At 39.9% G+C, this 72,089-nt stretch overlaps 1 protein-coding gene across 2 annotated transcripts; it reads right to left on the reverse strand.

Moving 5' to 3' along the window:
- Positions 1-36,782: 36,782 nt before the first annotated feature.
- Positions 36,783-41,529, reverse strand: DDIT4L (DNA damage inducible transcript 4 like). 2 transcript variants are annotated; one of them, XM_059066155.2, is made up of 3 exons: positions 41,324-41,529; positions 40,895-41,034; positions 36,783-39,007 (listed from the first exon to the last, which is right to left on the reverse strand). In XM_059066155.2, the coding sequence occupies exons 2-3, from the start codon at positions 40,983-40,985 to the stop codon at positions 38,517-38,519; spliced, it is 582 nt and encodes a 193-aa protein (XP_058922138.1). In that variant the 5' UTR covers positions 40,986-41,034; positions 41,324-41,529; the 3' UTR covers positions 36,783-38,516. The 2 variants fall into 2 exon arrangements, with proteins under 2 accessions (XP_058922138.1, XP_066891650.1); XM_067035549.1 differs by having other exon boundaries at positions 41,269-41,496.
- Positions 41,530-72,089: the final 30,560 nt, after the last annotated feature.

Here is a 72,089-nt window from a genome sequence, read left to right on the forward strand (position 1 = left end):
CACTCTGCATTCACTCTAGAACCCACTCCTCTCACGCTTTGTCTTTGCAGACAGTTCCCCAGAGCTATTCTTTTAAAATTACTGATGACCTCCATGTTGCCAAATCCAGCAATCAGTCTTTAGTCTCCACCTTCAACTAGCTGGTAGCGTTTTTCTACAAAGACTTGTTCCTTCCTTGAAATACTTCACTTAGCTTCTAGGACACCTCACTCTCCTTGTTTTCCTTTACCTCCCTCTCTGTTCCTATTTGTCTCCTTCAGAGCTCCCCTCCTCTTGGTCATGTCCAAATGATGGAGCACCCCAGGGCTTAGGACTATTTCTCATCTCCATGTACAAGATTTTTCTGATTTTCCCAACCAAGAGTATTATAATGCTTTATATATTGAAGACTCCTAAATTAGCCTCTCCAGTCTCAGCTTCTCCCCTGAGCTGTAGGCTTGTAAATCCAACTTTCTACCCTTTAGATGCTTAATAGGCATTTCAAACACAACTCTTGATTTTTTCTGTTCCCATCAGCTGCTCTCTTAGTCTTTCCATCTCTGTGACACTATTACAACTAGTTATCTATGCCAAAAATCTAGGGGTTATCTTTGATTCCTCTCTTTTCCTCATACCACATATCAATCTATCATCTTATTTTTCATTTTCAATCTGCTCTTAAAATTTTTTAAATTTTTAAAGGTTACTTTCCCTTTACAATGATTACAAAAGGTTGGCTACATTCCCCGTGTCGTACAAAATATCCTTGAGCCTGTCTTACTTCCAATAGTTTGTACCTCCCACTCTCCCACTCCTACACTCCCCTCCCCTCTTCCCTCTCCCACTAGTTTGTTCTCTGTATCTGTGAGTCTGCTGCTTTTTTGTTATATTCACTAGTTTGTTATATTTTTTAGATTCCACGTATAAGTGATATCATACAGTATTTGTCTTTCTCTGTCTGACTTATTTCACTTAGCATTAATGCCCTCCCAGTCCATCCATGTTGCTGCAAATGGCAAAATCAATCTATCATCTTTAAAATATAACCCAGATACAGTCATTTCTCAGCACATTCACTGCTACCACCCTGGTCCAAGACACCGCCATCTCTCTTTTTGATTCCTACCAACCTCTTAGCTCCTCTTCCTTGCTTTTGCTTGTGTCTCCCTTCAGTCAGTTCTCTAGGACAGTAGTGGGAGTGACGTTTTACCAATGAAAACCGCTTAAAATCTTCCAGTAATATCTACTATTTTTAATAAAATGAAACTTCCCTGCAGCAGCTCACAAGGCCTACGTGACCTGGCCCTGACTGCTCCTCCGGGCATCTCCTGCCCTGCCTTTCTCCGTCAGCCCCAGCCACGCCACTTTTCTCACTGCTCTTTGAACGCTGCAGACTTGCTCTTGCTTTAGGGCCTTCGTGCTGGCTCCTCTCATTGCTCCATTCAGCACTCACGGCTGAATGAGGACTGTCATGCAGCTGCAAACAATAAAAGTCTGCAGTGCATTCATGCTCAGTTGGTGACATGTCCAATATGATGATCTTTTAAAATTGCCCCACATGCATAAAATCGTGGAGTATTTTCTCATGTCATCAACCCCAAGCCAGTTGCTGACACTCTAAAACCAGTTCCTCACTTTTCCTCCAGTGTGCTTCCTCCAGAGCCCCATGTTGCTTTCTAGTTTCATTCAGCTCTTTGCTTAAATAGCACATTTTAAGAGAGACCCTCCTTGATGATCATTTCCTAAATAATCGTCAGTACCTTCCTCTGGTCTCTTCTTCTGCTTTGTGAGATTATATATTTCTTTGTTTATGGACTATTTTCTTCCATGCTGAAAGGTAAAAAGTTCTCATGATGGTGAGAAATGTGTCTGCCAGGCGAGAATCAGTCTATCCACTGATATATCTCAACTGAGTAATGCTTAGCTGATTGTTCAATAGATATTTGTTGAATGACTATATGCGTGAATTACTTTCGACACTGGCATAGGAACATTGTTGTATCCTCTTTGTGGATTGTGAATTTTATAATTTAAAAATATCCTTCATGCCAATTAATGTGTCGCTTATCTGACTTTCATATTATGCTGCCAGTTTTCTTTTCTTTACAGCAGACCACTCCGTCTTCACGCCTCTTTTTATTTATTAACTTTTATGCATAGTGCTATCGCCTGTTTCATTGCTGATTTGCCAAATTCAGATCGAACTGTTCCGTGGGAACAGTGGTTTAGCAGTGTCTAGGCTACACAGAAACATCAACAGCTGCAATTCTTTAGATCAGGTATTTTTCTTGAAGTGAGCCTCTTGAATAAGAGTCTTCTGCTGGGGCCTGGCCCGCTGCGGGGTAAAGGAAAAGACTGTAATCTGTGGGCCCTCCTCATCTGCTTTGGTCAAGTCCAAATATTATTTGTGTCCAAGGAGCCAGGATGGGCAGAGATGGTGGCCTTATGTCAAGTTGCTAGTAGATGAGCACATGGCAGCCCTAAAGGGTTGATCGGAGTGGCACGTTCTTCACTAAGCTCATTTTGAATGGATCCTGGTATTGAATGACAGTACAAGATAGAATTCTGGGGGGTAACTCACCCATTCACTGAGTCATATTATAGTTGAACTCCTCTCTTAAAATCATCTTCACAGCAGTTCTTCTAAGCTGGGACCAAGACTGTCATTTCTCCCTCATTGTAATCCTTACTATTGCTGTCCAAGGACCATCTGTACTCACGGCTGAATGGGGACTGTCAGGCAGCTGCAAACAATAAAAGTCTGCAGTGCATTCATGCTCAGTTGGGGACATGTCCAGTATGACGATCTTTTAAAATTGCCCCACATGCATAAAATCGTAGAGTATTTTCTCATGTCATCAACCCCAAGCCAGTTGCTGATAATCTAAAACCAGTTCCTCACTTTTCTAGACAAATGTGTCACTCACCTTAATATCTTTCTTGACAAAGGCAACTAGGCACCAAATAATTGCTGGTCAGATGAATAAAGCAATAAAAGAAATAAAAATCAGAAGAGGCCAACTGAGGGGGGGTTTATTTGATCCCATTTAAATCTTATTATAAACTTATTACCTTGAAAAAGCTCAAGTGTAATACCTCAGCATGGGAAGGTCCAAGTCTGGCCATCAGATCCAATAATGAGAGCAGATTCTGAGACGTAGTTACTGATAGCGTTCATTTAATAAGGAAGGCTATGTAAACTCAAGCCTACTACACACTGAAGCTTGTTTAACTGACTTCTACAAAACCAGTTCAATTTTTTGGAATTTTTATATTTTAGGGAACTTGCTGATTGGGTTAGTAGTTCTCTTGTATATCGGGAATAATAAAAAAAAAAATAACAAAAACCCCTCAGGTTAAATGAAAGACCTGGGGAGGATTTCCTGCCCTTGCTTTGATAGGTAGGTTCTCTTCCTCGCCAATTTGTCAACTTTTTTGAACACTTCCTAAATATTCACTCACTTGTTTATCCACTTATTCATTCATTGTTTGCTGGGTAACTTCTATGTGTTAAGAACTGTTCTAAGATCTGAGGATAGGTCAGCAAACAAAATAGACACAGTCTTGCACTATGGAGTGTTCATTTTATTAAGGGGAACCAATATTTAAAAAATAAGCAAACAGACATATAAAATAATGTCAGTTTGTGAAAACCGCTACAGGGAAAAAGAAAACTAAGAACTCAGTGGGTAACTGACCTCATTATTAACGAGAGACAAACTTTTGCTCTTCAGCTGTGTGATTACCAGTGTGACATTCCACTTAAAAGGTATTCCAGCTATCATGTTGATAAACTGAGCTTGTGTGCCTTGGAGGGAGCAGCCTGGATAACTGGATGTGCTGCCAGGATGGGAATCACGGAAGCTACACAAGGTATAAACAGGGCATTAGGCACAGTCATTCTCTTTATTATCAGCACATGGAGAAATCTGTTAGGAGCAAGCCTAAGATAGTTTGTAGCTTTTATTGACCTTTCCTCATCCTTAGCCTCTGCAGGAAGGAAAAGGTGAGAACCAGTTTCATGACCTCAGTATAGAGCCTGAGCTACCCAGGCTCCTGCAGTACTTCAGTATTACTTTGAGGTCAAATCAGGCAGGTGTTTTGATGGATCAGGTAGCAATTTATAGCTGGGCACGACTGTGATGTGATTTGTTCTTCTAACTCTCTGCACTGGATACACAATGATTCGTCTCTTAGACGAGCTGTATGTGAACCCACGAAATAGAGAATGAAAGGTGATCACACATACATGTGACATGGCGTTACTGTCACAACTGTCGTGGCCTAGTAGACAAGAAATGGACCAAAATTTCGAAAAGGACAGGAGAGAATAATTTTTGACCGACGTTCCTCAATTTTTAGTAGGACTTTGGACAGTAATCCAGCATATGGCAAGTAACTTTGTTAATTACCTAGTGTATTATTTGTAATCAGTAAACCTCAGAGGACACGTCAGGAAGTTATGTTGTTTGAGGTTAAAGATGAGCTGGGGGTTTAATGATTGTGGGTATGCTCTGCGGTGGTGTTTTACAAACCTACCTTCATATTTGCTAAGTCACCTGGGGAGCTTAATAAAGTCTGCCCCTCCGCATGCTCTGAATTGGTCTGAGGTGGAGCCTAAGCAATTAATTTTTTTTTTAAAAAAAAGCTTCCTGAGTGATTCCAGTGTGTGGCCCAAGTAGAGGATTACTGTTCTGTGGCTTACACATGTGGTGCCTTGACCTTCGAGTATCTTCACACAGGGGCAGACCCCATGTGTTCCTATCTGTCCCATCTCTTTTCCCAATTTTCACATTTAACCAGAAACAAAAGCACACATTAGTCACACCTAGGTACTTGTTAGGGAATGGACCCTTGAACTCATGGCCAATCAGTAACCATCAGAAGTTGACCTAGAAAAACATTACTAAAAATCATTCAATAAAACCTCATTGGGTTTCAGATAAGAAAAAAAAAAAAACCCCACAAGTATTACTATAAAACTAATAACCACAAGTACCTAGTTTTTAACCACTAGCAGCAGAACTTATATACACTCTCTTGTCTTGCTTTATTCGATTCTATGTATTAACTTGCACTATTAAAATTTTTTTGACATATAAAAATCCCCTATCAATGTACTCAGATGACAAGCTTTTAAAAGCAGGGACTATATCTTTTATGATTACTTTTATCTTTTATACTCCCTCAGAATACAGATGGTGCCAGGAATCTAGTAGGTGTTTGATAAATATTTTTAAAAGAATGAATACATCAATGAATGAACAATTGATCCTTGTATCTCAGGTGACACTATTAATTGTATCTCCATAGAATTGTAAATATCTTAGGAAAGTTAAGTTAAAATTCTTAGGAAAGTTAAGTTAAAATTCTTAAGTTTTGTACTTAAGAATTTTAAGTACAAAAATAAAAGAAAGTACCATAAGCTATATTAAAAAGCAAAATAAATCCTGCTAATGACATCCTTCCCTAGGTGGGTTTAGGCCTTCGTCTTCTTTCTGCTGAGTATTCTGTAGTCCATACTTTTAGCCAGTCCATAGCTAAGTGAGAACCTGTATGCATGCTTAGCGGGAGTGATGGACGGTAATTTATCAGTTTCTTTCTTTTTAAAAAAAAAATTAATTAATTAATTTATGTATGGCTGTGTTGGGTCTTCGTTTCTGTGCGAGGGCTTTCTCTAGTTGTGGCGAGTGGGGGCCACTCTTCATCGCGGTGCGGGGGCCTCTCTTGTTGCGGAGCACAGGCTCCAGACGCGCAGGCTCAGTAATTGTGGCTCACGGGCCCAGTTGCTCCGCGGCATGTGGGATCTTCCCAGACTAGGGCTCGAACCCGCGTCCCCTGCATCGGCAGGCAGATTCTCAACCACTGCGCCACCAGGGAAGCCCTGTCAGTTTCTTTCTATATTGGTGGCTGAAACTTATGGTTCTCAGCACTTCCCAGTTGCTGGTGATTGATGGGTTTGTTTACTACTTCTTCCTTTGGTCTGGAGGGAGATACTGAGTGGGGTTTCTGCCAGCATTCTGGAAGGTTTGGCTCAGTCCCAGAGCCAAGAGCTCCGCAACCCAAGCTGTGTTTACACCACAGAAGCCCTTGAGCTGTTTTGGATTTTAATCACTTTCCGAACGATGCATTTCTGTTAGGATGGTCAAGGTATTGAAACTTGCACTTGGCTCATTAAAACCTAAACTCTGTTTGGTTATAAAGCAGTGTTTATTTTTCCCTTCCAACAAAGAAAGTAGGTGGAAAATGTTGTTCCTTTCAATCTGATTGCTATTTCCACTGTTGTATTTCTGACCAAAATTAAAGAGACTACTGAACTGTAATCTCAAATTATTAGTAACTCCTTTTTGGTTGAACAAGAGAGTTAAATGGAGACAAATATGTAAGATACCAGCAAACTCCCCGTGCACCGTTAAGCATATATAAATTAGCATGCTGTTCACTGTGAGAAAGGAAAATGTGCGTGTGCCCGTGCGTGAATAATTATGCTTTACACACACAAACATGTCTTTACTTTTCATTATCTGACAAGGTCCATAGTGTGTTACTTAGTTGCAAACATTGGCTTTCACACAAAAATAGGAGTTACTTTTAATTTCATAGAACTGTCCTATGAAAAAGGAGGGTGGGAAATCAAGACAAAATTAATAAAACAATGTTTTGTACTTTCTTACTGTCAGAAAACATCGTATATGCAGTCTGATAATCGACTCGTATTGCTTTGTATACCTGGCAGCCTCTCTTTCTTTTATTTCTCCTGTGTTGTTTACTGCCTTCTCTGAAAAGCCCATGGAAACCAGATCTGGTATTTTTATTGTGTTGAAACAGAGTCTGGTAAAAAGAGGTTCTAAATAAACATGACAGGTGTCAAGAAAAGCACCTCGGTCTGGTTTAGAGGTCTAAGAGGTGGGGCATTAAGCTGGAAATGGAGAGAAAGAGCCCTTGATTGTCTGATACAGACACCATTGTGGTTGTGGGTTTTTGACCATTTCCAAGAGCTTCTAGCCACCAGCCTTCATCACATTGTGACATTGAGTTGGAAGTGAAAAATGACAAGAGAATTAAACTGAAGACAGATGTCCCTTAGAGTACAGGAAGACGGAAGATGAGGCTATATCTAGTTGACTCAAAATTTTGGTTAGAAAAATACAGTGCTTTTCTGAATGGCTCTTTGGTGAATAAAGATTCTTTATAATAAAATTGTCTGCGCTATAATAAGTAACAAATAGAAATTTAATAAACTGTATAAATCAATGTTGCTACGTTTCCTACCCTTGTAACTTCTGATTCTTCAGGCCATATGAGTCAGGAGCTAAACCTTGAATATTGGCTAAACAATAACAGATGATTTCTCTAGCTCAGGTCTTTGCAGAATCTCCCTGCATCCCAGTGTTTCTGGAAACGTCCAAGGTGTGCTTTGTCTAAGTTCACCAAGACACCCCTTTTTAGCTTTAACACTTCTTCCTTTTTCGCTCTTTCTCTTAATTTCCTGCGGTTCCTTCAGTTCTTAAGTCTTGCGAGAGTGGCCTTTCAATTGCCTCCACCATTTACAGTGTGGGGGGGTCAATATACTGGGACTCTTTTTGTTGCAAGTGACAGAAACCCAGTTTAGTTTTACCTTGATTGGCTGATGAAATCCAATGGCAGGATTGCAGCCGTCTCAGGAGCAAGGAGAGTCAGGGAATCCAATCCTACCACGAGTCTCCCTCTAGCTTTTCACGTTTTTGCCTTTGCTTTATTCTTATCTTCACGCTAGCTTTCTGTTCTTCTCCACGTCGCATGCTTATAGTTTCTAATCTTTGTATTTTGTAATCCAGGCACTCCAGAAAGTGCCAGCTCTCTGGGATCTGGAATTACCAAACGAGGGCCTTGCCGGCTCAGTGTGGGTCGGGGGCTGCCCTCTGGACCCATCAACTGTGGCCGCGGAGGAATAACACGATAATGGGGCTCAGCGCGGGTCAGGGCCCCACCCCTGGGTGATCACTGGTGGTCAGGAAGCGAGCTGTCGTGGTAACGCGGCTGCCGAGCGAGCGACGTGTGCTCAGAAGTCATGTCTGCCTCCCTCGCTGCCAAATCCATGGCGCTCAGCATAGACCTCCTTACTGGCAGGTATTTTAAAAATTGCGGAATGAATGGATTATGTGTGTGCACATGTGCGTGCATGCATGTGCGGTGTGTGCGCGTGTAGCATGGGGTGGTGGGGAGTAGGGAAAAGAAAGGGTTTCCCTGACAGGAGGTCAGCCCAGACGGCAGAGTAGAGAAACCCTGAGCTCGCTCCTCTTACGAGCACACCAAAATCACAACTATCAGCAGAACCACCATGGACGAAAAGGCTGAAACCTGCCAGAAAAGATCTTCTACAACGAAAGACCTAAGGAAGGAATCACAGCCAGGGGGCTAGGAGGGGCAGAGCTGCTACACAGTCAGGTCCCATACCCCTGGGGGACAGGGGGCAGGTGGGGTGGGGGGGCTGGGGAGGCTGACCCACAAACTGGAGAATAATTACACAGGAGAGTCAGTATTGAGAGTATTGAGAGTACCCAGAGGCCCACGTCGGGCTCCCCAGCACCAGGAAGATGAGCCCACAGAGAATTTGGTTTTGAAGGCCAGTAGGGCTTACTTTCAAGGAGTCCTGGGCTTAGAAATAGAAACTCACTCTTGAAGGGCGCACACAAACTCTCCCATGCTCCGGACCCAGGGCCAAAGCAGTAATCTGATAGGAGGCTGGGCCAGACCCCCCTGCTGGTCTCGGAGAGTCTCCCGGAGAAGCAGGGGGCAGCTGCAGCTCATGCTGGGGACATAAGACACTGGCGGCAGCCATTCCTGGGAGCTCGTTCCGCAGCGTGGACACTGGCAGGTGGAAGAGCGGGGAACCTCCCTCTAGTTCATTAGCGCCAAGATCTGGCCCCCTCCACCAGCGCTGGGACGCCTCAGGCCAAGTGCTGGGACGCAGGCCCGCCCATCACCAGACAGGCTGCCTAGAGACCTCGTAAGCCCACAGCCGTTTCTAGACACGGCGCCACCCACCAGAGGGCCAGGCCCAGCTCCACCCACCAGTGGGCAGGCACCACCCCCAGAATCCCCTACCGCCCGCCTTGCCCTCAGGAAGCTGGCTCTAGCCCCTGGGCCAGCCTCACCCACCAGGGGGTAGACACCGGACACAAGAACGCCACAATCCTGCAGCCTGCGGACCCCGCCCTAGGACCAGCCGGGCCTTGGCCCTGCCCGCCAGCAGGTCAACACAAGCTTCGAGACAGCCGGGACCCCATACCCAACTGTGTCAGGAGCCAGCCTTCACAACCCACCGCCCCCTCAGTGATCTGACACCAGCTCCGGGAGAGGCCGGTACCAACCACAGGACCTGGCTCCACCCACCAGTGGGCAGGAAATAACTCCGGAGTCTTCTAGACCCTGACTCTGCCCACTAGTGATCCGCCTTAAGCCCCCGGGGACGCCCTGGGGTTCCGCAGTCAGCCCCTTGGTGAACCGGTCCTGCCAACTATTGGCCAGCAGCCTCCGCAGGAGGCGGGGCCTGCTGACCAACAGGACTAAGGGCCAGTGACACCGGAACACCCGCAGTAGTCAGCCCTCATAGGGGGCACCCCTAGAGCATGCATGTCCGGTAGTGAGAGGGGAGTGCGCTGCTGGGACTCACAGGACGTCTCCTGCAAAAGGCTGCGTCTCCGAGGTTGAGAAATGTAACCAACCTACCAGATACAGAAAAATAAAAACAGCAACTTCGGCAAAATGAGGCAGCAGAGGAACATGTTCCAGACAAAGGTACAAGATAAAACCCCAGAAGGAGAACTAAGTGAAGTGGAGATAGGCCACCTACCCGAGTGCAGGGTGGTGATGGTAAAGATGACCAAAAACTCGGGAGAAGAATGGATGCAAAGAAAGGGTTTCCTATGCACTCCTATCACTGTCATGTGCTATGCACTCCTGTATGAATAGGAGACAATGAGAGCCCAGAGGTAACAGAACATCTTCAGGTTGTGGAAGCTCTCAGTCATACAGAAATATGCAGAGCAGAAGACATCAGGGCAGATGCAGAGAGCCATTTGTGAATGGATTGAATTATTTAAGAACATTACCTTACTATGGAGGAAAGAGTGTGCAAAACAATGCTTTTGAGACAGTTTCTTAGCTTTTTAACTGTTTCTTTCTAGGGGTCTTTGTAAGAGTGTAGAAACATACCTTCTTTGATAATGTTAAAATTTGTAAGTGTCGGGTGACCTTTGAAACCTTTTTCAAGATTTTTCTCACAAGGTTTTGAAAAGCTGTTATCCGGGATCATGGTGTAATGACACATAATGTTACATGTATTCCTTTTAAAAACTGAAGTGCCTGTGTAGACTTAAGAAGCTGTTGTACATTTATGATCCAATAAAGACTTCTAAAGGAAAAACATAAATAAATAAAAATGAATAAAAGGGGAGAAGCTTCTCCTGCTCCCAGGTCAAAGGCCCTACAGCAGAGCTGCCCTGTGCTCTTCGAGGTTTGTTTTTGTTTTTTGTTTTTTTGGAGGTTTTATGTATTTCAGCATCACCTGAAGTTCCTTCTCCCCAGGACTCAAATCATGAGTTCATTGCTAGAGGGCAGGCAGTCTCAGACTCCAATATCACGTTCTGCTGCTAATAATTCCTTTTCCTTCTGAGATTACGGCATCCAGACTGGGTCCAGTTTGTGTTCCAGAACACCTCTTCCTTTAGGATGAGTTATTTCCATTTGTTCCTGTGTGCTTCATGCAAATCCTGCTGTGGTGTGTCCTCTAGACATGCCTGGAAATGTCTGAATCTTAAAATACACATAATTTAGCCTTGGAATGCCCCATTGTGGATGTCTGGCTGAACACGGCTAGCCAGAATGCCCGCAGCACACAACTTCCATTCAAACACCGTACACAAGTTGGGGAACAGGACTGCCCTCAGGTATAATTGTGAATGCTGGGAAAATTGTCTTTATAGGCTCCACCTTTCCCTTCTTGTATCCACTTATTTCCCCTCTGGATGGTGCCACATTGTGATATAAATTGTCTGTTGATGGTTCCGGCTAGTGGAAAGAGAGACATTGGTTAATGCTGGCAGAGGCTGGGTAGGACTGAAATCAGTCCCAGGGACATCCCAAGTTCAGGCTTTTAAAAGGTGAGGTTTCAGTATGAGTGATGACCCCTGTCCCTTTTTCTCTCCAAAGATTCCTTGGGTCCTTGGATAGAATGAATCAGGAGGCACTCAAACAGAGTCCAAGGGAGGGTTGTTTCCAGGAGCTTCGAGTAAGGGGTCATTGTCACCTGCTTCTTTGAGACCTGGAGTTCAACCCAGAGCTGCTCCGTCTCTGCCACCACCAGCTACTGTCCTGACAGATGCCCTTTTCCTTCTTCCCTTACCTAAATGCAATTCAATCTTATCTCTTAACCTCAATAACTCTTATTCCAAAGGCATACTTTTTCAGACTTATTGCAATTACTTTTTTAAAATTTGAAACTAATACCAACACAATAACAAAAAACTTGAAAAACGGAGAAAAGATTAAAAAAAAGATGTTCAGCATCCTAATGAAAAAAATGTTCATTTTGTGTATATAATAATTCCTTTCTGAAACTGATTATTTTCTATTCTGCTTATTAAATATTTTACCAATTTATTAATTATTAACAAATGTCTGGTAAAGGATTACTGTCCTTAATATATAAAATTCTTGTGCAGAGTAATTAAAAACTAAAGGTAAATGCTCAAAAAAAATAATAATAATCCCTTTCTGTTTTTTCCCTAAGCATAGTTTTAAAAAATGTCAACAAATATAAAATAATTTTAATTTATTTTTAGTCTTGCTTGTTTTACTTATTCTTGTGTATGCTTTTTATAAATCCTGGCATGGTCTTCATAACCAGATGGTATGTTTTTAACATAAATTAAATTAGTATTTAATTATGTTTGTACCCCATGATCCAGAATGCTTCTTTGATTTTAACTTCTGGTAATAAAGCTTCTAACAATGGAATCTGTTTTTAGAAAAATGCTCTTTAATAATAGATGTAATGCCGCAGTCAGTTTGGAGCTTAGAACTCCCCTGATAACTGAATTGGGTCATAAGACTGAACAGTTTTGCTGTTTGATGTAGCACCAAACACCCATCCATCACAAAGTTCAGTTGGCTAGTTATGTAACCTAATGTAAGGGAAAGGGAGAGGGAACATTGATGTTGTATTTCATTTCAGATGGCTTTAACACTTTATAAACTAAATGAGAGAGAATCTGCTGCTCAATGAGAGAGAATCTGCTGCTCAGAAGCTGCTGAGGCTTCTTTCCATCTCTCTATTTTTTTATGTTTCTCCCCCAAATCTCAAAAAATGTTGATAATTTCCCTTTCATTGATCATCTGGGTAGAAAGGACAGCATCTCACAATCTCAGCTAACAGAAAGTAAATCACAGAATTAGGCCACTTTCCAGATGTTTCAAGTTATCTCCCAATCCGAGGTCCCCAAACAAATAAAACCCCTAGAACAATTCCCTACTGTCTCAATTATCTGACTATTTCAGGTGCATATGGATTATTTTGGCCTGGATTGTTTTGCAATTGCACTATCGGTGCACATCAATTTACCTTAGAGAGGGAAGCATACGTATCACTGCAGAGGTCTGAAATGATTGCTTTAGAAATATACCCTGGTCTGCAGTAAAAGACTGGTTTTCCAAGTTCTCTGTTTTGAAAGAATGCCAGAAAACACCACTGAATAATTATTGTGGCTTAATTCTGGAGCTCTGCTTTCTGCAGCTTTAGGTGTGACATGCGTTAGCTCTGCAGCGCGGAAGGCCAGCCTCCGAAGCTGGGGAGGGCCTGAGAGTGAACTGCGGGAATTTGCTGAGTCCTCTGGGATCAATCATCTCCGGGTGGCCAGTGTCCCCAGAGATCAAGGGACAGGCTGTGGAGGGAAGCTCTTTGCTTCCTTTCTTTTTCAATGTGGATACAACTTCCAGTATATTAGATTGCAAGTTATTATATTGTATTTGTATCCATAAATAATTTTAAGGAGAATTTATGTGAAGCAAATTCATTTGAGAGACCCACTACTTTGGCTTGTGAGTTTGATTTCTCCTTTTTCTTCAGTCTACCTCCCAAATTTACTTCTATTTCTAATTTTGTGTGGTAGAGGATGTTGAGTTGACATGATGTGTTTTGAAGGGTCTTTGTAGTACTAACAGTCGTAATTGTGCCTTTAGAGGAGGATCACAGCAAAAGGACCGAAAGAGCCTCTTGGCTTGGGAGGAACTCCATCCAGGATCAGTGAGGGGAGTGGGCAAATTTCAAATGTGTCCACTTTATGTATCTGGAGTGAATAGTTTATTTTGTGAATATTTTATATTTAAATATCTGAATATTTGGTGACACCTAGGTCAGTAGTTTCAAACTTTTTGGTCTCAGGGCAACTTTACTCTTCTAAAAATTATTTAGATTTTTAAAGAGTTGTTGCTTGCATGGCTTATATCTATCAGTATTACCATTTAGAAATCAAAGCTGAGAAACTGGATTCATTTAAGATTCTAAAATAATAAACCAGTTATGTGTGATGTAAATAACATTTTTACTGAAATTATTCATCTTTTTTAAAATAAAAAAATCAGTGAGAAGAGTGGCATTGTTTCACATTTTTGAAATTTCTTGTATTTAGTACATGACAGTTGGGTTTTCATATCTCCTTCTGAATTCAATCTGTTGCAATATGTTATTTTGGCTGAAGTATGTATGGATATGTAGTTTGGGAAGGCTGTTTTAACAGCCTTAAAAAAGGTCATTAAGAGTAATCTTTTTTGATATTACACCACAACTAGGTAAGTGGTAATTGTTAAAGGTTAGTTGCAATGTGGAATCGGAAGCCGTATCAGTGAACTTTCTGTGTGCTATTGCATTTGAATCCTTTTGTCTATCTTGCAATGTGACAATGTTTTAACCATGTTTGGTTTTATAACATCATGCATTGGTTAGTTGGAAAACATTGGTTCACTGAGCTATGCATATTTTCCAAATGTTGACATATTTTATTATTCAATATGATGAAATCACATTCATTAATATCACCACAGATCCCATAGAAGAGCCTTTCAGTATTTTGAAACTGTCAACCTCAGTGCTGGGTATGAGTTTTCAAACTGCTAATTTTTGTTGAAAGCTTAAAATCAATCACTGGCAACAGATACAAGTAGTTGTTTTCCTTAAAGTAAGAGGCTTACATTGTTCATTTTTGAGAAAGTATCTGCCAACACCCAAGTCTGAATAATCACAAACAGGACTGTTAGTTGGTCTTTCAAGTGAAAAAACTTTCCATGAAAAGAGCAGCTATTTCAGATCACAACTCAAACAATGGCGCAAGAGCTTTCCCTTGAGATCAACATTGTACTTCTATATGCAGCAGAAGTGCTTTAAAAGTTGGTAAGAGAGTAGATCTTAAAAGTCTCGTCATAAGAAAAAGAAATTGTAGCTCTGTGTGGTGATGGGTGTTACAACTTATTGTGGTACTCATTTAGCAATATATAAAAATATTAAATCATTACTATGTTGTACATCTGAAACTAATATATTATATGTCACTATATCTCAACAACAGCAACAATCACAAAAAGAAAAGCTTTAAGCGTAGGTCCCATTTCTTCACACAGAGTATTGAAAATACATGACTTAAGGCTTGAATTTTTAAAAATTAACATTTCTTTTGCTTCATGAAGAGCATCATTGAGTGAAGCTGTCATTCATATTACTATTATCATCATTAGCATTTTTATTTCAAGTACATTATAAGCACATTGGGTGTCATTACCTTGATTTGTGCTTAAGTACTGTTTCTCCTGCTACAGCTTTGCACCATCAATGTAAATGCCAGCACTGTGGAAAACACACTAACATCCTAGTATTGTTATGAAAATAGCTCTGACCTCATAGACTCCCTGAAAGTATCTCAGGGGTTCCCAGGGGTCTGGATATCACATTTTTAGAAACACTGATCTAGATCCTCAACTGGCTTTTTTTTCTTTTTTCTTTTTTTGGTTTACATTTTTGACATATTATAGAAGCAGACTAAGTGAAAAAAATTGCGGGACATGAAATTTTAATTATTTTACAGATCATAAGTTTTTACAAGAGTTTTTATGCTAAAAGAAATAGCAATCTATTTCACACTGTACAAAAATAATTTCTAAAAGTCGAAAACAATTTGTTCTCAAATTTATGTTAGAAATGAGGATGGAAAACAGAATTCAAGATTTCTGGTACTTGCTTGTCCAACAAATATTTTAAAATACTATTATTAAGTTATACAGAAATGAGAAATGAGAAAATTTAGAAGTGATAAATATATATTGATATACTTTTGTTGTTGTTGTTTTAAATTTTCTATTTAATAAATTTATACCCCCTTTGCCCATTTATCCTGATACAATTTTATTAAAAATTTTTAATAACTTAAAATCTATCATTTATGTGTATGCTTCATAGAGCAAATTTCATTTGTCTATTTAAGCGAATATTTATTTTGATTTTAGGTAGAAGAATCCTGGTATTAAATCAATTCTGTGAGCATGGCCAGTGCTGCTACAAAGTAAGTAGAAATGTTATATGAAATCCAGCGTCCTTGCTGCACAAAGTTCTCTGTCTTTTTCCCCCTCTTTCTTCCTTCCTCCCTCCTTTTCTTTTTTTCCTGTCTTCCATTTGTTGTGGAAAGTTTGTTTTTTTTAAAAATTATCCGCAGTGAACTTTCTTCAGTCTGAAAAAAAACAGGCATTACTTATGTTTCTATTTTCTTTTTTAAAGAAACAATCTATTCTTGCTAAAATGTATCTCTTGGAATGAATCTGAAATAATTATCACACATCACTCTGTCCTTCCTTTTCACTTTTATTCTCCAGCTCAAGTATCTCTGTGAATCCCTTTCCACATAGAGGAAGGTTATTGTCAGATCTATTCCGTATGGCAGAGCTAGTACCAACGTAATGGACACGTCAGTCCGCTCTTGTATTCTAGGAGGAGCGGGTAGCAGTTAAGAGCTCAGGCTCTGGAGTAAAGTGGCCTTGGGTCTCAGTCCTGTATCTATTGACCTTGGTGAAGTTACTTAACCTCAAAAGCTTTGGTTTCTTATCTGTAAAAATGGACCAACATTCATACCTACTACATGGAGTTTAATTGAGATAATACATGCATCATACTTAGCAGTGACTGGCACATAGTTTAAGGTATGCTTGTTATTACTTATGAGTCTCAGTGGCCTCAGCATTCATGTTACATGACATACAAGGGTTCTGACAATAAATGCAAATTCCTTTCTGTATGGTTGACTTTTGTGCTGATAAAATTTCTGAAAACGATTGGTCCCTGTCAAAAAGAAAATCTGTTGGTAGAAGGAGGAACACAAATTTATACACACGATGTAAAAAGAACACACGCTTTATGCTCTCTCTCACGTATTTGATCTTTCTTTCAAGGATCTAATCTACAGAGTAGCAAACTGGAACAATTTATTCTAATCCAATAATCTTTGTCAAATCCAATTTAAGTCTTTAGGCAACCTAATATTTTTTTTTGGTCTAAATCCCAGTATTTTGGTCTCTTCCTTCTCAACTTCCTTCTCTCCAACATGGTATCTGTGTATACTGAAGGGGGCATCCTGTGGTGAAGGGAAAGAGATGGTCCCTAAGATGTTTTTTCAAGGCTGTGTACTGTCCTTTTGTCCCTATGGAAATACCTCTTGTTTACCTATGACTACTGCTTGCCCTGTGAGAGGCTGAGGTTGTTGTCTATTCTCTATAAATCCAGGGTCAGGGCCAAGGGCTCTTTGGTGATTAGCCTTAAGATCTCTGTGACATCCACTCAGTTCCTGGAACACTTTGCCCTTGCCACACTGACTGTCTGACTCTGAGCCAAGTCAGACTATGAGCTGACTTCTGTGTGCTATGTTGGGGTCAGGTGGGAACATCTATTTTAGGAGAACTCAGCGAAGACCCTTCTTCTGCCTAATCACACGATGCTACAGCTTTTACTCGGTTGCCACCACCCACCCCTTCCCTACGTAAAGTAGGACAAAAGTGCTTGTGTTTTAGGCATTTCCCTAAATTGAATACTCTGAGATAGGAGGGCAGGACACATATATCTCACCTACTTTTGCCCGCTTTTCTTCACCCAGGCTGGAAGGGTGGGCTTCCCACCTCCTTTATGCCACATCCTGGATTCTGTGATCTGTGCACAGAATCACAGATTCTGTGATTCTGTGCACCAGCCCTGCATCTCCACGTGCTTAAAGTGGGCTTAAAATGGTGTTTTGTGAGGTAGTCAACTTTTTCTCTCTTTGTCCTGACAGCCTGACTTTCAAGTCCACTTTCTCCCTTAAAGAGTTCAAAAAGTTAACTCTGAGAATCAAAGTTGAGCAATACTGACTTTGTTCTAGTCTCTTTCCTTCCCTAGAGCAATAAACCCCAGGCTCAAATTGGTGAAGAAAAGCTGAAAGGGAGAAATTAAGAACACTGTTTTAATATTCACAACATAAGATCCGCTGTTACGTTAATTAACCAATGTTTGTCTAACTACAAAACCCATGCTTTTTCCAACGCACACTTTTGGCAATGGGTCAGTCCATGGTCTTTTAGGGCAAGATAGAAGAAAATCAGAAATCAGAGGATATAAAGAGACTTGAAGTAGTTGGAGTTTGGAAACAAGCAGTGAGGAAGGAGAGAGACAGACATATTTAAGATTCTCTGGAGCACACATGCCAAGTATTATTGCTATAGAAATGGAAGTACATTGGATGATTTTATGATGTTGCCTTCAACTTACATACCCTCATTTTAAAGAGCTATTAGTGAAATGATTACTTGGAGTACAACACAGATTGTTCTCATCCAATTGTATATCCAAAATAATTAGGCTATAATCTAAAATATTGTTGTTATTAGGTAGCATTTCTTTAACACTTCAATGTTTGTTTTGAGATCACCTAAAATGAATTAAGACACTGGAGTCAGTGTGTCCGGGTTTGAGTCCTGGACCACACTCACAGCGCATGTGAGAATTTCAGTTTTCTCATCTGTAAAATGAGGATTATTATAGTCAACATTTATTGAGTGTTTTTGTACACCAGGCACTCTTCTAAGCACGTGTATAGTAACTTATGTAATCGATAAAGAACCTCAGGATGTGTTACTGTCATCTGTTTGGAGATAACACAACTGTGTCTCTGAGAATTAAGTTATTTGTTCATGATCATATAGTTAGTTAGAGGTGAAAGTGGGATTAGAACCCAGGCAGTGTGGCTCTAGATCTGAATGATAACAGCTAACACTTTTTTATATATTCTATGCCAGGGCTGAACTAAGCACCCTATGTGCTATAAGAGAGAGACTCTTTTTTTTCTCATTTTATAGATTAGAAAACTGAGCATGGCGAGGTTAAGTATTTTGCTCAAGCGGACCCTACTAGTAAATGTGGAGCCACATTTGGCTCCAGAGTTTGTGCTGTCTACCTTCCTGCTGAACAGTCTCAAAGGAATTTCATGAGCAATAACTGAGAAAATCCACGTGTAATACTTAGCACAGCACTTGGCACAGAGAAAATGCCAGCTAAATATTAATTAATTATTAGTAACCAGGAAACCCTATAAATTGGCAAATATGATGCAGATCCCTTAAGAATGGAGTGTTCTGTACAGGTAAACCTTTTGTTATATGTGTTATTCTTGTACCTATCCCCATTATTTGGTTTTATATAATTTCATTCGTTCATTCATTCAATCAGTCAATCTTGCCTCATGTTACAGTTAATGTGCCAACACTGCAAGGTGCTCTGGTATGTGATAGGCAGATACCTTTGAAAAAAGGCTCGTAGACTTGTTGTACTAAAGTTAAAGATGCACTGAACAACTTCTGTAAAAATTCCATACTAGCCGTAGGGCTTCTCTAACTAGCTAATTTCGGTTGTTTGGAAGAAATGTATCCTGGGCTTGGGTGACACCTACCAACACTGTGTCATTTAGCTCCTTCAAGCTAAGTTTTTGCACACCTGTCTTGTACCATTTTCACATGCATAACTTTGATGTGCTTTATCTCTTAATCTGGAAGCTGTGTGCCAAAACTCTATAGCTTTTCACTTAATGTCTTACTCTGTGTTATTTCTTTAAATATTTTAAAAACACAGCCTCTGTTCTAAATGCCATTTTGCTTCTGCTAAGGGGAGAGAGTCTGGATAGCCTAAAAAGGCAGGTTTCAGAATCAGAGCATTAGTTCAAAGCCAAGTCTCTTGGCCCTTCGAGCTCTACCATGTTATTTAACCACGTTGAACCTTAGCTTCCTCATTTCTGACTGGGGATAATCATTTCTATCCTGCAGGATTTCTGGGTGATAAGTAATGAAGGCAAAACCTTCAAAACCTCCTTGTTCCTCTAAGACACTCTATTTGTGCATTATATTTCTATATTTCTACTGCATTATTATTATTCTAATGTTAAGAAAGTATAAATTCATCTTTTTTGAGTTTGGAGTCATAAACAGTTGGTCATTACTTTTCTAAAATCCATTTGCTTTTTTTTTTTTTTTTTTTTTGCGGTACGCGGGCCTCTCACTGTTGCGGCCTCTCCCGTTGCGGAGCACAGGCTCCGGACGCGCAGGCCTAGCGGCCATGGCTCACGGGCTTAGTTGCTCCGCGGCATGTGGGATCTTCCCGGACCAGGGCACGAACCCGTGTCTCCTGCATCGGCAGGCGGATTCTCAACCACTGCGCCACCAGGGAAGCCCTCCATTTGCTTTTGTATGAGTAAATCCTGTGTTTTCTTTTTCTTCCGGATTTTCCATAGTGATAGAGATGGAGTGATGCAATGCAATTTTAGGCTGATGCGAATATGTTAAGGGGAATAAATTCTTATCATTATGGTACCAACATAGTAGATTAGATAGGGTGACAAGGAAAGAAAGTGACCCAAGTAGAATTTTAACTCGATAAAAAGAGGAAAGGTAAGAAAAAAAAACCGATTTCAAAACTGATATGAATAAAGAGAAGAGTCAAAACAATGAGATCTGCCGTGACTTTTGCAAGCCAACATTTGAAATGATAAAACAACTGAATCTTAGAATTTGAGAGGCTCTTAAAAGCCACAGGGGGTCAAGTATCTGCCTGCGGCAGGAATCCTTCCACAGCATCTCCGCTGGATGGCCACCCAGCCTTGCTTGCTAGAGAGAAGGGGCTTTTGTCTTTGTGAAGAATTATAAGGCATTCTTATGGCTACAAAGTGCTCTGTTAGTCTGATTGAGATGCCCTTTCACAAAAAATACCATTCTCGGAAAGATCACATAATTATCTCTTATAGGAAAGTCCTTCAAATATTCAAAGATAGCACTTTCTTCAAATTAAACAACCTCTTCTCTCTTAATTGTTCTCTACTGGTTGCCAATGTTCCCCTTAGAATGTAGAGCACAGAACAGGCATGATTAACAAGTATTTTTTCCTACAGATTGTTGTTAAGCCAGATCTATCCCCTACTGCCATGTGGATTATTTTTATCGCCTGAAAGAAGATTTTAGTAATACCTGAATCAGGATTTAAACTGACACCCAAATGGTTTCAAAGGTATGGTTTTACTAGCACCATATTACTCTACTATAGCCTCCATTCTAGGCACAAGAAACTGATTTTTTCCAAATACCCCACGTTCCTCCCATTACCATAATTCTCCACAAGCTGTCACTTCCGCCTGTAATGCTTCTCATTGCGGTTCCTGTAAATTTTCACTCAGCTGTCCATAATCAGAAGAACTCCACCTTTTTTGTGTGTGTGTGGTACGCGGGCCTCTCACTGCTGTGGCCTCTCCCGTTGCGGAGCACAGGCTCCGGACGCACAGGCTCAGCGGCCATGGCTCACGGGCCCAGCTGCTCCGCGGCACATGGGATCTTCCCGGACCGGGGCACGAACCCGTGTCCCCTGCATCGGCGGGCGGACTCTCAACCACTGCGCCACCAGGTAAGCCCAGAACTCCACCTTTTGATCCTCAGGCCTGACCCTGCCACCCAAGACAGACAGTTCTTTCTTCACGATCTCATACAACAGACTTCTTCTATGTTTATTGAGAAGAAAAGGGAGGCAGGGATCCAGGTTGTTGGCATTTTAAAATCAGCTTGATTAAAAAAATGTTTTATTGTTTTTAATTTTTACTGAAATGTAGTTGACTTACAATGTTGTGTTAGTTTCAGGTATACAGCAAAGTGAGTCAGTTTCTTATCTATATACATTATATATTCTTTTTTAGATTCTTTTCAATTATAGGTTATTATAAGATATGGAGTATAATTCCCTGTGCTGTAAGGGAGTTGCCTGTTGTTTACCTATTTTATATATAGTCGTGTGTATCTGTTAATCCCAAACTCCTCATTTATCCCTCTCCCACTTTCCCCTTTGGCAACCAAAAGTTTGTCTTCTATGACTGTGAGTCTATTTCTGTTTTATAAATAAGTTCATTTGTATTACTTTTTTAGACTCCACATATAAGTGATAGTCTATGATATTTGTCTTTCTCTGTCTGACTTACTATGATAATCTCTAGATCCATCCATGTTGATACAAATGGCATTATTTCCTTCTTTTTATGGCTGAGTAATATTCCACTGTGTATATAGACCACATTTTATTTATCCATTCATCTGTCAAGGGACACTTATGTTGCTTCCACGCCTTGGCTATTGTAAATCGTGCTGCTATGAACATTGGGGTGCATGTGTCTTTTCAAATTACAGTTTTCTCTGAATATATTCCCAAGAGTGGGATTGCTGGGTCATATGGTAATTATATTTTTAGTTTTTTGAGGAACCTCCATACTGTTCTCCATAGTGGCTGCAGCAATGTACATTCCCACCAACAGTGTAGGAGGGTTCCTTTTTCTCCACACCCTCTCCAGCATTTATTATTTGTAGACTTTTTAATGATGGTCATTCTGACTGAGCTTGATTTTATTCAAAATAAACTCACAGAGGATTAACTATGTCTGCAATGCCTTTGAAACAAGAATATGTGAATCAAATATTTTTTCAGAATTTACTTATTTAAGATAGAGCTGGAAATATTTCAGGAACAGATATTTAGAGGTCTTTAATCACGAAATCCTATAAATCTCTCAAAATATTGTAGTTTTCTAAAAGTTTTCAATAAAATTCAAATTTATCTTTTAAATCATAGAAGCAAAGAAAATAGGTTACTTTTAGTGTTATGTGCTTCTGAACAATTTTAAGAGAATATTTTTAAGTAAGGAAACATTTTAGAAATGGATTTTTCACTTTTTGAAACATCAGGTAGCTTGCTTTCCATCAAGTCATATTTTATTTTATATTTTCTTATTGTATAATAATCACAGAAATGAGTATTTTACTTAATACTATTTAGCAGACACATTTATAAAAACTAACTAATATCTTATTTCTGCTGAGAATTTCCCTGAGCATTTTCTTGTTTCTGAGTTTTAAGGATAGTAAGACTGCCTGATACCTAGTGACTAAGAGGATTAATTTACATTATATTTAGAAACAACCTCCCACATGTTACTACATCCAAGTGTTAGCCAACAGTTTTAGCTTGAGCAAAAACAGCTTTATTTTCTTTACCTGATACCCACAAACCCTGCCTAGATTTTTTATTTTTGTTTTTAATCACCATTTTATTTTGAACAATGCTACTGTGAGTCTGTTTTTTCTCATTTATGCTAATAGCATGATCTACCTTAACACATTAATGAAACTCTGTTCCTTTCAAGATTTTTACTTTCTGAAGAATATAAGTCAATAAAGTCTGCAGAGTTCAAGGAGGAGGTCTTGATGTAGTTGAATATAAAAAAATCCAATATATTTAATCACAGCATGTATTGGAGTAATGGGACAGAAGTCATTTATAAATAGATAGCTGTTATAGTAATTTACCCTTCAGCATGCATTTATCAGCCACAGGAGAGAATCAAAAAGTTCTTTTGAAGCACTTGAATTTCCTGTCCTTATTCTTAAAGTTGCTTTGAAATTTGAGAGAGAGAAGCATTGCAGCTGTTGGCCAAAGAGCTACCAAATAGGACATATGTTTAAAGCAGAGAATGGTGCTAGATTCTTATTGAAAAGGACACACAGGGCCTGATAGTGTCGTAAATAACTAACAACAACAAAAAATGGAGATCGTTGAGTGACTTTTAGACTTGGGAAATTAAAGAATCAGAGAATCTTTTTAATGAGGGACGGGGAACTTTCTTTGCATTTATTAAGATTATCTGAGACATCAAATGCATTTCAGACAGATGGTATAAAGTAATGTCTGGGTCAGGTGGGGACAATGGCCTTCTGGAATGCATATACCTAGCCACAGAAGGGGCTTCCATTCCGTACCAGTGTCTTGTTACCCTAAGGGAATGCAGGCCTTGTACACATCGTGGGATTTCTTAAGAGAAGACAGTAATCTGGATTTTAAGGTGAAAGTTTCCGGGTCACTTTGCACAACTGCACAAACTGTGAACACAGAGTATGCACCGTGTATGTAGGGTGCCTAGTTGTGAACCAAACAAAAGATTGCGCAAAGGATAAATTGGCAGGCAGTTTGCAGCCTCTTGTTCAGACTGTTAGAAAAGGCTTTTATTGAACTGAGTTCTAGTTTTCAGTAGCTTCGCTTCCTTGGATCTTAGGGTCTCGTGAACAAATGTAAATCTTTACACGTGCACACAAAAGTATTTAAAATATTTGAAGCCAGTTGTCATATCTCTTTCCCTAAATTTAGGGACTGGTAAGCCAAAGAGATAACTTGTTTGTTATGAATGAATGACAGTGCGTGTAGGCTGGTCTCTACTTTTCTCTTCTCCCTCATCTGAGTGCTAACCAGCACTTTAATAATGCATCTGGAATCTTGCCTGAAATCAAATCAACGTGACTGGTCTATTGTTTGGAGGCTCTGTCAATCGCTGGCCTACCCAGTGGAGAGTTCTAAGGTCTGCCACCTGTGGGGTCCTTCCTGCCAAGTCCCTGAACCCGTGAGAGCATGGTTGGCAGGGGATTTGGTGAGTGGGATCCTAAAATAGTCCATTGTGTCCACACCTGATGTTGAGGGAATTTAGCCCCTGGGTGACTTTATGAGCTTTAGACTATATCCTCTCTCACTCATTCCCTCTGTGTGTGGCTGGTCTCTTTTAGACTAAAAAGGTCATGCTTAAAAGCCAGTGGTGCAGACTATGTCCTGAGCTTGCCCTGTGTACAGTTCCAAGCCCTGCTTTGTGTATATTGTCATTACATGCTCTCAGTCACTCTGTGAAGTATTAGCTTTCTTTATTAGAGACAAGGAAGGAAACTGAGCACAAGAGAGCCCACCATGACTACACAATTAATCAGTAGTGAAGTAAGGGTGCAAACCCAGGAGTTTGGCTTCAGGATGTTTACATCTTCCTTCCTATGGCTCAGCCTAGGTCCCTGGATCTCCACTACCAGTTACAATGCCTTCACAGACTGGAACTGGACCGTGGATAATACCCACTTTTGTAGACACCGTGATCTACTCTCTGCCCTGTGTCTGGCCCACAGGCAGCGTGACCTCCCCGTGTGCTTCACGCCATCTCGATGGCAGCTTGCAAAGACAGTGGCAAACGCTCTTGGGTGTCCATGTAATGGCCAAGGAAGTCTTGTTGCTGACCTACCTTGCTCTCCTCCTCTTTTCATCCCATGTTACCTCTAGGCTCTGAAATCACCATCTACCCTGACTGTACAATTTGGTGTTTGTACTTGGTCTTCTCTACATTTGAACCTTGACCTGATCTGACTTGACTTTCTAGCATTTAATGCCTCATGCTGGCCTGGCCCTGCTAAATTTCAAACCGACATGGGTTTGCATTTGGATTCTACAACTTCGTGGCTGTAAGATTTTGAGCAAGTTAAATATCTCTTTGAGGTTTACCTTTGGCAAAATGGAGAAATTATGCCTTACTTATTGAGTTATGAGAATTAACAAGCAACATACATAAAATGTCTAGTACAGTATATAACACAAAAGTGTTCAAATGACACTTATTATGACAGTCATCATTGGGAAGTAGGAACTGAGTAATTCCTAACTAGGCCTTTAAAATCTCAACTAAGCCTCAGATAGTTGCCCAGGATAAGATGAAAGTACTTGTTGCAATCTTTGAATAGTTGGCAGCTCCAAGTTTAGAAAACTAGGGCCTAAGATGTCCTTATCTATGATAAGATATGAATTTATCAAGCATGATCAATCACAATGATATTTTATAGTATGTGCAATGAAAGAAACATGTAATACTTTTATTATGCATTCATTTAATTAAGCTACTATTTTATTTAAAAATATGACAGGATTATGTTTATGATTAGCTGATTTTTTTTTTCAGCTTTGTTCTACAATCCATCCTCTGCTAAGTACTATCTTTTGGGGGTTCGAATGAACTCCACTTAAAAAAAAGTAACCCATTTCTTGCTTTTTGATCATGAAGAAATATTTGGAAAATATGGAAAGGTATAGAGATGAAAATTAAAATTACCCATAATTTTTTTAATAAACCAAAAATAAATGCAGATAACACTTTGGTGTGTATCCTTCTAGTCTTTCTACTTTGTAAATATATAGTAAATAGAGATATAGTAATAAGAAATAAAAATAAGAATTTCCCAAGTCATTAAATCATCCTTGAAAAACAGATTTCAAATGCTGGTATATGAATACGATCTTGTGGGTATATGACTGTATGATAACAATTAACAAGTTATCTGATAAAATTACAATTTTTACTGCTATGAAATTAATATCTTCAAAGGATATGGCTTTCTATTTTTCCTTTCAGCATCTGAATCCTCTTTCTATGTTCAGGACTCATCCTCACCCCCAACTATAGAAGCTGAAAGAGATGCCAGATTCTTGATTTGCCAGCCTCCCTTGCAGCTAGAGTGTGGGCTCTCCTAGACCTTGCAGAGAAGGGTAGGGGGTTGAAGAAGTGGGGCTTTGCAGAATGCATGTGCTGAGAAGGGCGGCGGCCAGAAGAGTGCGCAGTGGTGCCAGGAGCAGCCTCAGGGATGCTTGCAAGGAAGTCACTGAGTTTAAAAGTATGGACATTTCAAGTCTCTTTATTTAAATATCCTCTTAGAAAGCTAATTTAATTTACATTCCTGTAGCCATGAACATAACCATTCTCAGTCGTTTACTTCTAAGATGTGTGTTTGCATTACACACATTACCTCAAAAGTTATTGTTAAATAGGGTGAAGACGTCAGTATAATGTGGAATTTGGTTTGGGCATAAGCAATTTCACCGCAGTTGCCAACAAGTAACAAAAACTGAGTGCAAGTTGTATTAACACAGGAGAGGCAGCAAAAGCAACAGAAGAATATAATGCTGTGCGTGGGACCCCTTCACCTCCTGGGTAGAATCGATTGGGTCACTTGCTGGGTCTTGGAGGTGCGTGATGCTTGATCCTCCCATATTGTTTTACAGGTTTTGTCCTTGTCTCCATGATTTGACAGTCTAATCCTTCTTTACACACTTTTCATTAAGCCAGCTTTCACTTTTTTTAAATGAGAAAATCCTGTATTTACTGTAGCACAATATTTCTTTAGTGTTGTAGCTTTTTGTTTGTTTTAATTAGGATTGTTATTGTTTCTGTTAGTGCTCTGGTTACAACATTACACAGGTTTCGCGTGGCCTTCCCTAGCCCTGTTTTTTTCTGTGAACTGTTATTTTTAGAGTGCAGTTCAGCAAAAGGAAGTTTCTTAGGAATGCTACATAGCATTCTGGGCTATAGCAGTTCCTTCTCTTGCCCCGTCATATCAAACCCAGAGAGACTTGTTAAACATACAGATTTCAGAATCCACCTCAGATGTGATTCAGAATCTCCAGGGGGGATGGCTCTGGCAGTCTGTTAATATGTGTCCCAAGTGATTCTTATGTTATACAAGTTAGGGAAAACTCTTCGCCCTAAGGTGGCACCAAACACTCATGCTTCCCCCTCCCCAACTTTAACGCACAGCATTGCCTTCAATTAAAAGAGCCTTCGAAAAATAATTAATTACAACTGTACCACCTTTGTGACTTAAAGTGTTCTGGTCCATAGGATCCTCCGCTCTGTCTGGTTTTATGTGCAACAGTCCTGTTAAGGTAAGTCTTCGCAGACTTCATTTCATCCACTCACACCAACGATGAACCCAAGCAGCCTGCACAAAGACCTGCTCTATTTCTATGATGATACACGAACTATCAAGTATGATGTCATAACAAAAGTTTTCTCTTTAAATGATACAGACAGGCTGAGTGATTTTTATACAGCTTTACAAATACTAAGTGCAAATCTTGTGAAGATGGGGCTGAGATGAAGGGCCGGATAAAGATGGTGGGGGAAAGGGTGCTTTGTCAATAGAAACTTTACATGCATTTAAACAGAAAAGAGCTTTACATTTAGAGGCTGTTTCTGTTCGTTGGTTTGTTTTAACAGTTTTGGGTTTGCTTTCTTGGACTATATTGGTCTATATATATTTTAAAGAGGGAACTTTATTTTGTTTACTTTTCCTGTTTGAGCTCAAGTGTAGAAAAGACACATTATCAGACTGTCGTAAAAGATTTGTTGCAAACTGTGTAATTTGTTGTAATACTCTGTAAACTCAGAGTAATAAAGATAAACCAACTCATAATGGCAATGCTTAAATTCCAGAAACTTTCTTCCATAACAGCCTTGTTCATTATTCTTCTAGTTACACCTCTGAAGCCAGAAATCCCATAGCTTACATCAACATTCAATTGGACTTGTTACTTTCTCTGCTTATTAAAGAGAAACCCAATATATACCAGCCTATAAGCAATAAGAAATAGTTGTTTTATATGAATAACATTCCACTCCTTCCAATTATTTGCATGCGGGTAGGTAGGAGGATGTGAATGCACGGCAGTCAGTTTGGGTTGATTATCATGGAGAACCGAAGCAATCATTTTCAGGGCTTTGCATCCAGAGCAGCTTTGCATCTGGGCCCCCGGAGCGCATGCCAATATGTTTGTAACTCCAGTATTTTTCGTCCCCATGTGAACTGGAAGAGGCCATCTGGGAGGGTGCTGCACACAACAGTATGTTATTTGGGGCCTTGACTTAAACTGGGCCCCTTCACAACTGGAGAACTCATTATAAAAAAGCAGTTTTCTCATGGTCTGCTTGTTTTTCATCATATCTAAAACCCTAGTGTGGAAGCCTAGGACGTGCCAACGTTTCGAGCGCTGGCACTGCCATTTAGGGAGTTCTCTTATGCCATTTTTAGTGAGTCAGGTCAGAATTTTCCAGCTGTCCTCTCCACCTACTACAAATGCATGAAACCCTAGCAAAACCCTTTTCACTGGTAAACACTTTCTTTGTTTAATTATAGATACATAATATATTAGTTCAATTTCTGTTTGGTATATCAAAATAATTCCACATGAGTCTGATAACACTATATTTTAAGTTACCCTCAGAGACTGAGGCAGAGTTAAGATCAACAGGAAATTTGATCATTTAGAGTTTAAAAGAGGCTTAGATTTCTCTCTTTTCCATCCCTTCAACCGAACTTTTATTTCTTAGTTCCACCTTTCTACATACACCCTGAAAGTATTAGTTGCTGTAATGGATGCCATGCCATAGTGTACCATCCAGGCCTGGCTCGCTCATTCTCCCGGCTGCGGGGAGGGTTGGTGGTTGACAGCTTTCAGCTGACCCCTCTCCATGCGTTGTCCTCACCCAAAGCCACACCCCTTCTTGGAGGCAGCCATTCCAAAAAAAAAGTCACAGTCCTAAATTCAGTTTTCAGAACAAAGGCAATTTCCAACCTGGAACCCATTTACTGAATGAGAGTTCAAAATTCCTGGAGAAAAAAAATGCCAGGAATTCCATGCCAAGTATATACAATAATGATGACCCACCCCCACCCCCCATCCTCCCTTACTTTCCCTAAAATGACCTACAGCCATTTACTTGGATATTTTGTACAACAGAAAATGGAGAATACATCATTTCAAGGTGGGTCAGATGTGAGGTCTGAGTTGACATTGTTGACCTGCAACTCAAGCACCATCATGACTTCCAAGTAATAAATGGAGTCCCGGTGCAGATCCAGCTCACGGTGTACCTGTTGGACTCGTGGATGTAGCCAGTGGTTATCTCTTTGGTCCCCAGTTGTCCAATTCCAATAGACCCATTTGGTAGTTGGCAGAATATATTGGTGCTTTGGGCTGTAAGGTAAGAGCTACCATTGTGGGAACAGCCAGCAGTAAATAGACAAGTGTAACAACCAAGGCCTACGGACATGGTGACCAGGGGCTCAGGCCTCTTAACCGTGGGGGTCTGGGTCACCCCTCTAGCAAGTCAGCTGACCAGCAGAGCTGATAACAGAGAAAGCGGGGAATCTGGAATGGTGGCAGACAAGGAAATGATACTCCACTGTGGCTTTGAGACCCCCTGCAGCAGCAGGCCTGTGGTTTTGTCCCACTCACCTTTGTCAGTTTCCCTAGGAAACCAGACCAAACAGAATCCTGCAAGAGCTGGACCCAGAATGTATTATATGACACACATGAATCTGAGTGGCATGAGGGCAGGTGGTAGATGCTGCAGGGTGCCACTAGATCCCCTCTTCCCATCCGAGGCCGCCATCTTCCAGACCACTGGGAATGTTACCACGTCAAGAATTGCCTCCGCTGACGAGTGCTGCCTGGTCCAAAGTCACACACACACCTGTCCTCAGCAGCCTGTTTCTAATGCCTGGTCAGGGAGGGTGAGGATAAAGGCAAAGCCTGTTGCCTCTGGGGAAATAACTCTGAAGGGCATCCTAACTCTGGAGCTCCCCGAGAGTCCCTGAGCTCAGGGTTCCATGCCTGTAACACAACCCATAGGCATCCATTGGGTCCAACACCGTTGCTCCTATGGGCCTTGGCAGGGATGAGGGCACTGATGCAAACATGCTGATGCTCATGCTTCTTTAGTAATCAAATCCTTTGTCTCTTTCCCAGGGGTCTTCTACGAGTATCCATGAAACTGTGGCCGCCTTATACGATAAAGTCCTTTGTCTTTATCCCAGGGGTCTTCTACAAGTGTCCATGAAACTGTGGCCGCCTTATACGATAAAGTCCTTTGTCTTTATCCCAGGGGTCTTCTACAAGTGTCCATGAAACTGTGGCCGCCTTATACGATAAAGTCCTTTGTCTTTATCCCAGGGGTCTTCTACAAGTATCCGTGAGACTGTGGCAGCCTTATATGATAAAATCCTTTGTCTTTATCCCAGGGGTCTTCTACAAGTATCCATGAAACTGTGGCAGGCTAACATGTTACCTCTAAAGTAAGGTAAATCTTAGACCTTTTAGAGTTCTTCACTTCATTTTACAACTTGTCTGTATTGCTGCTGCTATTACTTCCTTCACACTCCACAGTGCCTATTATAGCAAGTTCTATTTGATTTATGTGGTAGCTGCCTAGAGAATTCTCTGCAACACAGTAACAGTTGTTTATGCTATTGCTGATGGAACATTGCAAAATGGTGTTTTAACTCCCTCCAAATGGTTTTAGTCTGGATTTTAGCCCTGAAAAAGGTTGAAAAAACTTCCTTCATTCTTTCCCAGCAAAGTCAAACTTGAGCTATAATTTGGTTTTTGATTTGAGATTTGATTTGTCTGCCTTTGCGTTTCTTTCAGCATGATTTGAGTGGATTAAAGACTTTTTTAATATTTGCAAATCATTAACTAATATAATTACGTAAATAAATTGACCTAGTTATCAGTTCTGGAAATAAGATCAAAACTTAGTTATCCAGATGGTCAAGTTCCCCAGCAGCCTCTTTCAAATAGTGAGCATTCTTCGTCATGCTCTGTCATAATTTTTCACGTATTGTGTGTTCAAGCAATAAACATCATTTTATATTATTCTCTGCAAAAGTAAATGTGTCGCAAGATTAATAAGATGTAGCCCATGGCCAAATGGTAGTGGTTTTTGCATTTTATGCTGTTTTTCATGAATTACTCCATGGTTGCCCTCTATGGTGAGAATAATTGAAGGCTGGCTGTGATAATTGTTGCAGTTTGCTCAAATTATTCATTCTAGGAAAAATTAATGGCCCAGATAAATCCTCAGATTTTCCTGTCTCTTAGAGCTGATTTAGTGACTATTTACTTGTTGTAAGTATAGAAAGCTCTTAAGTAGAGATATAGTTTGAACTTTGCTTAAATTTTTAAACCGCCCATAGCCTTTTAAAATTTTAAGATATTTTATTTACTATTAAATAAATACAAAAAGAGATGTATGAAATACACGTAAAGCGTGAGGAGCCAGGATTCAACAATATATGCATGCCTACCTCCAATTTAAAAAATAAAGATCGCTACTATCACCTTTGATGTTTTTTGTGACCGCCTCATTATTTCCACCTATTTTCCTGTCCCTTCAGATGTATCCACTGGCTTGAAATTTGTGCTTGTAAATCCCTGGATTTTTTTTTTTTTTTTTTTTTTTTTTTTTTTTGCGGTACGCGGGCCTCTCACTGTTGTGGCCTCTCCCGTTGCGGAGCACAGGCTCCGGACGCGCAGGCTCAGCGGCCATGGCTCACGGGCCCAGCCACTCCGTGGCACGTGGGATCTTCCCGGACCGGGGCACGAACCCGTGTCCCCTGCATCTGCAGGTGGACTCTCAACTACTGCGCCACCAGGGAAGCCCCTTGGATTTTTTAAATAGATAAACCACATATACTGGAATCTGTAAATATTTTCGTTTTCTGTTTTTAATCATTACATAAACGTAAAAAAATAGCCTATTTATTCTTTTATGACTTCTTTTTGCATTCTGTATTGTATCCTAAAGATTCATCCAGGTCTTTTATAATTTAGATTCCATTCATTTTCATTGTTGTTTAGCATTCAGTTTATGACTATAGCACAATCCATTTATCCTCTACAGCTGATGGACATTTGTGTTGTTTCCACACCACTCTTCTAAACAGCGTGATGCTGAACTGTCAGTCTCCTGTCACATGGGTGCAAGAATCCAAGGCAGTAGTCTTAAAACTGGGAAATTAGTACAGGGGTAAACAAATGTTTTCCCTGAGGTATGTGCAGCACACAGTTTTAGGGGGACCAATTTCCAAACCCTTTGCTTCTATGTATACTCTTTCCTAAAATTGATCTCCCTGAGAACTTACCTGAAATGCAGGTCTGACTTGCTCACTTCCCCTGTAAGTCTTTTCCCCTCACTTCACGAAGGACATGCCTTTAACTATTGGCCCATCTTACTACAATGCTTTATTCAGGGATATAATAACCGTTAGGGTACCAAACAACAGGACTATTTGAACTATTGCTCTAGGATAGTGTTGAGAAAGCTCATTATTTGAACGTCTGCTGTCACGAGTAAAATTGTGTACCCCCCAAATCCATATGTTGAAGTCCTGATACCCTGTACCTCAGCATAAGTAGCTCAAATATTGATTACAATTTGGTTTTGTAATAGGCAAATTTTCTGTATTCTCATCTACTTATTGATACTAATACATTTTCAGAGCTTACATTTATAGAGACAAAACATAGGAAATGATGCTTAATCCTTTAATTCTAGCAAAAACAATACGTATAAATTAATTCACAACTTTAAAAGAATCATTTAACTTGTAAGTCAAAACCACAATGGGATACCACCTCACACCCGTCAGAATGGCCATATTCAAAAAGAACACAAATAACGAATGTTGGTAAGGATGTGTTAACAAGTGTTCCCACTTTGTGCACCGTTGGTGGGAATGTAAATTGGTGTATCCACTGTGGAAAACAGTATGGAAGTTTCTCAAAAAACTTAAAACTACCATTTGACCTAGTAGTTCCACTTCTGGGTAGATATCCAAACAAAACAAGAACATTGATTCAAAAAGATACAAGGTACATGCACCCCACTGTTCATAGCAGCACTATTTACAATAGCCAAGATATGAAAGCAACCTAAGTGTCCATCAACAGATGAATGGTTAAGAAAGATGTAATATATATATCTAGAAATCCAACAATAGGAAACGATTAGGCTAATTATGGTAACTCAACTAGATGGACTATTACTTAGTCATCAAAAATGGTCATTATACAATGATCATTCATTCTAACAAGGAAAGTGTTTATAATAAAAGATTGAGCACCAAAACAATAAAAATTACAAGTTCAAGGTGAAAAAAAATTATTTCACTGAGAGAGATTATTTTTTGCTTATTAGTATTTAGATAATTCAAAAATATATTTAATGTTGCTTTGATTATTGTGTACTATTATTTATAAGGTTAACTCAATAAAAAATTAACAATTAAAGACATCACAGGAAATTTTAAAAATTGTCATTTAAATTTACAATCTTGTTTTTACTATGAGAAGAAATAATAAAATACTTTCAAGTCTAAAATATATGAAGGTGAAATTCAGTTTAAAAAGTAGACTTTAAGAAGATACAGGAAAAAAGAAAAAGTAACACTGAAAAATTTTATTCTGTTGACGTACCTAATTTAGCATTTTCTAAGTAGTTGTTGGTGAGTTTTAAATTACCATGCTATTTACATTCCATTGGAAACATTTAACGAGGTGATGTAATCGTTTCATTTAAAAAGATCATATTCACCACATACTGAACAGATATTATTCTCAACTTTTTAAACTTAGGCTGAAAATTTTGGATGGCAATTTTTAAAATATGGCAGAGGGTGTACTTTTACAAAATTCTCTTAGATGTGCAACAAGCCAAAAAGTTTGAAGAACACTGGTCTAATTTCATAAAATATGCTTATCTTCAACTTTACAAAATAATGCCAGGCTGCATAGATACACATATCAGCATGTTGGAATAATTTTTCTTTTTTCTGTATCCTCACCAGGATTTGGAATTTTCAGATTTTAACACCCCCCCCTCCTTTTCTTAAGCCCATATGGATGTGTATACACTGGTTTCTCATTGTGCTTTTAATTTGGATTTCCCTGGTTAATAATTAGACTTAGCATCTTTTCGTATGTTTATCACCATATGGGTTTCCTTTTCTGTAGAGTGCCTATTCAAGCTTTTGCCCATTTTTTTTCCTTTGAGTAGTTTGTGTTTTTCTAATTGCTTTGAAATAATTCTTAACATATTCTGGTTACTAACTCTTTTTCAGTTATATGTATAGAAGATACTTTCAGTTCATGAGTTGTATTTTTATTCTTTATAGTGTTATGTGAGACCAAAAGTTTGAGTGATTTATTTACATCTTAAGAAATTTTTCTACTTCAAAATCATAAAAATTATATTGTCAGCTAAAACTTTCCCTTTCACATTTAATTCTTTAATCAATCTGGAATTGTATGCATTCAATTTCATTTTTTAATATAGATAATTATTATAGCTCCAATTATTGGAAAACACTATCATTTATTTATTTTTTATTTATTTATTTTTTGGCTGCATTGGGTCTTTGTTGCCGCGCGGGCTTTCTCTAGTTGTGGCGAGCGGGAGCTACTCTTCTTTGCGGTGCACGGACTTCTCATTGCGGTGGCTTCTCTTGCTGCGGAGCACGAACTCTAGGCGTGCGGGCTTCAGTAGTTGTGGCACGTGGGCGCAGTAGTTGTGGCTCATGGGCTCTAGAGCACAGACTCAGTAGTTGTGGCGCATGGGCTTAGCTGCTCTGCAGCATATGGGATCTTCCTGGACCAGGGATGGAACCCGTGTCCCCTGCATTGGCAGGTGAATTCTTAACCACTGCACCACCAGGGAAGTCCCCGCCATCATTTATTTTCTCATTGCTCTAAACTCTGCTATAAACTGACCTTATGTTTACATATGTATAGGGCTGCGTCTGGGCTCTCTATTGTTTTATAGAATAACTTGTCACTCCCCATGTAGCAGAAAGTATGTTTTCAGTTCATCAAGCCCATTTACTTCTGGGCACACGGTGCTACCATATTTCCCAGCCCCTCTTACAATTGAATGCGGCCATGTGACTGAGTTCTACAGGGCATGTAGACAGAAGTTATATACATCACTTCCGCAACTAGCCCCCAAGTTTCCCATGAGATCCTTCATAGTCTCTCTCATCTCTTGCCTGTGGCAGGTGTGGAGGACCCAATGGAGTATTGCGAGTCTATAATCAATGGCAGAGTCTAGGCAGGAGTCCGGGGTTCTGAAAATCTGCACGATTCTCCTCCCAGCTCGTCACCATGTATCTCTCTCTCCTCATCTGCCGTCGATGTGCCTCGGACTTTTGTTTTTATTCTCACTTGTTTAAACCGATATAGGTAATTGAGACCTGAGTGCAATAGACTTGATTTTTATTTTATTTTATTTTATTTTTTAAATTTTTTTATTTTTTGGCGGTATGCGGGCCTCTCACTGTTGTGGCCTCTCCCGTTGCGGAGCACAGGCTCCGGTCGGTCGCGCAGGCCTAGCAGCCATGGCTCACAGGCCCAGCCGCTCCGCGGTATGTGGGATCCTCCCGGACCAGGGCACGAACCCGTGTCTCCTGCATCGGCAGGCGGATTCTCAACCACTGCGCCACCAGGGAAGCCCTAGACTTGATTTTTATACTTGTACATCCTTCCCGTATCCATGTGGGAAAACTGTGAATGGTGCGACATGATGCTGACTCCATGAGGATATAGATTACATCACTGGCAAAATAGAATCAGGATATTGAATCCATTTCCATAAAATTATACTCTTTCTATTAATAAGAGGAAAATAAGACATCTGATGTTGCAGGAGGCTATCACACACTCTAACAGTTTATTCCCCATTGAGATAGATAAGGGAGAGATCACACCTTTTTTTGAAGGTACATGAGAAAGTAACTAGGTCAACTACAAAAGATAGGTGTGAAGGTGCCAGGATTGAAATGCATAGTTTTTTAAATATTTGGAAACTTTTAAAATTCTAAGCACAGCTCTGCTCCAATTAATGGTGAATACTGTCAATAGTTGCCTACTTCTTTTCTACCTGGAAAGAAATCACATGAAGACGTTTTTCTTTGAATTTAAGGGCAAATGTTTGACATCATTTTCACAGTCCTTTGGTGATGTGGGTAAGACGTCTGTGTTGCCTTCATGCATTTGGAGAAAGCATAGTGAGCACAGCTCCTGGAGTTGGCTCTGTTTTATACTCCGGCTCTCCTGCATAACTTGGTGACTTTGAGCAAGTTACTTAACCTCTCTGCATCTGGTCATTTATCCATAAAATGGAGATGACAGTGGTCTCATTCCATAGGGCTGTTAGGAGGAGTACATGAGATACTTTATGTAAAGCACCTAGAACAGTGCCTAGATGTAGCAAGTCTTATTAAATGTGGGTTAGGTAGTGAGAAATCTGAGCTAATGACAAATTCAAGGAGAGAGGAAAGATAGGTGGACAAGGTTAAAAATTCAAATTGAATGATTGTGGAATTATAAAGATATGTTGCTCTAATAGAATATTCTGGTAAAAATTTAAATGTATACTGATCTTACAATCTGATATATTTGCATTTGGCCATTAGGAAAACTACAGAAAAAGCCTTTACACAATGAGTATTTTTTTTCAAAGGCAGTTGCCAAAGGAGCTCAAATTATTGTCTTCCAGTGAAAAATATTATTGTATTTGAAAAATTATGAGGCAAATGACTCTTTATTGATACATAAGCACATGCAATATACAATTGGAATATTATAATGAAGGGTACAAATAGCCTTTGTCAAAAAGGAGATAAATAATTGTTCTGCCACCTTCCCTCAAATATTGTCAAATATATTTTAGGGTGATCATTGCATAAACTCAGAAAAGACAAAGAGGACAAGAGAATTAAAAATATATGATGCTTTATTGTCAAAAATAGACAAACTTTAATTTCCTTTAACAGGAATATTAACTTAAGAGTCTCTATAAGTCACCACTATTTTGTGAGTATAAAAGACAAGAGAGTCAAAGACAACTATTAGTGGAAAAAGGACACCAGTTCTACGTCCATGCCAGAGACTCCTCACCCACAGAATTACAGTGACCTTCAGAGCCCTGGACAATAATAGACATGCAAAACAAGCTTGACTTATCTTGGCCCAGTCCTGTAAGATTGGCTTTGTGGTGTCTTTCCAAGCATTTGAAGATTTCAACTTGTTAGAACACTTGCTGATTTGAATAGTGAAATTTTAGGTCATTTATGGGAACAGGATCACACCTGCTTTTGAATTACACCAGGATGAAGCCATGGTCTCTACAACCCTGGCCTCAGGTATGTAAAGTGGTGCTAAGGAGACCTGAATGAGCTCCTTATCCATGACCTACAGCAAGGATGTGAAGGTCTTCCTGGATGAACATTATAATGTGTTGGCTATGTTCTCTCATTAACATAAAAAAAGATAAAGATCTAGCTAGTTGGAACAAGAGAAAAAGAAGGCCTTTATTGTTCCCTATAGGGACAGGTATCCAAGGATGAAGAAAGCTGGGTGTGTGCACTGGTTATCTAGATCATGACTTTCATTCTCTAGTCTGTACTATAGACCAGATACCCATGGTCAAAGGAGACTTTGTAAATAGACCCATCTTAATAATCAAAAGTGGTAGAGTGCAGCTATCTCCTTTGAAGATTCAGGTTAAGGTGAGTTCCTTTAGTTTTCAGGAGAGGCCAAGGATGAGATGCCACTGACATGATGAGATGGTCCATCTGAGATCAAATGTAAAAGCCAAAAGAAGCTAGATTATCAAGTGAATGAGAAAGGAGCTGGAACTCACTTCCCGTCCTTATACACATTCACCACTCACTCAATGGAAAAGTAATCAACTTCATGCAAAAAAAAATCAGCATTTGCCTAGTTTAAAGGTAAAATTCAATACTTAAGAACTAGAAAAAACTGAGCTTATGTTGTACCATAAAGTTATTTAAAACAATACTGTGGTTAGTGAAATGGTAGCGCAAGCTTTTGCCAAGAGCGGAGAGGATGCAGAGAGACAGAGAAGTATGTGACTCTGTTCTTACTGTGACGTTCTTGATTCACATTTGCACGGGGTTAAGTTTTAATTAAGCTCACCTACTTAATTCTGTCCTCCTGCATAAGAACATGTAAGCAGGGGCAGGAAATGGGTGGTATGAGCTTTTGCCAGTTTTGATGGGATACGCATCATTCAGTTAAGATTCTGTGATTGAAAGGATCACTCTGAAAACTTAAAAAAAGCCATACGAAAATCAGACTAGGCAAAGTGGGTTTATACAGTCTAGTAGCAAAAGACTACCTGCAAAACTTGTGGAGTCAAATAAAAAAACTAAAGTGCATTGCTTCTCTTTTTTTTCCTTATTCCATTTCATTCCATTTTGTAAAAACTGTGATAAATGTAGACAACGTACTCTCTTGTGGGTCATTTTTCAAAAGTCGCCAGATAAGCCCTTGAGTTGGGGTGGCCGTGAATATGAAATAGAAAGAAGATGAACACAGTTTGGGGTTTCCTACCAAGAGCAGGCAGGGCAAACTACAATATCTGTAATGGAGCTCTGCGAAGTTTTATTACCCGGTCATAAAAAGGACCCCTTCCAGTGCTTCCCTTTCAGCACTCTTCAATGACTGTTGTACCAATCAAGGAGTAAAGCTTTTTCTTAACAAGTCGGAATCCTGAGCTCAGGATCAGAGTTCGCCTGAGGCCAGATGAGAAGCGACCTCGACTAAAGAAAAAATCCCTGAAGCTCGTCCACGAGCAGTTCTCCTGCTTAAACACCAGGGTAAGCTCAAAGGTGGGCACCACGCTAGAATCACACACAATCCTATCCAGCTTTTTACATACATTTTCAATTTCCAAGTTCACGTGCATAACGCAGCCCCGCAAGCCGCAGGGCTCGGTGGAGGAAAGCCGCAGGACGTCTTGAGCAATCCTCTGGGTCAGTTTCTCAGGAACAAGGACTTTCGAGCAACCGAGTTTCGTGTGCTTTGATTTGGACAGACAGTTCTCCAGCATTTTAACCAAGCTCTGGCAAGTCGTCTCCTCAAATATCACCTCGTTGAGGTTGGGTTCAGGAACAACATAATCCCAGTAGTCAAAATCTGTGTTAAATTGAAGTTTAAGATTAAAAAAAAAAAAAAAAAAAAAAAAATCCAGGAGCAGAAAAACACTGAGATATAGCAACATTGTTTATTTCTATCTGTTACAGCTACTTGTTCTTGTATTTGTTTGGAAGTCAGCTGATCTCTCTCTGCTGTTAACTCGCTGGGTAATAAAGCAAATCATTTAACCTGAGGCTGAAAGTTCACCTATGAAATAAAGGTTTTGATAAATAAGGTGGGTAGGCTATAACCATTTTTAAATAAATTTATATGTGTACACACACACACAATCTGACTACGCATCACACATCTATTTATGGTTATCTTAGAAAACTAGTGATTTTCTTTTCTTTCTTGCTCCCTGATTTGTTTCTGAGGGTTTTCTAATTTTCTTTTACAGAGACTATGCATTAGTTCTGGAATAAAAATGTTAATAATTTTTTTTTGACTAAGGATTATTACCTTCTAACTCTAAGAATACATTCATTTATTATTGTAAAAAAACAGATTTTTTGTTACTGTCCTTTAGTGATGAACTTAAAATGAACTTTGATGAGTTCTATTCAACATCAATTAAATTTGTGTTTTCTTTGTAAGTCTTTACTGGAATGACCTGTAGATCCCAATTTTAGCTTCAACCTCCTCGATTAAAAATTGCTCAAAGAGAAGACCTCTGAGGTTCACATGGATATTTATAACTAGCTGGGTAGTTTTTTGTAGCCAAACAAAACAAAATAGTCCTAGGAAAACAAAATTAGATTTGCTCAAAGGAAAGGAGATAGCTCTGCATTTGGTCACCTACGTTCCAAATTAATCCTACCACCTGGCAGGATGTCTCACCACACACAGTCAAGTGAGCAAGCACAGGCAGATGCCCTGCGGGCTCCCCACCCTAAGCCTGCTGCACTTCCTTGGCTACTGCATTTTCCTCTCTCCACATCACGCATAAACTTAGATCATTGCTTTTTTTTAAACTAATTGAAACAAATGCACTCCAAAATTATAAGGCTCCATATTTTATCTGTGTTGAAAATAGAGAATTTTAGAGCTTTGGCCTATAACATTAGATCATCAACCACTTTGCCTTCTAAATGAGGAAGGCCCAAAGGTCTTAAGCAATTGGTCTATGCCCACAGCTCCTTAGTGGCAGAGCCGTGTGTTACTTTAGAAACTCCTGTTGAAAATTGCAAATGACAATATGTCCAGCATCACTGCTGTTTTAAAGTTTCCTTTTGGCCTTAAAAAAATGAAATAATGGGTATATCCACAAATAGACTACTACTCAGCAACAAAAAGGAACACAAACCGATAGAAGCAACAGCATGGATCTCTCTCAAAATCAAAATCTCAAAATCAATCGCAAAATTAGGCTGTGGGAAAGGAACCAGATACAAAAGGGTGCATATTACATGTTCCATCTGTATGCGACCCTAGAGGTGAAAGTAATCTATAGCGACAAAAAGCAGGTCCGTGTTTCCCTGGGTACGGGAGAGGTAGGGTGGGGAATTGACGGCAAAGGGGTACATGGGACTTTGGGGGCGGAAGGTGATGGTAGTGGCTACACAGGTGAATACATTTGTTAAAACACACACAATTGTACACTTAAAATTCACCATAACTTCACAACCGTGTAGGGTAGGGACCTGTACAGTTTTTAACCCCAAAGAGTCTATTAGCCGCAGCCCCTGGGATTTTATCTTTTGCTTCTTTTGTTTCTCACCATCATGGACAGAAGATGCTAAAAGTTTGGAAAGGAGTCTCTCTCAGATGGGTTTTGTGGCACCTCCAACATTCAAGGAGGGGGTCGACACTGCACGCCCGCCAATCCCATCTACCCAGGGGCTGCGACCTCTGGAGGGAAGAGAGGTAGTTGGCTGGGAAACTCACCATTTAGTAGGTTCCCCGGGTGGAAGCCACGGTCCAGCAACTCTGAAATGCTAGCCGGGTTCTTACTGCTTAGATTGCCCGTTGCAACCATGGTCAACGTCTCTGTTTCTCTCACGGGGCGGAACGGCCTTTCCGGGGCGCTAGAAAAAGGACAAGAAGGACAGATTTTCAAAAGCAAGGAAGACGTGCAGAGGCTCCTAAAATGCCCAGAGTCCCCGGAGCGAACAAGCCGAAGCACTCCTTCTCCAAAGGGGAGGAACCGGCCTCTGCAACTCGGGTTCACAAAACTCCGAGAGCGGAGACGCCAACAGTCACAACCTGAAACTAATTCAAAGTTAGCAAAACTTGGAGCCGGCTTGCCCCGCGGAGCTCACCCCTGCGCCCGGAGCACTGGAGCCCCCAGGCCCCGCTCCTCCCACCCAGGCTCACTTGCTGGGAGTTCGCCGGGGCCGACGCGCTCGCTGGCCAAAAAGCTGCGGGGAAACCGAGGCAGGCACCGTCTTCAGGAGGCCCCTCCCTCGGGGGCTTAGGGACCTGCGGACCCAAGCGGCAAGCGGCACCCCGCTCGCCCCCAGCCCACCCCGCCCCAGCTCCACTAAGCTGCCTCGGCTCCGGGGCGGCGGGCGTTTTATAGGCCCAGCCTCCTCACCCTGCCCCGGCCCGCCCACCTGCGCCGCCCCGCCCCGGCCCCGGGCCCCGCCTCTCCAGGGTCCGGTTGCAACCCAACCCCGATAGTTCCAACAGCCCTAGGCTAGCCCCTGGGAGTTTAGGCTAAGTTTGTGGTAGAGTTGACACCTGCTGTTTCCTGGGTGGGCCGCGGGTCCCCGTGAGTGCAATTCCGGGTGCACGACTCGCCCCAAACTGACCGCTCCCCCCCGCCACCAACCAGGATTCTTTGGTGCGACCCCTCCCCCTAGCGTGCGCGCACACACTCACGCGCCGGGTGCCCTTGTTGACTTTCTGCCCCGGGCAGCGGGAAGCTTTCGGCCTTTCGTCTATTACCATGACCTGAGGCTTTGCTCTGTCAGACTGACCACTGTGCTTAAATCTGTGTAGATGTTCAATGGGCTTCATTTCTGCTCTTAGTTCTGGCCTCTCACCGAGGCAACTCTACTCCGCGTCCCGTCCCAGGGTCTCTGTATCCTCCTCTCCCGCACGCGGTCAGCTCTAGCTTGCCTTCCCGCATCCGAGGCTCTGCAGCCTCGGGTCTTCGCTGCACCCCCTGCACCCTTCGTACTGCTTCATCTATGACTAATGCGTTTTCACCGCAAGAGAAAGGGTGAGTCTGGTACTCTTCTCATTAGACCTGGCTCCAGAGCGCCGGCAGCTTGAATGAAGGGGAGTTTGCCAAGAAACTAAACAAAACCATTAGTGGGATTTTAGCTGCTTCCACCACCCTCCCGGGCTCTGGGAGCAGTTGTCATTCGCAAAGGCAGCAGTTCCTGGCGAGCCCCGTTAGCGGGAGGAACTTGGCCTTGGGCGGTCTTGAAGGGGCTCGGGGCAATGAAGATACAAGTACAGTGTTTTATGTCCTGCTAGGGATATAATCCCTGTGAAGCTTGATGCGCAGTCCTGAACCCGAGCCCACAGAGGGACAGAGGAGCGGCTCGGGGTCAACAGGCTCGCCCAACCCATCAGCAAGAAACCAAACATTATGTGTTCATCCACTGTGCCTAAGCCACCCTGTTCCCACTTTGGTGTAGAGGTGATCTGGTCAGAGTGAACTTTCCCAAAGACGGTGGTGGGTCAGCAGAGGAGAGGGAGGGGATGCCTGGAGGGAGAAGAGTTTCTACAAGTAGGAGGTTCTAGTGTTGGCTCCCAATCCTTTAGGATTCTGTGTACAAGGATCTGTAGGTTAGGGCCTTGAGAAGCAGCTTCAGCTGTCCAGGCTAAAAACTCTTAGTAAGAAAAACAACAACAGAAGGGGTAAGGAAGCTGTGATAAACAGATCAGTGGGAGGACACAGGGAGGCAGAGCAGCAGAAAATAAAAGCAGCTTGGGCTTCCCTGGTGGCGCAGTGGTTGGGAGTCCGCCTGCCGATGTGGGGGACGTGGGTTCGTGCCCCGGTCCGGGAGGAGCCCACATGCCGCGGGGCGGCTGGGCCCGTGAGCCACGGCCGCTGAAGCGGCCTGCGCGTCTGGAGCCTGTGCTCCGCAACGGGAGAGGCCCCCCCCAAAAAAAAAAAAAACGCAGCTTGACAGTCCATTTTTAACTCAACTCAGGCAGCTGCACTGCCTGAAGGTCAGGGGAGCCAAAGAAGGAGATGTGATAGGCTGGTCTTTGAAAGCAGATTTCCACCTCCACTTCAACAATAGAACAGGGGAAAATAAGCCCTTTTAAGCCAATTAAAAAGCAATTTCAGTGGCAAATGTGTTCAGGACCAATGGCTGGTCAGTCGGGTATGGCAGCTGCCTGGCAGCTGGGGGCAGGGGCAGGCCACAGAGCCTCCTTATTTGGGTGGCAGTGCTAGTGAGGCTGCGTCTTACCTGCATCCAAGGAGAGTCATTAGGATTAATATGGTAAGTGATCTGAACCTATACCAGTGAAGGAATTACCCACTTCAATTTCCTTAGGGTATTTAGGCATAACTCATAAACTAAGTACTCCCAAAGGGCCAGAAAGATTATTGTAACTTCTAGAAAGTAGCAGTTACTCTGGGCTCACCTGAGTAACTGAAATTTTGCAAAGCCCTTGGGGATTTTACTGCAGAAAATAATTTACTTATTATGAAAGACTTTGAATCATTCTTTTTTACTGAATGGACCTTGCTCTGAGGAATTATAGGACATAAGTAATGACTGATATAGAAAGTGTACCTGGGATAATTAGTGGAGATTGTCCTTTTTATCTTCTTAAAAGGGTAAACAAATCCTTTTTATCATTGGTTTGCATCTTTGCAGGGTTAAATAAGCAGAGCTGATTTCTCAAAAGGAACTATAGGACAGAATTAGGAAAAACCAAGTGCCATAATATTCTTGTCAAAAGATGACACACTTAGTCTATTAGAGTTTTTAATGTCGTGGATACAGTTAATTATTTGTAGCCGAAAGTTCATCACATTGGTGTACCCCAGGTGTTTATCAGGTGCAGTGACGAAGTGTGTTTCATTGCTGTACCCCTCTAATTATCCTCTCTAATTAATACTGTAAAGATAGTTTGTAAGGCTGCTTACTGGAAATAATAGTTGTATATGAAGAGAAAATCTAATTGGTTAAATAATTTTATTGCCTTTCATACACCAGTGTACTATAACAAACTACCAAAACCACGAGCAAGGACTTTAACTTAAGCATGCTTGCTTTTCTATTACTATGATTTACTCATCCACCTTCCTACAAAAAAGGGGAATAGCAGTAACAAATGGCAAAGTATGTTCATCTGCTGTATACGCAAATAAGTTCCATGCTCCCTCACGTATAAATATAGTGTTTATAATATCATTGCTTACATAAGTGCAAATTCAGAATACCAGGGATTTTGCAAAAAACAAAAGACGGTATGATGCTTTGGTATACTGTTATAAGAAATCCGTGTGTTTTCTGCATTTGTGATGTAGAGTGTTGAATAGTTATTACATGTTTTGCCAGCCATTTTTCTCACTTTATCCAGTACGTGCTATTGTTCCTGAGCTCTTATCAATACATTTACATTCAGTGCATTGCTTATTTCATTTCATAAACTATGACACCAGAGGAAAAAATGACTGGGTTTCCTAATCTGTCCGGTGGATTCAGGGAGGACTTACAGGATATGGAAGCTGATCTGTACAATATCCAAGGTCCCTTAGCAAGCTTATAGGGTTGTTGTGAGGATTAAAAGAGAAACCCTTATAATCAATGCTAAATATTATCTCTTCTTTAATAAACAAATCTGAGATCTTTGAACGCACACTGTCTTTGGCTTTCCTTGGTTGTGCTAAATTTGTAAATCTAATACTCATGTGAGTCTTAGAACAGGGCCTGGTACCTAGCAAGTACTTACTGAGTGATAGTTGTTCTGATTTTGTAGTTTTCTGATTCAATGAAAGCTAGAGGGGGCTAAATGGAGTTAGAGGAGTATTGCTAAAGTAGAACACAATTTATGGTCTTTCCTGTTTGCAGGAATTCTGGAAAATAGTTGCCACTGGTTAGGAAAGACTTTTTTATTAGAATATGCATAGGTGTGTTGGGGAGCAGGAAGGAGAGCCCCCAATTATATGTACGATAATAATGTGGGTAAAAAGTTATCTTGATTCATCTTTATTAATCTAGAAAATGGTTTTCTGGAAAAAAGTAAAATGTACAGACATTTAAAATCATTGACTGTAGGACCGCCCAATTGTGTCAAGATAGGGTATGACATTCTGGATGAGATACTTCATCATTATTTTTATTTGTCTTTGAAGATGTTCCACCCAATAAAATCTCCATTTAGTCATTAAGTATGCAATATGAGTTATTCTATGGAATGTTAAGGGATTTTCCATTACATAAAGAACGTGGAGATTTATTTAGTATAAGACGAAAAGAAGTCCAGTATAAAATAAAATGTAATATCTGCTGCTGGCTAAAAGCTGAGAGAATTTTCCAGTAGCAGAAGGCATTGCCTCTCTAAATTCAAGCAGAGAAATGGTTACCATAGTGACTTATCTCTTAAAATAGTTGTATGATTTTTTCTCTTTATAAACAATGCTATGTATTATCTCCTTCTAAATCAAGAAAGCCGATAAGTTTAAATGCACACAGTCTGCTTTTCCTTAATTATGCAAACGTTTCGAATTCAGGTGCCTGCATAAGAGAATGTCAGCCAAGAACATGGAGTAGGTCCTTACCATTTTTCTAGGGATACATTTTGCAAGCCCCAAATCTGAGAATACCATAAAGACATACCATTTCTCTGGAATTCTAACGTGCATGAAGATAAGAGGAAAATAAAGCTATGTGTTCAGGCAGGTGCTGCTTCTTCATTGTTCCCCCTTCCTGTGGCAGCCTAGTGGCTTCTTACTCCGGTGGATGAGCTTTGCACAGCTTTTGTCATTCACATTTGTGTCCCAGAAAAATTACAGTTTGCTTCATGACATAAATTTGTGGGGCGGTGCCAGGAGAGAATTAAATCCAAGAACGCCCAGTGTGGATTAGATGGGGGATTCTGCAGATGTCAAGCATATTAAGATTAAAAAGCTTGACAGAGTCACAGAGACATTCCAGTTTTTAATCTTTATGGGGTAGTAGTTAGATCTGTGGACTGTGGAGCCTAGGTGCGTACCCCAGCGATGACACGAACTAGCTGCACAGACTTTTGATAAGGTCCTTAACATTTCTGTGAATCCATTTCTGCCTTTAAAATGGGAATTGTAATAACTTTACCTTATGAAGGGCTTTTGTGGGGATTAAATGAGTTACTACACAAGGTACTCAGTAAATATCAGCCGTGATTATAATGGTGAATTTTGCTCTGATTTTTTTTTTTTTGGAATGATTATAAAGGATTTTATTTTTGCTCTGATTTTGAAAAAATCCCAACGCCCTGGTGATATTGTTATGAAAAGGTAGCCTGGGGGGGGCGTTATGTGCATTCAAGGTGTGTATAGAAGTGTATCTTTGGTACACATTCATTCATTGGTTAGTTGACATCAGAAATATTTATTGAATATTAATTATCTGCTAGGCGTGGGAAATGCTTCAGAGTCCCTGTACCCAGAGAGATTGTAGTTTAGAAAGAAATGTAGACAAATAAATACAAGATTACAATTAGTAAGCTAGTTAGGGGAGCTACAGGGTGCTATGGCGGCACAATGATATGAGCACTGATACATCCTGGAGGAGGATTTACAGCCTTGCTGCTCACCGTGTCTCAAGGACCAGGAGCATGAACATCATTTAGGAGATTGTAAGAAATGCAGAACCTCAGTCCTCAATCCAACTGAAACAGAATTTGCTGTTCCTAGGTGATTCAAGGGGGAAAGTGGGGATGGGAGGAATTGGGAGATTGGGATTGACATATATACACTATTGATACTATGTATAAAATAGATAACTAATGAGAACATACTGTATAGCACAGGAACTCTACTTAATGCACTGTGGTGACCTAAATGGGAGGGAAATCCAAAAAAGTGGAGATAAGAAAACCATAATTCAAAAAACACATTCACCCCAATGTTCATTGCAGCACTATTTACAATAGCCAGGACATAGCAGCAACCTATATGTCCAACAAAAGAGGAATGGATAAAGAAGATGTGGTACATATATACAATGGAATATTACTCAGCCATAAAAAGGAATGAAATTGGGTCATTTGTAGAGATGTGGATGGACCTAGAGGGTGTCATACAGAGTGAAGTAAATCCGAAAGAGAGAAGCAAATATCGTAGGGTAACACATGTATGTGGAATCTAGAAAAATGGTATAGATGACCTTATTTGCAAAGCAGAAATAGAGACACAGATATAGAGAATGTATGGATACCAAGGGGGAAAGGGGTGGAGTGGGAGGAATTGGGAGACTGGGATTGACACATATACATTATTGATACTACGTGTAAAATGGAAAACTGATGGGGACACGCTGTATAGCACAGGGAACTCTACCTAATACACTGTGGTAGCCTAGGTGGGAAGGGAGTCCAAAAGGGAGGGGATATCTGTGTATGTGGCTGACTCATTTTGTTGTACAGTGAAGGTTAACACAACATTGTAAAGCAACCATACTCCAATAAAAATTAATTTAAAAAAGGGGATATATGTATATGTATAGATGATTCATTTTGCTCTACAGTAGAAACTAGCACAACATTGTAAAACAACTATACTCCAATAAAAATTAATTTAAAAAAGTAAAAAAAAAAGAAAAGATCCCTAGGTGATTCATACTGTATGAGAAGCCCTGCTTTTAATTAAAGAGAATAAACAAAACAATAAGACCATTTAGACATTTGTAAAACCTTTTCTGGGACAATTAATAAAAAATATTTATTGAGTTCCCATTATATATAGGGCCTAGTCTTGATGAAAGTTGGTTCCCAGCTAGGCAAGTGTCTGTGGATTCTCCATATCTCCCATCAGCCATCTTGGCCTTGGGCTTGGCTCATAAAACCACGCAGAGCTATGTGAAAACAGTCTGGCTTCCTGAGAAGACTATTATAGAAAAATAAAATCGTGTTTAATAAACTTGAGACACTATCAAACTGTAAGTTGTTTTTAACCTTGATGAAATGGAAGCCAGTTAATGTAACATAAGCAATGGGCTTACATTGCAAAATGTATTTAAAATGATTGGTCTGTGGAATGTTGTATTTGGAAACAAAACATTTGAAAGGAAGGGAGTAGTACAGAAAGATATACGTCTTATTACTTCTGAACGTACTGGAGAGGATAAATACAATTATGCAAGTAGTCATCTCCTGTTCTATAATCATATCATAAAATATATTTTAAAACATTGACTTGGCTTTTTGAAATATTGTGCTGTGATTGAGAATTATTTTAATAAGTGATATATAGTAATAGAGGCTCCAAATCATCAATTGCTGAAGCAGCCTTTCAGGAGATGTCTATATAACTGTATACACACTGAAGTGCCTTCAGTTGTGTGACATTACTGATGCATCGTATCAAGTTGAACAACAAATGGCACTTAGCAGATTATTTATAGCAATGCATTAATTACCTTGGAAGTAGGTTTAGATGTCCATATGCTAAAGGCAAAACAGTGCTTACCTCCCTGTACGGAGTGGAGAAGAATACCTTAATGATTTGACTAAAGGCTGTGACTCAATCAGACTAGCTTTCAAATTCTGGCTCTGACCCAAGCAGGCGTCGTGAATTTAACTTAAATCCTTTGGATCTCAGCTTCCTCACCTGTAGTATAGAAGATTCAATGAAACAACGTATGTTAAGTTTCTGGCAACACAACTTGTACATATGAAGAGCTCAGTCAAAGGTGGCCATTTTAAACACACGTGGTTTATACAGGTTTGTTCATCTAAATGCACATTCTATTGCAGTAAATAATTTGTCATGTGCTGTGTTGGGTTTTTCAGGATGTAGATTTTACTTTGCACGTAGTGGATAATAAAGAGTACACTAGCTAGAGAATTAGGAGACCTGCCCCACATATTAGCTTTTATACTGCCTTGGTCTCTGACTTGGGGACAGGATGAGTCAGCAGAATCTCCTGGAAGTATTGAGAAACTAAAAAGACATTCACCCGGGCTGGAGGAGGAGAGACTTATCTATAGATTTCAGAGCAATAGAAACTAAGGTCTGGCTTTTTGGCAGTGTCTGGGAGGTAGCAAGTCGAATGTGGGAAAGATTAAGATAAATTCTCAGAGGAGGGACTTCTGAAGCCAAGGACAAATGTGCAAAGTATAGTTTTGAAAGATCTTGATCAATTATCCTTGTCAGGGGTCGTAGAGGTTTGGGTACCCACCAATAAAGTATGACAATTCCTGTTTCCTCATAGTCTCTCCAACATTTGTTCATTCATTTCATAACTATTTTAAGCATTTATATAGTTTTAACATGCTCTGGAAACCTATTGGCTAGGAGTTGTAATTTCTCTCATTCAAGGTAGGAAAGATATTATCCTAATTTTGAAAAGGGAGAAACTGTAAATTGAAAGTATTAACCATAATTCTCAGGAAAAACTAGAGGTATATCATAGTTTTCCTGATTCCCACTTCTGGAAAAAGCATTGGGGCTATATCTACAATGATTATTATAACTTCACTAATTGATCAGTTCACTCAAAAAAAGTATTATTTCTTTTTTCCACAACTCTATTTGTATTAAATTGTCAATCAGATGTTTTTTGGTTATGTGAGGACATTGCTGTGTTTACTGAGGCCAAAGGCCCTTTATTTCTGTTAAGGAGAGAATCTGCATCAGAGAAGAGAAAAACATCTTTTTAAACATAAAACTTACAAATCACCTGTAACTTTATTTTAATGTTCAAATAATTCAATAAAATTTCCCTCTTTTAACCATTGCAAAGTCATAACTTTTTACAGCTCATAGCAGAATATTCAGTTAAATACAATTCAGTACATCAGATGTCTGTGGATGTTACTATTAAGTACAGAAGAGAACACGGGTTCAAGTGCAGCTTTGAGAAGGTTCTAGGTCTGCTCTGTCTAATTTGATAGCCACTGCACATATGTTGCTATCGCGCACTTTAAAATGTGACTAGTCCAAAGGGAGATGTATAAAATACACATCAGATTTCAAAGATTTAATAGAATGTAAAGAATGCAAAACATCTCGTTAATAATTATATTGGTTACATGTTGAAATGGTAAGATTTTGATATATTGGGTTAAAGAAAACATAGTACTAAAATTAATTTCACCTACTTCTTCCTAGAATTTTTTTAACATGGCTACTAGAAAATTTAAAATGTTGTATGTGGCTTGCTGTCTTGGCTCACCTTATGTAATATAGGATGATGCTATTCTAAATCTTTGTCACTTCACCTTAAAAAAGGAAGCCTAGTAGCTTCTTTGCATATAAATGAGGGTTTGAAAATTCTTTTTAAAATTGACGTATAGTTGATTTACAATATTGTGTTAGTTTCAGTTGTACAGCAAAGTGATTCTGTTATACATATGTTTATGTTTATATTCTTTTTTGTGAGGGTTTGAAAATTCTTAAAAGTGTACTCAGTAAATGGTAACTATTAATTTTGGGGGTCAGGTTTATTGAGGTATACTTTAAATACATTAAAATCCACACTTTTTAGCATAGAGTTCTTTGAATTTTAAACAGCTCTTACAGTCATGTAACTACTATTACCACCACAATCAACACAAACAACAGTTACAGCACCACAGAATATTACCTTGTGCATATTTGTAATCAACCTCTTCCCTTAGCCCCAGCCCTAGGCAAACATGTTATACAAAAGGCGTCACACAGTCTGTAGACTTTTGAGTCTTGTTTCTTTCACTTAGCAGAATGTATTTGAGATTTTTCCAAGTTGTTGTATTGGTAGTTCTTTCCTTTTCATTTCTGAGTACTAGTCTATAGCATAGATGTACCATACTTTGTCTACCCGATTGCCAGGTGAAGAACATTTGGGTTGTTTCCAGTTTTTGATGATTATGAGTAAACCCAGTGTATGTATTTGCTTACCTATTTGTGTATGAACATACATTTATACACAGATGGATAAGTACCAAGAGAATGGAATTGCTGAGCCATATGGTAACTGTTTGTTTAATTTTATAAGAAGTTGCCAAAATGTTTCCCCAAGTGGTTCCATTGTGCATTTCGCCCCCAGCAGTGTATGAGTATTCCATATGTGCCACAACTTTGCCAGAATGTGATACTGATATCCCTCTGCTTTTTAAAAAAAATTTTAGTCCTTCTAATAGGAGTGTAATAGTATCTCATTGTGGTGTTAATTTTTATTTCCTCCATGACTCATTTTGTTCAACATCTTTTCATGATCTTATTTGCCATCTGTATATCTTATTTGGTGAAATATATATTTAAGTCTTTTGCCCATGTATTTTTATTGGATTTTTTCAGGCTTGAGAGTTCTTTATTATTATTGAGAACTTGAGTGTTCTTATCATTCAGAATTGAGAGTTTTTTCTGAATTCCAGATACAAGTCCATTATCAGATAGATGTTTTGCAAGCATTTTCTACCAGTCTGAGGTTCATGTTTTTATTCTTAACAGTGTGTTTTGAAGAAAAGTTTTAAATTATGATAATGTCCAATTTGTCAATATTTTAATGAGTCATATTTTTTGTTTCATATCTAAAAATTCCTGCATAACTCAAGATTACAAATATTTTTCTCATGTTTTCTTCTAGAAATTTTATAGTTTTACATTTACATATATGATCTACTTTGAGCAACTTTTTGTATATGATATAAGGTGTCGGTTGAAATTCTTTCTTGCTTTTTTGCATTTAGATGTCCAATTGTTCTAATGCCATTTGTTGAAAAATTACAGTTTCTCAATGGTTTGCCTTTGCGTCTTTATGAAAAATCAATTGACAATATACATGTCACTTTATTTTAGGTATTTATTGTATTCTATTAATCTATATGTCTGTCCTTTCACCAATATCAGAAGTCTTGAAATCAGGTCGTGTGAGTGTTCTAAATTTGTTCTCTTTCAAAATTATTTTGGCTTTCTAGTTCCTTTCTGTCTTCATATGAATTTAGAATCAGCTTATTAATTTCAAAAGAAACTGTCTTCTGGGATTTGATTAGAAATGCATTGAATCCAGCTCAGTTTGGAGAAATTTGTATCTCAACTTTATTGAGTTTTCCAATAATAAACATAATATAAACTCTCCATTTAATTAGGTCTTTGATTTCTTTTTTTAGATGTTTGTAGTTTTCAGCATATAGAAACTGCATATATTTTGTTAGATTTATACCTATTACGTTTTTTATGCTATTGAACAATTTCAAGTTCCAGTTGTTCTTTGCTAGCATATAGAAATACAGAAATAGTATAAAAAATACAGAAATACGAGATACGAGAAAATTGATCTGTTCTTTAACTGTTGCTGAAATTACTTATTAGTTCTACTAACTTTTAAATAAATTCTTTGGGATTTTCTCCACAGGCAATCATGCTGTCTGCAAATAAAGACAGTTTTATTGCATTCATTCTAATCTATATACTTTTATTTTATTTCTTTATTTTTCCTTTATTGCACTGACAAGAACCTCAGGTAAGATGTTGAATGTGAGTGGTGAGAGAGGGTATCCTTGCCTTGCTCTCACTTTCAGAGGGAAGCATTCAGTCTTTCATAATTAACTGTGAGGTTAGCTGTAGACATTTCAGAGCTGCTCTCTATCACACTGAGGAAATTCTCTATTATTCCTTGTTTGCTAAAAGCTTTGATCATGAATGGATGTTAAATTTTGTCAAATATTTTTTCTGCGTCTTTTGGGATGGTTATATGATCTGCTGCTTTAATCTGTTGATATGGTGAAAATTATGTCTATGTATTTCAGAATGTTGAACCAGTCTTACCTTTCCTTATGATGTATTATCGTTTTCCTGTTCTTGGATTCAATCTGCTAGTATTTTACTAAGAGATTTTGCTTCAGTTTCATGAGGGATGTTTTCTGGAGTTTTCTTTTTTTCTTTCTTGTACTATCTTTGTCCAGTTTGAGTATCAGGATAATATTGGCCTTATTAAATGATTCATGTAGTGCTTTCTCCTCTTGTATTTTCTGGAAGAGTTTGTGTAGAATTGGTGTTCTTTTTTAGTTTTATTTTAAACATCACATCCTTGGAGAAGACTTTCCTAACACTTGAATCTAAATTAGGTTCCCCTCTGTTATTAACACCGTTGGTGTCTTTTTTCTTTATAGATTTTATCATAATTTATAATTATACATTTATTGGAGGTTTATTTCTTTAATGCCAGCATTCTCTTCTAAGAGGCCAGGCCCATATCTGTGTGCTGGTCACCGTTACATGCCCATTGTTTAGCATGGTGCCTGACACCTAATAGATATTTAATAAATATTGGCTAGATAAATACATGAATCCCTAGGATTTAATGAATGTCATTATTCATTATTCATCGTACAGTTGTGAGCATTATACCTATAATCACTTACTATGTGTTTGTGCAAACTTACTACAATGAACAGGAAAACACTTCAGACACATCTTAATGGGTATTAAAAAACATAGTATTTAACAGAATTAGATAATTGCAAACATAATGACTTACAATGTGGAGTTAGTATTTCCATAAATAACCTTATAATGTGAATGAACAAACTAACATTTTGAGAAAAGTTAGAACTTACATTTAGCCTTAGCATGAAACAAAGAGATTTTAGTAAAAATAAAATGGTATTTTACTTAGCTTTTACAGATTAAATACAATAAATTTAAATAAAGAATTCAATGTTATATATTTTCCTTTTTTTTAAAGTAAAATCAGCTAAATATACTTTGGTAAGCACATAGGAAGTCAGAGCAGTAAGCTACATACAGAGCATATGGTCCAGATACTGGGGTATAGAAGCAGCCTTATCTGCTGAGGTTTACAGAGGAAAAAGTTCAAGGAACTTTTTCCTTCTACAGCCAATTAAACCAATTAAAACATAAATATGTTCAAAATAAAACCAAAAACACAATTTAAATTCAAGCAGCTGTGAGTTTCCCTTGCCAGTCCACTTTCATTCATTAATTCTTTCTTTGCTTGATGGGGGGTGGGGGTAATAAGGGAAGCAGCGTACATATAGAACTTTTCATGGAGCTTACAGTTTAGTGGGAGAATCCAGACAGTACACAGGAAATAGCAGCAGGTGATGTGAAGTCCTTTGATAAGGGACACGGTACAAACAGGAGGAATATTAACCTGGTTAGGAATGCGGTTATTCGATTTCCTATTTGAACTGCTATTTGAAAGATATGTAGGAACTAAGTATGTGAAAGGGGGTGAGGAGTGGAATAAGTGTTCCAGGCAGAGGAATTAATACTATTGAAAACAACCAATATTTAGCGGGCACTTCCTAAGTGTTCCACATGAACAATTTCTTGTGATCTTTACAATGACCCTGTGAATTGGGTGGTGTTATTCCCAATTTAGGGCTACGGATGAGGAATGAGGGACACAGAGAGTTTAGAAACTTGCCTTAAGTTACACAGGTAGTAAGTGATAGGGCTGGGATTTGTATAGTGTTACTCTGTGTATGATTGGTTGCAAGAATAACTGGAGTAGGTAACGCTGATGGAGGGAGGTTGTAGGTGGTGGAAGTGGGAGAATAAGTGGTGTCAGGAATGAGATTGGGAAGGATGGAGGTAAGGATCTGGTTCTGAGGAAGGGTCTTGCAAGCCATGTAAAGGAACAAATTGAGTATCCCTTCAGGGTTAGCCGTTCTCTCCCACAATTGACATTCCTACCTGAGCTCTTTCACCTTACTTGGTATAGTGAAGAATATGGTCCTGACTCAGGTGACATGACTTAAACACGACAAAGACTATATTCTAGTGGAAAATTATTTTTCCACTAGAATATTTTTCCACCCCTGAGCCAAATAATCAGGGAAAGCTTCCTTACGTGAATTTACAGCTTCCTAACAAAGTGTTCATTGTCTATAGTTTTTTGTTTGTGTGTTTGTTTTACTGAAATACATTTATTCTATTTTTGTCTTTGGGTCAGAATAATTTATTAAGAATTATTACTTTATATGCTGCTATGACACAGTGAAGTGCCCTATTCTGTTGTAAGGGTATATCACAAATGATTTGTTATGAAATCTCAAGTATTACATTTTATGACCATTTTAATTAAATAAAATAAATTAACTCAGATTCAAAATTGTTCTTACATATCACCATTACGTTACAATTCTTCTTTATGAGTGGGAGAGGAAGGAGGGTTATTTTTATCATGCATCCATTGTGTAAGGAGGGGTTTTGTGTACGTAAATGACATCTGTTGAGCATATCAATGTGGATAATCCATTGGCAGGAAGCATGGCGGTCTTGGGGGTCCCTCCTTTAACTCGGGCCTGAGCTAGTGGCCACGGGAGGCTGTGTTCTTAACCCTAGCCAACCATCTTACACCAAAGGAGCCAGGAAAGACAGTAGAGTTGTAGGGAAAACGGAGTAAGCACACTGTCTTCAATGGTGGGTCAGCTGTGAACTCTTTAAAAACATTAGAAAGGCATGTAGATAAAGACTTAGAACTCCTTATTAGGAAGATCTCGCTCCGAATTTATTTCTACATCAACATATTTTCAGAACATTGGGCTCATAGCTCCACGTTTTTCTGAGTGGAACTGGAAATGTTTACTGACCGGCAAAATAACTTGAACTCCAGTCCTTTTCTTGCTTTTGCAGCAGCAGATCAGAGATTTTATAGACCTGCATGATTATTAGATTTGCATGATTCTGCTGCCTCTCATTAATAACATTTTAGATTATGCATTGCTTATAAAACGTGTCTTAGAAGATGACTTTGTAGATCTACCTTTTCAAAAATAAACATACTTCAGATGGAGATTTTTCATGGGATGAAAGCTTCTTTAGACTACTTCAAAGAATTATTGCAGTAGGCCCCTCTGAAAGGAAATGGAATTCTTGTCTTTGTGTTGGCTTGAGTCCCTGCTCTGAAGTCCTGACCTTTGTCCTGGGAATGCAGTAAATTCTAATTTTTGGTTTGCTGATTCAGGGGTAAGAAAAAAAATCTCCTATAGTCCCATTGTAACTGTCAACCCCCTTAAATCTGGAAAAAAAGGAGAAGAAAATGTACTTTATGGAATTCTGTAAAGTGACTTCACTTTGGACAAGGAGAAAAAGAAGGAAGCCTCCTTTTATGCATTAGGCTTTCATTTAGTTCCAGGGCTTGTGAAGGGGCCGCAGAAGTCAAGGCAGCATGATACCAATTGAGCTGACACATGCATTTCCTTATGCGCTACAGTTGCCATTTAAAAACATTAAAAGCAAAAAGTCAAAAAAAAAAAAAAAAAAGAAATCAATGATTGACAGTCTAACAGGACTAGTTGACTCAGCAACTAAGTCACCAATTTGCCTCATTTCTGGAAGAAATCCAGTGCTTGATCATTAGAGTTTTTCTAGAAATTGAATTGGTAAAAGTAGGTCAGTTGCCTTGGACTTTGGTTTCTCTTCTAGCAGGGGAGCCTTGGTCTGACATAGCACGATTGGTCTCCTCACACATACCTTGACGTCCATGAGAAGCGGAAGAGTTGGCCAATACTGTTGGCTGGTACTTCTTCATTGTGGGATAAAGAGACCTGACCAATCATGTCTTTGCATATGGCAACATTCTCAAACAAATACCTTGTATCTGGGCAAGGAGAGCCCTTGGTAGAACTGCAAAGTAGGGAATTTTATCTTCAGTGACCCTTCCTCTCCATGCAACCTGACCACGTTTTATTCATTTCCACCCAGCTCCCACAGCACAGTTGGGCTTCCCTAGATGCTTAGCCGAAAGCCCTGGCTTCTTCCTTGTAGGTCAGACTTGGCCTCACGCTCCGGGCCTTTCCCAGGTCCTTTAATCCTCCTTCACAAACTACCTGGATTAGTTCGAATCACTAAGTACTCTTATTTTTAGGCAATAATGGATGGTCACCACCCATGGGATATTCTGTAATTCCTTTTAATACATTAGATTGCTTATATTTTTATCTCTCTTGGATAATACAATGTCTCAGTCTAGTTAAAAAGGTAAAAAATTAGAACATTTCAACAGACGAGTGGGAAGGGCCTTTACAGGCCATTTATTCCACATTCTTTCAATAATTGCCTACTCCACAAATACCTAGAATTCATTTTGTGGATATGTTTATGTTTCTTTTTTCTTCGAGACAGTTTTCAGCAACTATAACTTAAGCAGTCTGGAAGTTTTCAAAATAATGAATAAAGGAAAAAAATATATTACCTTTACATGTATTCCAAATAAGTCTTCAGGACTGGAAGAGTCCCAGAAACTACATACATTTTGTCTATTAATCTTAGTAGCCATTAAGACATAACCTAGGGCTTCCCTGGTGGCGCAGTGGTTGAGAGTCCGCCTGCCGATGCAGGGGACACGGGTTTGTGCCCCGGTCCGCGAGGATCCTACATGCCGCGGAGCAACTGGGCCCGTGGGCCATGGCCGCTGAGCCTGCGCGTCCGGAGCCTGTGCCCCACAACGGGAGAGGCCACAACAGTGAGAGGCCCGCGTACCTCAGAAAAAAAAAGAAGACATAATCTAGTCTAATTGTCTGACTTAAAAAGCTGGGAACAGAGATAAAGGGAAAGGAAGTATTTATAAGGTCACAGAGATTGGTTCCTGGAAGAATGGGAACCAGAACCCAAGTTTTAATATAATCGATATATTTTATTTCAATAAAGATCAATAGCTTTAAATATTTATTATAAACATTGGGACTTTATATGTCCGATTATAAAGATAATTTTTTTCAATATCATTCCCTCCCAATCCTCCTCATAAGCTACATCTCTAATTTCCTTTTAAATCTAACTCAAATTCACCTTCCTGGAAAAAAATGCATGTGATTATCTGACTCCAAACTTACTGTACTTGACATTGCATCAGCTTTAGGAAAATATTTTCAGTATGTTTAACTTTAGCATGCATTCATGTATCTAAAAAGAAAGCTACTGTGTCTGGTTTGTTTGTCTGATTTTCCCCATAAATAAGCATTTTCTTTTTTCACTCCATAGCACCCAAAGAATGCTCTGAAATGCTGATGCCAATACTTTTGATTTCTCTCCTTCTCCCGTCCTGTTTCCTCTGCCTTCTTTCTTCTGGGCCACTGTAGTCTGGAAGCAGAAGGTGTAGTGGAGATTAAGCCAAACATTCTCAGGACTGACTGCAATTGAAAGCAACTTCAGCTGGTCCTTTGGAGGATGTGGCCTAAGGGAGACTGGTATCTTTTTACTTATAGCATATTCAAAGCCAAAAATCTGTAAGCAAATAGTCTGGAGGTATAGAAAGCTGGTTGTAAGGGGGGAAAAAGTACAAGATTTTTTAAAGTATGGAGGAAACAATATCCAATTTAGATCAACCTCCTGTCTCTGCTTTTTATATCCTTTCTGTGAATGCAGGAAAATGAGCTCCCAGTTTAATTGTGCTGTGGGTGTGAGCCTGTGTAGCTGAGCATTTAGAGATCTCATAAATTTTTGCACTTTAAATGATCCCTATAATGCCCTGAAAGAATGAAGCCTTCCTGGAAAATCTCAAACTTGCTCCTTGGGAGCTTGTTTCTCCCTGGTGGAATCCGATTCACCAGGATATTTATAGTGGATGTTTTGATTTTGTGCTGGTGCCTTGAGCTCACAGTGCATTTTTTCTAGACAGTGTTGTCATGAAATGTGACTTGCAAAACTATTTAAAGGCTAAAGCAGCCTTTTACAAAACATTCTTTTAGGCACGAATCAAGATTGAAGGCTAAACCATTTCTATTTTAGTTTGTTTGTTTGTTTTTTTGCGGTACGCGGGCCTCTCACTGTTGTGGCCTCTCCCTTTGCGGAGCACAGGCTCTGGACGCGCAGGCTCAGCGGCCATGGCTCACGGGCCCAGCCGCTCCGCGGCACGTGGGATCTTCCCGGACCGGGGCACGAACCCGCGTCCCCTGCATCGGCAGGCGGACTGTCAACCACTGCGCCACCAGGGAAGCCCTAAACCATTTCTTAATACCTCTCTCTACCCCTCCTTGTTTCTGCTGGACTCTGAGGAGAATTTTGATGCCCAAGAACTAATTGAAAAAACATCAGAACGAATGGGATACAGCATCTCACTCCCATCTCACTAGCTGAGGGTGTAAATTTTAGCCTCTTTCTTAGCGTTATCGGAAGTGAAAGTGGGTCTGATTTAAATCTATTATTGAAGGATTGTATAGTTTTGGGGTGCTTGGCATTGGGGAACCCCTTTAGCCTCACTTCTGAGATAAACACGGCGTGAGGATAGTTGTGTAGCGGGAGGTTCTCTGTTCTTTCTCCTCCCCTTTCCTTCTGTTTCCTCCCGTGGAGGTATAATAGTGCTTTCTCTAAGAGTGCTCAGAAATTATGTTCTGAAAGGTGATCAATATTAGCAAGACGAACTTGTTTCCTTTCTTTACATATGTTTTTATTTAGATGCTTTGTCATGAAGAGTGATGATCTAAACTTCTGCGGTGGCCGGTAAAGATCACCAGGGTTTCAGGACAAATCCAGGAATGGTGGCCTGTGTGAAATCGAGAAGCTTCCAGGGGTGGAGCCGAGACCTTGGGGAGGGATCAGGGGTTGAAAAGGCTGGTGTGGAATAAGGAGGGAGGAGAGAAGAAGGAGGGAGAGCAGAGAGGAGAGGGACTCACCCCAGTGCTTTATAACGGGCCATTTTACCCCACTTTCATTTGGTAAACATTCGGCCATTTCTGGAGTCCTATTTGGCTACTGCAGCTTGGGGCTCTAGGTAATACTGGTGTCTAGAGAGTAAAACCAGGCGTTGCTAATCACCCTGTGACATCTGGGACAGGCCCCCAGCAGAGACTCATGCAGCCCAAAATAGTGCTGTGGCTGAGAAACCTTCTCTAAACCATGAGAAGGGACTCGGTGGGAAGAGTGCTGTCTTGCAGCAACCCCTGCACACCCGTGCCTGACCGGCTGGCAGCAGGTTGCTTCTTCCTGATAACGTATCGTGGGCATAGCTGAGGGTTCACATTAGGGTTCCTCCCCCACCATTCCTTACCTAACTGAGACTCTATCTGTCAGCATATACATATATTCCCTTTTCCCCTTGGCATGCATGTTAAATCTCTTCACTCTTCCTTTGTTATATTGTACCTTCAGCACTTCCACCTCTGGCCCTTTGCCTATCTCATCAGCAGAGAAATACTCATTAGGGGGTTCTCCCTTAATCACTTATTTGTTCACTTCTCCAACGAATTTATTGAGGGCCTGCTGTGTACAAAGCATCGTTATGGATTCTTTGCATACATCAGTCCATCAGTGAACAAACCAAGACCGCCTGTGGAGGTTACCTTCTAGCAAGGAAGACAGACAATAAACAGTCCGTAAGTAATAGATAAAAGAGATGATATGTTAAAAATTGTTAAGCGCTTTGTTAAAGGAAAGAAAAGAAGAAGGTAAGGCGGTGAAGGCAGGGCCAGCTGTGTGTGGTATTGGCCGCAGCAGAGGGAAGACCTCATCGGCAAAGTGCCACTGGGTGCAGAGGGTAGGGAGGGAGGTATCGGTGACAGGCATTCTTGTTTTCCTTCCAAATGCTAACCTCTGGTAAAAGGAGCTCCAAATGCAATGACAAGTCCAATAATCCTGAGTGCAACAAGCAAAGTTTCTTCCAAGGAAGACTGAATCCAGGAGAGCAAGTTTTTAGAAGTTTTGCCAATCCAATTTATGAACTGGTTCAGTGGCCTTAAGCTTAAAATGTAGGTCATCTGGAAGCCCAGGAGTTGAGTTATGGTTCGATCATTTCTTGAGGCCTCCACGATGTTACTGAAAATGAATGAAGGTTCCTTTCCAAAAAAAGAAGGTTATTCGTCAGCACAGTATCTGCTATCACCCTTGCTATGCAGTCATAAATAGCACACTTTGTAACGGTAAGCCAAGTATCCTTCGTTAAGTCACTCGGTTCAGAGAGATTTTCAGATACCTATAAAGGGTAGTGCACTGTGTAGTTAGGTGTGATCAAGACAAAAATCAAATGTCATAAATATACAGATGACCAAGAAAAAGAAATCACAACCAAAGGTGCAGAGGGGGCTCCCAGGAGGAGACAGCATTTGAGTAAGTCTTACTGGTTGAGTATGGTTGAAACAGACAGAAAGGGGAAGGGGGGGACGGACATCCCCAGAACTAGAACCAGTAAGAACAGAGCAGCAGGGCTGGAAGGCTGACAAAAAGTGTTTAGGAAGCTATAGAGTAAGTGTGCATTCTTTGATCACAAGCAGGTCTTTGCAAAAAGGATTGCTTAAAGCTGTTAAGAGCCAAATGGATTCAGACCATAGATCCCGAACAGCTAAGTTCTCTCACCCTCTTCTCAGTTCTGAAATGTGGGGCAGCACATCGATAAGGAGATGGCACTACTTTGGAAGGGCTAGATTTTCTTCATAATACTTTTCTAATTTGTATTTAAGATTTTCACTTGAAAATCCTCGTCCGATTGAAAGCCTTCACCAGCCTGAAAACCCCATTCCAAGGCACTCGTGCTTATTATGAAGTCAGTAAAGCTGCATTTCAGTGAACCGTCCCCATTTAAAAACTTTCTGCTCAAAATTTCTCCTCCTGTTCCTCCTGGATATTGTTCATTATCAATATCATCACTATTCTACCATACAGCTGTGTTGATCTTGTCTATCTTTTCAGTGTTAAGATGTACAGTAGCTGTTTAAAGAGGAAATTATATATTAACTTAAAAGACCATTAACTAAGGTCTAATCAGGCAATATTTTGAAATTTTGGTAACCTAATTTTGGCAATGTAGTATTCAAGACACTATACATGAAGCAAAATATATGCCCCAAATCCAAATGGAATCCATTACCCTGCCTGCGCCATAGCTGTCAATAAGCCTTTGGGGAAGTCATGCGTATCACAATAGACCTCATCTTCAGGAATTGAGTTATTTAATCAGTGACTATTTATTGAGATTTCAGGCACTTTACTTGCCCCCTTTTCTGTTTTTTAAGCATTGCTACCTTATTGAATTCTGGCAGCAACTATGTGAGGTAGGGATTACAATTGTGACCATGTTACAGATGGAGAAACTGAGGCTCAGAGAGGTTAAGTAACCTGACTATGGGCCTAGTGAAGGAATGGATGCAGGCTCTTTGAAGCCCTGTTTCTTGGAAAGGACACTTTGGAAGAATACGACCTTCTTGCTTACCCTGTGGGAAGCTGAGACAATGTTAGCAAAGGATCGTATTCTTGCATCCCTACAAAGAAGTGGGATGCTCCGGTTTGCAGAGACGTAGCTTCTTTCTTTTAAGTGAAAAGATTTGCTTTTCATGTTGGTTGATGTTTTTCAGAATACCCAGGATTACATGTAGGTCATCCTTGAGGGGTGATGGATGAGAGAAGAATTTTAAAGGTTTTGATGTCAGGGGGAGAAAAAAAAGAAGCAGAATTAGGTTTCTGGACATCTAGATCTTGCCAGCACTTACTCCACACTTTTTTTTTTAATAGCATTTGCCATATTGTATTTGAAGTTTTCAGTTTATGTGGGACTCCTTCCCCTTACCTCTAGGTAGTGAGTTTCTTAAGGATAGGGACTCTGTCTTCCTCAGTTTTGTGTCACCAGACTCCACGTGGTCCAAACAGTGTCTGGGAAGTACTAAGCGTTCAGTAAACACCCCAAGAACTGATGGTGGACCTGATTGGTTGTGTGCTTTGTTTTTTAGAAAGAACAGATTTGGGGACTTCCCTGGTGGTCCAGTGGTTCGCCTTCCAATGCAGGGGGTGCGGGTTTGATCCCTGGTCAGAGAGCTAAGATCCCACGTCTCGTGGCCAAAAAACCAAAACATAGAACAGAAGCAATATTGTAACAAATTCAATAAAGACTTTTAAAAAATATATAAAAAGTACAGATTTCCCAGGCTTCCCAAATTTGCAGATTTTTTGGCAGTTGAACTATTCACGAACTTTACATTTTACAGTCCTAGCCTCACCTAAAGTCATGCACAGAAATTCCTTCTCCTTTTGTTGCTCCATGCTGACCTGTGTAATTTTAAGTCAGTATGAAGGATTAATGGTGAGAGCACCTTTTAAATAAGTTATTATTTTTTTCCTAAAGGTAGGTGGAAATGAGGGGTTTTTTTAAAGTGGCATCATTACTGTAAAATATTCATTTCCCAATCTATACTTAGATTGTCTCTACCGTAATTTTGTACTTGACTAAGCACTTTCATAGAAAATAAGATGGACATTTTCCCTCAGAGTGTAAATTTGCTGAAGTATGATAAGCTGCTACTTCGTCTTTTCCCTTAAAATCTTTTTTTTTCCTGTTTCTAGTCAAGCATTTATTAAATCATTAGGAAGAAAATTTAGGTCATCCTTTTAACGTGCACTGACCTAGTTACTTTTTCTTCCTAAGCAACTGTTTAAACTAGGCTTATCGAGGAAAGTGGTTGGTTCGGTCTTGCATTAAATCATATAGCACACAACAATGAGGAAAATTTGCAAAGTCCAGCTATGCTATGCTGCCCCTTTCTCCCCTTTGGTGGCTTTGATTCTGCCCTTTTCCTTTGGATACCAAGGTCTTATTGGACCAGGGCTGTATGTGATTAATGTTTTTCATATAGATGGTCCCATTAAGGAGTGTCTTTCATTGAAAACCTCTGAATTCATGTTACATGGTGATGATTCTAAAATCGTCCTGTTGGTTGGCTCCTTCCCCAAATTAAAGGACACATTAACAAATAACTGGTTAGTGAGTAATGAACATAAACAACAGTCGCACATGTTATTCATTGGACAGTTTGAAATTGCAGGTCTAACGCCTTCGATTGTCTCTTTGGAAGTTGCCTTTTCAGAGACATAAAATAGGATAGTACTGTGAGTGCAGTCTTGATAGATGAAAATTCTATATTGTTCCCTTTTTTTGGCAGAAAATTTTCTTTTGCTTTCACATTCACCACAAACTTACTTCCAGGTGATTATACAAGCAAGTCTCCAAATTTCTTAGATTAATCCTGTTAGAAGTTTTATTAGTCAAAGAATATCTCTGTCCTAGATGGAATAGTTTTGACAGAATATAAGCAAATGGTCCCTTATTCTACTGCTGGCCTTACTGCAAAATTATGGCTGAAATATACAGAGATCTTATGAAAATTTGACCTTGTTAACAGTCTTCCACTGTTTTTGTTTTTATCCAGTCAATTTGAATTTCAGGGAAAACTCAGCTGAATAAAACATTTCATGTAAATTTTGTTTGATCTGGTTTACATTTTTACTTCTAATGAGGCACCGATTCTTAAATCAGCCAGCTGGAATTAATAATCCAGTAGAAAGGCGATGCTCGATAACACAGTCAGCTTTTCCTGTTCTAGGGGATTATGCTCTTAAGTAGCCTACTTTATTGTTTGTTGAACAAACCTATCTCCCTTAGCTGTGCTGTCTTTGAAAATGGTTCTGATTTCCTGACAGCGCCTTGGGAGTCTGGAGCGGGGCTTGGAGGGAAGACTTAGAATCTCCTGCCTTTCCTCCTCTTATGCAGAATCTTCTCTTTCTTCTCTAGGTGGCTGTACTTTCCACTGCTATCCAGGCCCTATTTCTGCTATTTGGGTCACCTCTATGCCATGAATAGACCTATGGGTTCTCTCTGTCTACATTTTAATCTTACTATCTACCCTTAAAAGCCCCAGTCCTCATGTCTACCTTGGGAAATCATACACATACTTCAAGGCTCAACTAGAAAGCCGTCTACTACTTCCCATACACCTCAGTCTCTTTCTCTCTCTGCACTTTGCTAGCATTGTGGTTGGTACTCTTTCTACTGCAGACATTCCCTCTTCCTCACTTGGATAATTTGTGTACGTCTTATCTCCCCTACTAGACTGTGGAGTCCTGGAACATGGAAACTGTGTCCTTGTTCACTCCAGAGAACACAGTTCAGTACCTGGTATAAACTAGGATGATTTCTGGAGTGCAGATAGTATCTTAGAGAATCTGCGCTCACATTAGCCAATCGCATTCCTTCCGTTTGCATCACTTTCTTTCACCCCAGATTCCAGAGGTAGCAGGAGTGGCGCACAGGTGCGAGTTCTGGGCTCTCTCTCCTGTGTCTAGGTTAAGCTGGCCAGAGGCTTGCCAACAAGGCCCTGTTGAAAGGAAGCCACGTGCAGGACATGAGACAAGAAAACACAGACAGTTCATTTTGATCTCCATAATGTGCTATTTATTGGTTTCAGTGCCCGTCTCATGGAAATGAAATAGTTAGCTTCCTGTTCTCCATTTAATACTTGGATTTTTTAAATGTATTATATATGAGCAGAACAGAAAGGAAGCTGCTCCTTCTATTTTTTATGACAATCTGACTGCATTAGAGAGAGATTATCATTTGATTTCGCAGAGGAATACAAATTTTAATTATTAGACTCTGAAATGTCCCCAAGCAAAATTTCCTTACAATCTCATTAATGTAACTTCTTTAAGTTCTAAACTGCAATTTGACTAACCAAAGGCAATGTACGCATGTAACAAAAAGTTTAAGACGTTCAGAAGAAGAGTAGTAAAATAAGACTAAAAAAATCCAAGCAATTCATCCAAAGCAGCAAGTGACAAATGCAAAAAGTACTGCTGTCAAAAATGTAATTGTAAGCGTAAATCCAGAGGAAAAATGTGCAGGAACGTTGCGATGTCTAAGATACTTTTTAACAGTAAAATCTATATGCTACTGGGGATGGGATGTTTAATGATGTTGTAGAGGAATTCTAATAGCATCCTTGGGCTGAACTCTGGGGAGAGCTGTTTTCAGTAACTCTTGAAGATGTTCCACAGGCCTGATTTATTCACGCAGAGGGTAGGGCAGAGAGCATTATTGCTAGAAAGAGAACTTCAGGGCTTGGCAAGTGACACAAGGCAAACCCAGGATTATAAAGCAGGAAGGCAGGGTGTGGTGGTACATATTTGAATCTCTGTAGAGATTTCATTAAACAGTGCACCCACGGGGGTACTTAGAGCAAATATGTTAGCAGAAACAATAACAAAGGGCCCTGATAAAAGAAAGCAATACCTAGGACATGAGACAAGAAAACCTGGATCGTGCAGAGGAGAAGCTCAGACAACATATAAAGAAGAAGTAAGACTAGAGAAGAGAGACAAGCCCAGGAGCTGCAACTAAAGGTTTTCCCCTGCTTCCTTTGGAGGAGAAAATAAAGTGTGAGAACTTGCATTTGTATTCTTTGTAGATGTTTATATACATTTATACCTAAGGCAATTCCGTGGTTATTTTTGCAGTGTATGGATTTACTCTTTTTTAGCATTTCTTAGGTTGTAACCACAAAATTTCAATATAAAGAATCATTGTAGGGCTTCCTTGGTGGCGCAGTGGTTGAGAGTCCGCCTGCCGATGTAGGGGACACGGGTTCGTGCCCCGGCCCGGGAAGATCCCATGTGCCGTGGAGCGGCTGGGCCCGTGAGCCACAACTACTGAGCCTGCGCGTCCGGAGCCTGTGCTCCGCAGCGGGAGAGGCCACAGCAGTGAGAGGACCGCGTACCGCAAAAAAAAAAAAAAAAAGAATCATTGTAGAGATGGAACTTGCTAACAACTTGAATTAAGATTTTCCTGAGTGGGCAGAACCAGAGGTGGCAGATTCACAAATATAATTTATCTCACAATTAGAATGTACAATAAAATGCAATGTCTTTGTTACATTCATAAATAATAGACCTTCCTCCAAAATCCCTATTTACTAATTACCAAGAAAAGCATTCAAATGTTCTATGTGGTTTAAAGCTGAATCGGATCTAGTCATTTGAATGGTTCATTTAGAAAATAGTCTTTCTTGGCTAAAAGTGCCCAGTTAACAACAGAGGCATTCTCTTCTCCTCTGTCTCTCTCTGCTTTGTTTCCTGAGGTTTGTGGAGGAATGTGACTTCCATGGTCTTGTGGAGGCGTGGAAGATTCAGGAACCTCACACTAGATGTTCCTGGTTTACCCACTGCCATACACAACCGAAGTTTGTGGCCGGTGTGACTCTCACTTGGGGTTGGGCTCCTGCAGCCTTGGAGATGTCGCTGGCTTGGTATCACCAAGGTCCTTACTGGAGCTACAGTACCTCTCAGATCTGGTGGGAAATCACATTCAGCCTTGACTTTGGGGGTCTGCTCTACAGCTCTTTCTACAGAATCCTTTGTGAGGAGTCTACTGCCGAGCACCTCCCATTCCCCTCACCCCAGACTCTCAACTACTCCATGTGCCCTCTGGTCACCGAGGGTGATACGCGAAAGGCTAATTCTCAAGTCCCTCCATCTCCACTGTCTACACTTCCCTCACAATTTGAAGTGGCCACACACCAGACAGATGCTGGAGAGGTCATCTCTTACCTGGACCCCAACAGGGATCAGGGACAATAGCCTGTCTCTGACCTCAGTTTGCCTCGATGCTATGATGCTCTTTGCCCCATCTGGGACAAATCCCCCATGGAGAATATCAGAACCCACATTAGGCTACTTTACTTTCCCTTGTTTTCTTCTTTCCAGCATTCCTGGGCCTGGAAGGGGTGTATTTTTCCTTTACTTCCTCTATATTTTATTCTCCTTCTTGATTCTAGCCAAGGCTTATTGGAGGACAAGTCTCTTCTCTATACTTTAGAAAGACTGTGGGTGCGGATTCCCCTTGGCTTGGTGACTGATTTGTCAGAGGAGGTTGGAAGTATTAAGAAAATCATCTCTTAAGACACGAGCTGAATCTTGCTGCCGAATCCTAGTTGGAACATAGAATTTGACCTTTCTCTCTGCATTTCCAATCAGTAGCCACACCTTCTCTCCCACTTAACAACAACAAAAAAATCGAATGCTTCAGGAAACATACTTAGAAAGACAAAGTTGAAAGCATATTGAATTTTAAAATATTACATATATTGCACGGCACTGACCCTCCCATCAGGTCCAATGTAAAGTTACTTCCATAAATTTATTTCAGTCTGTGTGTGCCTCAGGTTAAAATAGAACAGCACTGAGGTACAACCACGGCAGCTCTAATAGTTCCTTCCTAGAGACAGACATGCATTTCAGGTTAAAAGTATATTTCTTGGGAAAAAATTCTGTGGCCTAATATACTCTACCAAAAACACAAAACAAAACAAACAAAACAACAAAAAACTCTGCATGTGTGTATATATGTATACATATAAATGGACACTCGCTCATATATTTAGTTTTTTAACTATTTATTTTCAAAGTTTTTTTTAGTTGTTTTATATTTGATTGATGAAAAAAGAACATGGATACCATATTCCACTTACAGCCCTGAGAACTGTGTAAGAAATAATCAATTTAAAAGGAACTTCATGAAGCCATGAATATAATGTATTAACTTATATTGTTTAAACAGTGTAAGGTATTTCCCCATAACATGAGTTAAATTATATTTACACTTACCTTGGTATCTTTCAAAAATTCAATTCTTGGGCTTCCCTGGTGGCGCAGTGGTTGAGAATCCGCCTGCCGATGCAGGGGACACGGGTTCGTGCTCCGGTCCGGGAAGATCCCACGTGCCGCGGAGTGGCTGGGCCCGTGAGCCATGGCCGCTGAGCCTGCGCGTCCGGAGCCTGTGCTCCGCAACGGGACAGGCCTCAACAGTGAGAGGCCCGCGTACCGCTAAAAAAAAAAATTCAATTCTTGCTTGTCATTTAATTCTAAGGAAACAGTAGGGGGTTGATCATAATACATTGACTTATATGGAAAATCATTGATAATTCTTTGGGTAGAAAAGAAGTTTCCACTCAAACTCAGAACATGATCTGAATTTCTTTACTTCTAAGCAAATATTCTGAAAAATGAAATCAGTAATATGTATTTAAACAATCTGTGATTTTAGAAATTTGAGAAACAAGAATGACTGTTAATGAAATGCTTTTAAAAGTTATATTACTTAATATTGGCCCTCTGAATCTAAGGTTTTTGTTTCAGCTGTAGGTAGCAATGTAATTCTTTGCAAATGCATGTCCTATTATAGGTACACATATCCGCATTCCTAATATAATGTTTTCAATCGTTTGACATCAAAAACACTATTCCATGAAAAGTTGCCTCTTAGTTATGCAACTTACAAGAAGCTTTTTGGATATGAAATCATACGCCTGGTGGTATTTATCCAAAACTCCAGCAGTCTGCTGAAAAGTGAAACATCCCTAAAACACTTCTGTTTGAGTTGCAAGGGACTTAAGTGATCCATCTATGCTTTCTAATGGAAAGACCATTCTCCTCTCCTTGGGGAAAGAGTGTAAAAGAGAGACTTCTGTCTTCATACAAACATCTGTTAACATATCACCATCTTCTACAGTCAGGGATATTTTATCCTCCTGATTTTACCTGCTTTAAATCTAACTTAAAATGTCCCTTTTGTTTGATTTCGTTCTTTTGACTTTAGAATTTTAGCTTTTCTGTCATTATTTTACTTCCATTATTTTTTTACATTGTAATTTTCACTGGATACACATCTCTCCTTTTGTCATTTTAAAAACTTGAGTTTACCATAAAGCTGCTTTTGCAACAAACTGGTTTCGTTGGGCACATCCTTTTTCCTTTCTCCAGAACCCATCCACTAATCAATAACTAGAATTTTACTCTCAGGTTAACCTTATGATTCTTCTATTTAAACACAGAGCGCAGACTAAAATGGGTTTGCCTGATTTCGACATAGCTATACTTATTATAGTTCTGTCTGGAAACATCTGGACAAAATTTCTTTTTTTTTTTTTCCCTAGGTCAATGACGTGATGCAATTATTAGGAGAAATTAAGTAAAAAGGTACAGGAATCTCTGTTTAGTGCTCCAGCTACTAGATTCTAGAGGTGACTTTTCTGCTATGTCTGTACTTCCTCACTGATGGTCAGAAGAGGCTAGACTTGTAAGATTCAATTTTTCAAAATACTCCTTTTGAAAATGGTGTAAAAAAATGCTTTAAATACACAGTTTTCAAATAGTGATTATCTCTGGTGTAGCATTACGGGAAACTTTTTCATGTTCTTTTGCCCCCCTGTGTTTTCTAGTTTTCCTGCAAAAAAAAAAAAAAAAAAATTAAAAATTCAATAGTCTCAGTTCTACAAAAAACCAGTGCATATATTTCACTCAATTTATGTATCACTAATGTTCATCCTAATCAGTCATGCTTTTAGCCTTGCTGTTTTCTACTGTGGTTTCTTAGTTCCAAAACTCAAGAACCTCATGGATTTTTCTTCCCTGAGAGCTCTATCTATAGAATGCAAAAAGAACCCATGGACATATTCATTCATTTGGCTATTTGGTCACCTGTTGTTATTGAAACTTTATTTTTTTCTAAAATTGAACTGAACTCAATTCAACCTGATTATTTTCCCAAAGACAGCCAGGAATTCTTCTTTAAACAGATTTCCTCTGACACCCAAATACAGACATCCAAATAAATGCAGAGTCCAGTTATCATTAGCACTGCTGTCTAATCTGTAACTGCTCCATCTTGCATATCCAAAATCTTATTTTCGGGGTTATTTTGACATCTGGATGCAACCTAAACTGCTAGAATTGGACCCCCAAAAGAGATTCTGACAGCTTTTTTCATTCCTTTTCCCTTCTACCTTCATGCACTGCCATTTTCCCCTTTGGGCTCTAAGGAGAGATCCTTTGGAATGAAAAGCATACTCTAGCATTTTCTTTACTTGTATTTTTGTTCAGTGCTAGACCTGGATAGTTGCAGAGGATGATGTGGCTCTGTGGTCTTAGTTGAATTTAATAGCTTTTAAAAAATAAGTTATTTATTTATTTATCTATTTATCTATCTATCTATTTCTTTATTTTTGGCCGCATTGGATCTTTGTTGCTGGGTGTGGGCTTTCTCTAGTTGCGGTGAGCAGGGGCTACTCTTCGTTGCGGTGCGCGGGCTTCCCATTGCGGTGGCTTCTCTTGTTGTGGAGCACAGCCTGTAGGCATGTAAGCTTCAGTAGCTGTGGCCCGTGCGGGCTCAGTAGTTGTGGAGGGCTTGGTTGCTCGGCAGCATGTGGGATCTTCCCGGACCAGGACTCGAACCCATGCCCCCTGCGTTGGCAGGAGGTGTGAGTAAACAAATGAGAGAAACCTGCCAATCATGAAATCTGTGCCCAGTGGTCCAAGAGTGTGACACAGCTCAGTGTTGGCTGAATCCTGCTCATAATAGTCTGTTGAGACTAAGCCACTCTGTCCCTTTACGGAGAATAAACAAATCACAACACACACATGCTGGACCACTACAGTGGTAATATAGCATTTTCTTGAAACCTACTATGTTTTAGGCACCTTGATCAGACTTTACCTATATTATGTCATTAAGAGATAAGTATTGTTCTTGCCATTTTTTGCGGATTAGGAGACTGAGGCTTAGACACTTTACTTGGTCAAAGTCATATGCATACAGGATAGATGCAAGATTAAAACCCTGGTTTTTCTGAGTTTGATGCCCTTGATCAAATCCGCACGTGATACTGCTCTACACAGTAACACCCCCCCCGCCCCCCCAGTGAAAGGAATTAGGGCTGTGGTCTATGAGAAAAGGCTGTAGAAACTGTTGGGAGAGCTGTGGCAGAAAGAGTAGAGAGAAGAAAACTTGTGGTAGGAGGAACGGAAACTGACGTCAAATATTTTAAGGGTTATAATGTGGAAAAGAAGTTTGATTTTCTTCTTCTTTTTTATGCCTCCAGAGGAATACAAGGATTATGGAGTAGCAGTCACTGAACCACAGATTGAAGAAAGATCTTCCTAGCTCTCAGTGGTATACAGAATGGAGCTGCTTTTGGAAGAAGCGACATCCCAACTCTAGAGGTATTGCATAATTGGCAGAGATGGAGTGAGAAATATGCATTAGATGCATGAGGGGCTATCTTTTAAAAAGTCCTTTCAACAGTGAAATATGTGTATAAATCTACACTTTGTAGATTAGAGAAAATGGATCGGGAAGCTCATGTATTTTTTCACAGGGTTTACACTTAGAGCTGTTTTACTGGTAACAATGCGAGTAAACCACATGCATCGTCATCTCAGTTTCCTGAGCGTTCAGATGTATGAACTTTTGAGACGTTTGCCATG

The sequence above is a fragment of the Kogia breviceps genome, chromosome 6 (genome assembly GCF_026419965.1).
Source record: "Kogia breviceps isolate mKogBre1 chromosome 6, mKogBre1 haplotype 1, whole genome shotgun sequence".
Lineage (NCBI taxonomy): Eukaryota > Metazoa > Chordata > Mammalia > Artiodactyla > Physeteridae > Kogia > Kogia breviceps.

What these genes read in the sequence shown, in the direction of transcription:
- DDIT4L (XM_059066155.2), bottom strand. Translation starts at nt 40,985, where the DNA reads ATGGTTGCAACGGGCAATCTAAGCAGTAAGAACCCGGCTAGCATTTCA. An exon ending in CCCGGGGAACCTACTAAATG is followed by an intron (nt 39,008 to 40,894) that starts GTGAGTTTCCCA and finishes AATTTAACACAG; the next exon opens with ATTTTGACTACTGGGATTAT.